Source organism: Coregonus lavaretus (genome assembly GCF_964263955.1).
Source record: "Coregonus lavaretus genome assembly, chromosome: 5".
Lineage (NCBI taxonomy): Eukaryota > Metazoa > Chordata > Actinopteri > Salmoniformes > Salmonidae > Coregonus > Coregonus lavaretus.
Window position 1 is genome coordinate 70,356,176 of NC_139992.1, and position 52,109 is coordinate 70,408,284.

The following is a 52,109-nucleotide window of genomic DNA, read 5'->3' on the forward strand; positions in this document are numbered from 1 at the left end:
TGTATTAATGGCACCTGTTTGAACTTGTTATCAGTATAAAAGACACCTGTCCACAACCTCAAACAGTCACACTCCAAACTCCACTATGGCCAAGACCAAAGAGCTGTCAAAGGACACCAGAAACAAAATTGTAGACCTGCACCAGGCTGGGAAGACTGAATCTGCAATAGGTAAGCAGCTTAGTTTGAAGAAATCAACTGTGGGAGCAATTATTAGGAAATGGAAGACATACAAGACCACTGATAATCTCCCTCGATCTGGGGCTCCACGCAAGATCTCACCCCGTGGGGTCAAAATGATCACAAGAACGGTGAGCAAAAATCCCAGAACCACACGGGGGGACCTAGTGAATGACCTGCAGAGAGCTGGGACCAAAGTAACAAAGCCTACCATCAGTAACACACTACGCCGCCAGGGACTCAAATCCTGCAGTGCCAGACGTGTCCCCCTGCTTAAGCCAGTACATGTCCAGGCCCGTCTGAAGTTTGCTAGAGTGCATTTGGATGATCCAGAAGAGGATTGGGAGAATGTCATATGGTCAGATGAAACCAAAATATAACATTTTGGTAAAAACTCAACTCGTCGTGTTTGGAGGACAAAGAATGCTGAGTTGCATCCAAAGAACACCATACCTACTGTGAAGCATGGGGGTGGAAACATCATGCTTTGGGGCTGTTTTTCTGCAAAGGGATCAGGACGACTGATCCGTGTAAAGGAAAGAATGAATGGGGCCATGTATCGTGAGATTTTGAGTGAAAACCTATTTCCATCAGCAAGGGCATTGAAGATGAAACGTGGCTGGGTCTTTCAGCATGACAATGATCCCAAACACACCGCCCGGGCAACGAAGGAGTGGCTTCGTAAGAAGCATTTCAAGGTCCTGGAGTGGCCTAGCCAGTCTCCAGATCTCAACCCCATAGAAAATCTTTGGAGGGAGTTGAAAGTCCGTGTTGCCGAGCGACAGCCCCAAAACATCACTGCTCTAGAGGAGATCTGCATGGAGGAATGGGCCAAAATACCAGCAACAGTGTGTGAAAACCTTGTGAAGACTTAAAGAAAACGTTTGACCTGTGTCATTGCCAACAAAGGGTATATAACAAAGTATTGAGAAACTTTTGTTATTGACCAAATACTTATTTTCCACCATAATTTGCAAATAAATTCATTAAAAATCCTACAATGTGATTTTCTGGATTTTTTTTCCTCATTTTGTCTGTCATAGTTGACGTGTACCTATGATGAAAATTACAGGCCTCTCTCACCTTTTTAAGGTGGAGAACTTGCACAATTGGTGGCTGACTAAATACTTTTTTTCCCCACTGTATGTCTAAAACTGTACATGTCAACATGTTTACACAGGGCACAGCCGTAAAAGAGATCTAGGTCTCAGTCTGTTTTTCCCTGTTAAAATAAAGATTAAAAAAAAAAAAAAACTGTTCAAAAGTTTGGGGTCACTTAGTAATGTCCTTGTTTTCGAAAGAAAAGTATTTTCCATTAAAATAACATCAAATTGATCAGAAATACAGTGTAGACATTGTTAATGTTGTAAATGGCTATTTTAGCGGAAACTGCTGATTTTTAATGGAATATCTACATAGGCGTACAGAGGCCCATTATCAGCAACCATCTGTCCTGTGTTCCAATGGCACGTTGTGTTTGCTAATCCAAGTTTATCATTTTAAAAGGCTAATTGATCATTAGAAAACCATTTTGCAATTATGTTAGCACAGCTGAAAACTGTTGTGCTGATTAAAGAAGCAATAACACTGGCCTTCTTGAGACTAGTTGAGTATCTGGAGCATCAGCAATTGTGGGTTTGATTACAGGCTCAAAATGGCCAGAAACAAATAACTTTCTTCTGAAACTTGTCAGTCTATTCTTGTTCTGAGAAATGAAGGCTATTCCATGTGAGAAATTGCCAAGAAACTGAAGATCTCGTACAACGCTGTGTACTACTCCCTTCACAGAACAGCGCAAACTGGCTCTAACCAGAATAGAAAGAGGAGTGGGAGGCCCCGGTGCACAACTGAGCAAGAGGACAAATACATTAGAGTGTCTAGTTTGAGAAACAGGTGCCTCACAGGTCCTCAACTGGCAGTTTCATTAAATAGTACCCGCAAAACACCAGTCTCAACAGTGAAGAGGCGACTCCGGGATGCTGACCTTCTAGGCAGAGTTGCAAAGAAAAAGCCATATCTCAGACTGCCCATCTTAATCTTTTATTTTTATTGGCCAGTCTGAGATATATTTGAGATTCTTCAAAAAGCCACCATTTAAAGAAAAGAAAAACCCTTGAATGAGAAGGTGTGTCCAAACTTTTGATTGGTACTGTATATGTATACATACATACACACATATACAGTCGTGGTCAAAAGTTTTGAGAATGACACAAGTATTGGTCTTCACAAAGTTTTTGTCAGATGTTACCATGGTATACTGAAGTATACTTACAAGCATTCCATAAGTGTTAAAGGCTTTTATTGACAATTACATTAAGTTTATGCAAAGAGTCAATATTTGCAGTGTTGACCCTTCTTTTTCACGACCGCTGTTTTTGTTTGTCCACCTGCCTCTTGAGGATCGACCACAAGTTCTCAATGGGATTAAGGTCTGGGGAGTTTCCTGGCCATGGACCCAAAATGTCAATGTTTTCTTCCCCGAGCCACTTAGTTATCACTTTTGCCTTATGGCAAGGTGCTCCATCATGCTCGAAAAGGCATTGGTCGTCACCAAACTGTTCTTGGATGGTTGGGAGAAGTTGCTCTCGGAGGTTATGTTGGTACCATTTTTTATTCATGGCTGTGTTCTTAGGCAAAATTGTGAGTGAGCCCACTCCCTTGGCTGAGAAGCAACCCCACACATGAATGGTCTCAGGATGCTTTACTGTTGGCATGACACAGGACTGATGGTAGCGCTCACCTTGTCTTCTCCGGACAAGGTGTTTTCCGGATGCCCCAAACAATCGGAAAGGGGATTCATCAGAGAAAATGACTTTACCCCAGTCCTCAGCAGTCCAATCCCTGTACCTTTTGCAGAAAATCAGTCTGTCCCTGATGTTTTTCCTGGAGAGAAGTGGCTTCTTTGCTGCCCTTCTTGACACCAGGCCATCCTCCAAAAGTCTTTGCCTCACTGTGCGTGCAGATGCACTCAAACCTGCCTGCTGCCATTCCTGAACAAGCTCTGCACTGGTGGTGCCCCGATCCCGCAGTTGAATCAACTTTAGGAGATGGTCCTGGCGCTTGCTTGACTTTCTTGGGCACCCTGACGCCTTCTTCACAACAATTGAACCTATCTCCTTGAAGTTCTTGATGATCCGATAAATGGTTGATTTAGGTGCAATCTTACTAGCAGCAATATCCTTGCCTGTGAAGCCCTTTTTGTGCAAAGCAATGAGGACGGCACGTGTTTCCTTGAAGGTAACCATGGTTAACAGAGGAAGAACAATGATTTCAAGCACCACCCTCCTTTGAAAGCTTTCAGTCTGTTATTCTAACTCAATCAGCATTACAGAGTGATCTCCAGCTTTGTCCTCGTCAACACTCTCACCTGTGTTAACGAGAGAATCACTGACATGATGTCAGCTGGTCCTTTTGTGGCAGGACTGAAATGCAGTGGAAATGTTTTTTTTGGGGATTAAATTAAATTTCATGGCAAAGAGGGACTTTGCAATTAATTGCAATTCATCTGATCACTCTTCATCACATTCTGGAGTATATGCAAATTGCCATCATCAAAACTGAGGCAGCAGACTTTGTGAAAATTAGTATTTGTGTCATTCTCAAAACTTTTGACCACGACTGTACATACACATATAAATACATACATACATATAAATACATATACATGAGAGATATATAGATATATATATGTATATATACAGTGGGGGAAAAAAGTATTTAGTCAGCCACCAATTGTGCAAGTTCTCCCACTTAAAAAGATGAGAGAGGCCTGTAATTTTCATCATAGGTACACGTCAACTATGACAGACAAAATTAGAAAAAAATATCCAGAAAATCACATTGTAAGATTTTTAATGAATTTATTTGCAAATTATGGTGGAAAATAAGTATTTGGTCAATAACAAAAGTTTCTCAATACTTTGTTATATACCCTTTGTTGGCAATCACACAGGTCAAACGTTTTCTGTAAGTCTTCACAAGGTTTTCACACACTGTTGCTGGTATTTTGGCCCATTCCTCCATGCAGATCTCCTCTAGAGCAGTGATGTTTTGGGGCTGTCGCTGGGCAACACGGACTTTCAACTCCCTCCAAAGATTTTCTATGGGGTTGAGATCTGGAGACTGGCTAGGCCACTCCAGGACCTTGAAATGCTTCTTACGAAGCCACTCCTTCGTTGCCCGGGCGGTGTGTTTGGGATCATTGTCATGCTGAAAGACCCAGCCACGTTTCATCTTCAATGCCCTTGCTGATGGAAGGAGGTTTTCACTCAAAATCTCACGATACATGGCCCCATTCATTCTTTCCTTTACACGGATCAGTCGTCCTGGTCCCTTTGCAGAAAAACAGCCCCAAAGCATGATGTTTCCACCCCCATGCTTCACAGTAGGTATGGTGTTCTTTGGATGCAACTCAGCATTCTTTGTCCTCCAAACACGACGAGTTGAGTTTTTACCAAAAATTTCTATTTTGGTTTCATCTGACCAAATGACATTCTCCCAATCCTCTTCTGGATCATCCAAATGCACTCTAGCAAACTTCAGACGGGCCTGGACATGTACTGGCTTAAGCAGGGGGACACATCTGGCACTGCAGGATTTGAGTCCCTGGCGGCGTAGTGTGTTACTGATGGTAGGCTTTGTTACTTTGGTCCCAGCTCTCTGCAGGTCATTCACTAGCTCTTTGGTCTTGGCCATAATGGAGTTTGGAGTGTGACTGTTTGAGGTTGTGGACAGGTGTCTTTTATACTGATAACACGTTCAAACAGGTGCCATTAATACAGGTAACGAGTGGAGGACAGAGGAGTCTCTTAAAGAAGAAGTTAAAGGTCTGTGAGAGCCAGAAATCTTGCTTGTTTGTAGGTGACCAAATACTTATTTTCCACCATAATTTGCAAATAAATTCATTAAAAATCCTACAATGTGATTTTCTGGAAAAAGAAATCTCAATTTGTCTGTCATAGTTGACGTGTAGCTATGATGAAAATTACAGGCCTCTCTCATCTTTTTAAGTGGGAGAACTTGCACAATTGGTGGCTGACTAAATACTTTTTTTCCCCACTGTATATATATATATATATATATATATACATATATATCAACTCAGCAAAAAAAGAAACGTCCTCTCACTGTCAACTGCGTTTATTTTCAGGAAAAACTTAACATGTGTAAATATTTGTATGAACATAACAAGATTCAACAACTGAGACATAAACTGAACAAGTTCCACAGACATGTGACTAACAGAAATTACTAATGCGTCCCTGAACAAAGGGGTGGTCAAAATCAAAAGTAACAGTCAGTATCTGGTGTGGCCACCAGCTGCATTAAGTACTGCAGTGCATCTCCTCCTCATGGACTGCACCAGATTTGCCAGTTCTTGCTGTGAGATGTTACCCCACTCTTTCACCAAGGCACCTGCAAGTTCCCAGACATTTCTGGGGGGAATGGCCCTAACCCTCACCCTCCAATCCAACAGGTCCCAGACGTGCTCAATGGGATTGAGATCCGGGCTCTTCGCTGGCCGTGGCAGAACACTGACATTCCTGTCTTGCAGGAAATCACGCACAGAACGAGCAGTATGGCTGGTGGCATTGTCATGTTGGAGGGTCATGTCAGGGTGAGCCTACAGGAAGGGTTCCACATGAGGGAGAAGGATGTCTTCCCTGTAACGCACAGCGTTGAGATTGCCTGCAATGACAACAAGCTCAGTCCGATGATGCTGTGACACACTGCCCCAGACCATGACGGACCCTCCACCTCCAAATCGATCCCGCTCCAGAGTACAGGCCTCGGTGTAACGCTCATTCCTTCGACGATAAACGCGAATCCGACCATCACCCCTGGTGAGACAAAACCGTTACTCGTCAGTGAAGAGCACCTTTTGCCAGTCCTGTCTGGTCCAGCGATGGTGGGTTTGTGCCCATTGGCAACGTTGTTGCTGGTGATGTCTGGTGAGGACCTGCCTTACAACAGGCCTACAAGCCCTCAGTCCAGCCTCTCTCACCCTACTGCGGACAGACTGAGCATTGATGGAGGGATTGTGCGTTCCTGGTGTAACTCAGGCAGTTGTTGTTACCATCCTGTACCGCAGGTGTGATGTTCGGATGTACCGATCCTGTGCAAGGGTTGTTACACTTGGTCTGCCACTGCGAGGACGATCAGCTGTCCGTTCTGTCTCCCTGTAGCGCTGTCTTAGGCGTCTCACAGTACGGACATTGCAATTTATTGCCCTGGCCACATCTGCAGTTCTCATGCCTCCTTGCAGCATGCCTAAGGCACGTTCACGCAGATGAGCAGGGAGCCTGGGCATCTTTCTTTTGGTGTTTTTCAGAGTCAGTAGAAAGGCCTCTTTAGTGTCCTAAGTTTTCATAACTGTGACCTTAATTGCCTACCGTCTGTAAGCTGTTAGTGTCTGAACAACCGTTCCACAGGTGCATGTTCATTAATTGTTTATAGTTCATAGTTCATTCCCACGGGGGGCCAGTATGAAAAATGTATGCACTCACTAACTGTAAGTCGCTCTGGATAAGAGCGTCTGCTAAATGACTAAAATGTTGAATGTAATTGAACAAGCATGGGAAACAGTGTTTAAACCCTTTACAATGAAGATCTGTGAAGTTATTTGGTTTTCTACTAATTATCTTTGAAAGACAGGGTCCTGAAAAAGGGACGTTTCTTTTTTTTGCTGAGTTTATATACATATCCTTTAGAAAATATGTATTTTCCATTATTACTTTCTAACCCTACCACCCCTCCCCTAATTGGAGTAAACTACTGAACAACAACGCTTAGGACTCTACTTCCAGCTTATACCTACTATATACATTTTATGGACACAGTCTATTTTACAATAGTTCTATTTTGTTTGTTTTTACTCCTGGCCTTCCTCTACCCTCAACATCTCCCATCTATTTCTGATATCCATCCGGTCTGATTTCTATTTGCCATATTTTTACATACTGTGACTGTGCCTTTAAACAGCTTGGGAAATTCCAGAAAAGGATGTCATGGCTTTAGAAGCTTCTGACATAATTTGAGTCAATTGGAGGTGTACCTGTGGATGTATTTCAAGGCCTACCTTCAAACTCAGTGCCTCTTTGCTTGACATCATCGGAAATTCAAAAGAAATCAGCCAAGACCTCAGAAAAACAATTGTAGACCTCCACAATTCTGGTTCATCCTTGGGAGCAATTTCCAAACGCCTGAAGGTACCACGTTCATCTGTACAAACAATAGTTTCGTTTTGACGCTTGGTGCGTTTTATATATGTAAACGGAATAAACTCTGGACTTCGGTGTTTTACCTCCTGCGCCTGACTCCTTCATTCACACCTCATCACAGAATCACTCACCCGCTGAATGGAGTCAGCAGGAGAAGACCGCATGCCTGGAGTTGTGGCAAGGGTCCAGGAGCATTCCTCAATGCTGGCCAGCTTGGGGGAAGCGATGGATCGGGTTCTTCAGGTAGTACAACGCCTGGAGAAGAGAGGACCCGATCTATCGTGACCAGCTGGTCAACCTGATCCAGCCACCTCTACCCCAACCCCTGGAGGGATCCAGATATCCCGGCCACCGGCATTTGATGGGACGGCAGCGCGATGTAAGGGATTTCTGCTCCAACTAGAGTTGTATTTCTCCAGCATCAGGCCGGCGCCACTGGAGCAGGAGAAGGTATCCGTCCTCGTTTCCTGCCTTTGTGGGAGAGGACTGGAGTGGGCCAACGCGGTGTGGAACGAGGGAGGTGCCGCGTTGGAGGACTACGGGGAGTTTGCTCGCCTCTTTCGGGCCATTTTCGATCACCCGCCTGAGGTTCGAGAGGCGAGCGACCGACTGGTCCATCTGAGGCAAGGGACGAGGACCGCACAGGACTAAGCGCTGGAGTTCCGGACGCTGGCAGCGGGGTCCGGGTGGAACGAGCGGGCCCTGATCGACCATTTCCGGTGCCACCTAAGGGAGGACGTCCGACGGGAGCTAGACTGCTGTGATGCCATGCTATCGTTCTCCCAACTGGTGGACATGGCCATCCGGCTGGACAATCTGCTAGCAGCCAGAGGATGTCCTGGTAGGGGTCTGCCCGTTCCCACTCCAGACGACTCTGACCCGAGCAGATGGAGCTGGGGGGAGCCGCCAGTCGAGAGAGCGCAGGAGGACAGCGACACTGCCACTCTGGTGGCACGAAGGGACAATCCACCTCATGTCGCAGTCAACGTTCCTTTGGGTCTGGAGGTGGTAGGCAGGGTACTCACACATCACCCCAGGTAACGAACACCCAAACTTGTTCAGAGCCCTTTGCGGCGCACTGTACCTTATCTATCTCCTTTCCCGATTACCTGGTAGTTTCCCAGTGTAAGGCGCTAGTCGATTCAGGCGCAGCTGGGAACTTTATGGACAGGGCATTTACATGCCAACAAGGCATTTCATTGGTTCCCCTATCCATTCCACTCCCCATCAGAGCACTTGATAGTCGACCATTATGGCCCGGGTTGGTTAAGGAGGATACTGTACCAGTCACCATGATTACACAGGAGACTCATGTTGAGCAGATAACTTTTTGGATTATTGAGTCTCCTGCTTACTCTGTAGATTTAGGTATTCCATGGTTAGCCCTTCACAACTCCAATTTTTCATGGCCGCAGAGGGTTCTTACGGGGTGGTCGCGTGAGTGTCCAGGTAGGTGTCTAGGTGTTTCCGTTGGTCCAGACGGTAACCCCACCGTGCGCATTCCCCCCGAATACCATAATCTGGCGCTCAAGTTTTCCAAGACGCAAACGACTAAATGAACACCTCATCGGGAGGGGGGATTGCGCGATAAACCTTCGGGTAGACGCTGTACCTCCCAGGAGCCATGTGTATCCCCTGTCGCAGGCTGAAACGGAGGCTATGGAAACATACGTCACCGAGTCCCTGCGCCAGGGGTATATATGTCCCTCCACTTCACCTGCTTCCTCGAGTTTCTTCTTTGTGAAGAAGAAAGATGGTGGTTTACGCCTGTGCATTGATTATCGACCACTGAATAAGGTGACTAAATAATAATTTAGTTATCCTCTTCCCCTCATTCCTTCAGTGATTGAGTCAATGAATGCGGCCCGTTTTTTCACCAAATTAGACCTCAGGAGTGCCTACAACCTGGTGCGTATTTGGGAAGGGGATGAGTGGAAAACAGCATTCAGCACAACATTGGAGCATTATGAATACCTGGTGATGCCCTACAGTTTGATGAATGATCCATCCGTTTTCCAGTCCTTTGTGAACGAGGTGTTTTCGGGACATGCTTGGTCGCGGTGTGGTGGTCTACATCGATGACATCCTAGCGTATTCCGCTACGCGCGCCGAGCATGTGTCCCTGGTTCGCAAGGTACTGGTCCGATTGCTGGAAAATTATCTTTATGCCAAGGCAGAGAAGTGTGAGTTTTTCCAGCAGTCAATCTCCTTCCTCGGATACCGCATTACTACCACAGGTGTGGAGATGGAGGGAGATCGCATTTCAGCCGTGCGTAATTGGCCGACTCCAACCACAGTGAAGGAGGTGCAGCGCTTCCTTGGCTTTGCCAACTACTATCAGAGGATTATTCGGGGCTTTGGCAAGGTCGCAGCTCCCATTACCTCCTTGTTGAAGGGTGGGCCGTCCCGGCTCCGCTGGTCTGCTGAGGCTGATTTGGCCTTCAGTAGATTGCGGGGTCTGTTCACCTCCGCCCCTGTACTGGCTCACCCCGATCCATCACTACCGTTCGTAATGGAGGTGGATGTGTCCGAGGTAGGGATAGGCGCTGTCTTATCCCAAAGCTCGGGCACGCCACCCAAGCTCTGCCCCTGTGCATTCTTTTTGAAGAAGCTCAGCTCAGCGGAGCAGAACTACGCCGTTGGTGATCGGGAGCTGCTGGCTGTTGTCCGAGCTTTGATGGTGTGGAGGCATTGACTCGAAGGGGCGAAACACCCTTTCCTAGTCTGGACAGACCACCGTAACCTGGAGTACATTCGGGCAGCGAGGAGGCTGAATCCTCGCCAGGCCAGGTGGGCCCTCTTCTTCACCCGGTTTAATTTCACACTCTCATACATTCCGGGTACGAAGAGCGTGAAGGTAGACGCACTGTCTCGGCTGTATGACACAGAGGAGAGGCCCAGAGACAACACCCCCATACTCCCGGCCTCATGCATTGTGGCGCTGGTAGTATGGGCAATGGACGCAGATATAGTGCATGCATTACGCACAGATCCATCTCCACCGCAGTGTCCAGCTGGGCTGCAGTACGTGCCTGCGCTCATCCATGATCGTCTGATCTACTGGGCACACATGTCACCCTCCTCTGGTCATCCAGGTATCGGTCGTACAATGCGCTGCCTGACCGAGAAGTACTGATGGCCTACCTTGGCTAAGGACGTGAGGGTGTATGTTTCCTCCTGCTCAGTGTGCGCCCAGAGTAAGCCACCTAGGCACCTCCCAGTGGGTAAGCTACAACCTTTACCAGTTCCACAATGACCATGGTCTCACCTTAGTATTGATTTTCTTACTGATCTTCCCCTCTCCCAAGGTAACACCACTATCCTGTGGATCGTTTTTCGAAGTCCTGCCGCCTCCTTCCTTTGCCCGGTCTCCCCACGGCCCTACAAACTGTGGAGGCTCTGTTTACTCACGTCTTCCGGCACTATGGGGTACCAGAGGATATAGTGTCCGACCGAGGTCCCCAGTTCACGTCTAGAGTCTGGAAGGCGTTCATGGAACATCTGGGGGTCTCGGTCAGCCTGACCTCTGGATTTCACCCCGAGAGTAATGGGCAGGTGGAAAGGGTCAATCAAGATGTGGGTAGGTTCCTGTGGCCCTACTGTCAGGACGGGCTGGGGGAGTGGTCAGTGTTCCTACCATGGGTAGAATACGCTCAGAACTCTCTCCACCACTCCTCCACTAACCTAACACCCTTCCAATGTGTTTTGGGTTACCAACCGGTCCTGGCACCATGGCACCAGAGCCAGACCGAGGCTCCTGCGGTGGATGACTGGTTTCGGCGCGCAGAGGAGACTTGGGACGCTGCCCACTTTCGCCCTCCAGCGCGCCGTGCGTCGTCAGAATGCGAACGCTGTCCGCCACTGTAGGGAGGCTGGCTCTCGACCCGGAATCTACCCCTCCGCCTGCCCTGCAGAAAGCTGAGCCCGCGGTTTGTGGGGCCGTTTAAAGTCCTGAGGAGGATAAACGAGGTTACATACAGGTTGTTACTCCTCGTTTCAGGTGTCACTCCTCAGGCCGGTGGTAGCTGGTCCACTCCAGGAGTCTGAGGTGCGGGAGGTTCCTCCACCTCCTCTGGACATCGAGGGGGCCCCGGCGTACTCGGTCCGTTCCAAACTGGATTTGAGGCGTCGTGTGGGGGGCCTTCAGTATCTCGTGGAGTGGGAGGGGTACTGACCGGGGGAACGGTGCTGGGTCCCAAGGAGGGACATCCTTGATCCCTCCCTGTTGAGGGATTTCCACCGTCGCCATCCGACTCGCCCTGCTCCGCGTCCTCCTGGCCGTCCCCGAGGCCGGGGTCGGCGCACTGCTGGAGCCGCGCATCAAGGGGGGCGGGTACTGTCACGACTTCCGCCGAGGCTGCCTCGCCTCCTTGTTTGGGCAGGTTTCGGCGTTTGTCGTCACCGGCTTACTAGCTACTGCCGATCCCATTCTCATCACTCCACTTGTCATGTCTTGTCAATCACACACACCTGGTGCTCATTCCCCTAATTAGTATGTGTATAAGTGTTCCCTCTGTTCCCCTTGTCTTTGTGAGTGATTGTTTCAATGTGAGAGCGAGTAGCTTGGTTGAGCTATTCTTCCATTTTATATTGCCAAGGTGGAATATTTCCCTTGTTATAGTTTCGTTTTGACGCTTGCTGCGTTTTATTTATGTAAATGGAATAAACTCTGGACTTCAGTGTTTTACCTCCTTCATTCACACCTCATCACAATACCGCTCAGGAAGGAGACGCGCTCTGTCTCCTAGAGATGAACGTACTTTGGTGCGAAAATTGCAAATCAATCCCAGAACAACAGCAAAGGACCTTGTGAAGATGCTGGAGGAAACAGGTACAAATCTATATCCACAGTAAAACGAGTCCTATATCGACATAACCTCAAAGGCCGCTCAGCAAGGAAGAAGCCACTGCTCCAAAACCGCCATAAAAAAGCCAGACTACGGTTTGCAACTGCACATGGGGACAAAGATTGTACTTTTTGGAGAAAGGTTCTCTGGTCTGATGAAACAAAAATAGAACTGTTTGGCCATAATGACTATCGTTATGTTTGGAGGAAAAAGGGGGTGCTTGCAAGCCGAAGAACACCATCCCAACCCTGAAGCACGGGGGTGGCAGCATCATGCTCTGGGGGTGCTTTGCTGCAGGAGGGACTGGTGCACTTCACAAAATAGATGGCATCATAAGGAAGGAAAATTATGTGGATATATTGAAGCAACACCTCAAGACATCAGTCAGGAAGTTAAAGCTTGGTCGCAAATGGGTCTTCCAAATGGACAATGACCCCAAGCATACTTCCAAAGTTGTGGCAAAATGGCTTAAGGACAACAAAGTAAAGGTATTGAAGTGGCCATCACAAAGCCCTTACCTCAATCCTATAGAACATTTGTGGGCAGAACTGAAAAAGCGTGTGCGAGCAAGGAGGCCTACAAACCTGACTCAGTTACACCAGCTCTGTCAGGAGGAATGGGACAAAATTCACCCAACTTATTGTGGGAAGCTTGTGGAAATCTACCCAAAACCCAAGTTAAACAATTTAAAGGCAATGCTGCCAAATACTAATTGAGTGTATGTAAACTTCTGACCCACTGGGAATGTGATGAAAGAAATAAAAGCTGAAATAAATCATTCGCTCTACTATTATTCTGACATTTCACATTCTTAAAATAAAGTGGTGATCCTAACTGACCTAAGACAAGGAATTTTTACTAGGATTAAATGTCAGGAATTGTGAAAAACTGAGTTTAAATGTATTTGGCTAAGGTGTATGTAAACTTCCGACTTCAACTGTAAATTGGCCCATTTAATTTTGTCTGGCTTGCCGTTCCAAATAAAATTGAATATTTTTTTCTCATATAATTTAAAAAACTGTTCGCTAGGTGTAGGCAAGACCATAAGCAAATAGGTAAACTGGGATATTACTGAAGAGTTAATCAGGGTGATTTTTCCACAAAGAGGCAGGTATTTACCTTTCCATAGTAGCAAGATCTTATGTATTTTTGCTAACTTTCAATTAAAATGTATTGGAGTGAGATCATTTATTTATTTCAGGATATGTATACCGAGTGTATCCACATCACCATCAGACCATTTTATTGGTAAACTACACGGTAATGTAAAAGTTGTATTTTTTAGTGATCCAATACGTAATATAGTGCACTTATCATAATGTGGTTGTAATCCAGAGAGGTTAGAAAAATTATCTAGATCCTCTGAGGCTGTGGAGGGATCAAAGTTGTGGATTTAAAAGAAAACATGAATCATCAGCGTATGACACCTTTGTTTTTAAGCCCTGGATTTCTAATCCCTTGATATTATTGTTGGATCTAATTTTAATAGTTAACATTTCGATGGCCATAATAAATAGATATGCCAATAGTGGACAACCTTGTTTTACTCCTCTTGACAGTTTAAAACTTTCTGAGAAGTCGCCATTATTTACTATTTTACACCTAGGGTTACCATACATGATTTTAACCCATTTTATAAGAGATTCTCCAAAATTGAAATGTTCCAGGCATTTATATATAAACTCCAGTCGTGCTTTATAAAAAGCCTTTTCAACATCAGCTATGACTAGCAGGCCTGGTTTCCCAGATTTTCCATAGTGTTCTATTGTTTCCAGTACTTGCCTTATATTATCTCCAATGTATCGTCCATGTAAAAAACCTGTCTGATTAGAATGAAAAATGTCCGACAATACCTTTTTAATTCTATGCGCTATACATTTTGCTAGAATTTTTGCATCACAACACTGAAGTGTAAGGGACCTCCAATTTTTTAGATGGACTGGATGTTTATATTTCCCACTTGTATCCTGTTTCAGTAAAAATGAAATCAGACCTTCTTGTTGAGTGTCTGATAATCTACCATTTACATAGGAGTAGTTAAAACATGCTAATAACGGTCTTCTTAGTATATCAAAAAAGGTTTGGTATACCTCAACTGGTATGCCATCCAGCCCTGGAGTTTTCCCGGACTTAAAGGCTTTAATTGCATCAAGATGTTCCTCCTCTGTAATTTTGCCTTCGCATTAATTTTCCATTATCAATAGAAAAAAATCCATACAATTAGCTTCGGTTAGAGGAGATGGACGAGACTGAAACGAAAACATATGCTTAAAGTACTTTGCTTCCTCTTTCAAAATATAATTTGGTGAATTATGGGTGACTCTGTCATTTGTAACCTGTTTCAGTAAATTCTTTTTGGTAGCATTTCTATGTTGAAGATTAAAAAATAATTTGGTGCATTTTTCCCCATATTCCATCCAGTTTGCTTAATTTTTTTATAATATATTACACTTGATCTTTCTTGAATAAGTTACTCCATTTCTGTTTGTTTTTCCTCTAACTTATTCGGAGCCTCTATGGTATAGTTTTTATTGCTATCTAGCTGTTCTGTTAGACCTTCTATTTCCTTTGTTAGTATGGACTCTTTTGACCTAAATGTATTTTGTTTTAGAGATGAGTACTGAATTGCATGGCCTCTAAAGGCACATTTAAAAGTGTCCCATACAATAAGGGGATTTGCTGTACCTATGTTATGTCGGAAAAATGCAGTTATAAATTCCTCTGTCCTATTTAAAAACAAATTATCATCCAATAGGCTTTGATAAAAATTCCAATATCCTCGCCCACGTGGAAATTCAGTAAGAGTAATGTATATGCTAATTATCTGGTGGTCCGACCGCATTCTGTCCCCATCAACACTTTTTAAACTTTTGGTGCCAACGAGAATGACATAAGAAAGAAGTCAAGACCACTAGCTTGATTGAGCCTCAGCCATGTATATCTCACTAGGTCAGGATATTTAAGGCTCCATATATCCCCTAGTTCCAATATATCCATGACATTCATGATTTCCTTAAGAGCATGAGGGTGATAGTTTGTAGTGTGATTTCCTTTACGGTCCATTGAGGTATTTAAAACAGTATTATAATCTCCCACCATAATAATAGAGTCTTGTATTGCTTGCAGGGTTGATAATTTATTATATATATTTTCAAACCATGACAGTTTACAATCCAGGGTTACTCCAAGCAGTTTAGTCTCCTCAACTTGCTCAATTTCCACATTATTCATTATAAGATTTAGTTGAGGTTTAGTGAATGATCTGTCCAAAATACAGTGCTTTTAGTTTTATAAATATTTAGGACTAACTTAGATCTTGCCACCCATTCTGAAACTGACTGCAGCTCTTTTTGAAGTGTTGCAGTGATTTCACTTGCTGTGGTAGCTGAAGTGTATAGTGTTGAGTCAACAGCATACATAAACACACAGGCTTTATTCAGATCCAGTGGCAGGTCATTAGTAACAATTGAAAAAAGTAAGGTGCCTAGACAGCTGCCCTGTGGAATGTCTGACTACTTGGATTATGTTAGAGAGGCTTCCTTTGAAGAACACCCTCTGTGTTCTGTTAGACAGGTAACTCTCAATCCACACTATAGCAGGGTGTGACGAGTACTGAGGAATCAACAATGTAAAGGTTTACTTAACACTGAGCAAGAGAACAACAAAGAGCGCGTACACGACATGACACCAACAATCACACACAACACTGAACAGTCCAGGGCTATATAGGGGTGGTGATGAGATGATGAGGTGCAGGTGCGCTGGAGGTGATTAGGGTGCGTTGGGTTTCCATTCCGTTGTTGCCGAGGTGGTGCGCTCAGACCGGTGGCTCAGTAGACCAGTGAATCAGAGCGCCGGAGGGGAGCAACGGGAGGAGACGTGACACAGGGGATGTAAAGCCATAACACATAAATTTTTCCAGCAGCATAGTATGTTCGATAATGTCAAAAGCTGCACCATTTTGTTATACATTTCTCTCAGCCAATAATGAGTAATTTGTGTAAGTGCCGTACATGTTGAATGCCCTTCCCTATAAGCGTGCTGAAAATCTGTTGTTAATTTGTTTATTGTGAAATAGCATTGTATCTGGTCAAACACGATTTTATTCCAAAAGATTACTAAGGGTTAGTGACAGGCTGATTGGTCTGCTGTCTGAGCCAGTAAAAGGTGCTTTGCTATTCTTGGGTAGCGGAATTACTTTTACTTCCCTCCAGGCCTAAGGGCAAACACTTTCCTGTAGGTCTAGATTGAAGAGATGGCAAATAGGAGTGGCAATATCGTCCGCTATTATCCTCAATAATTTACCATCAAAGTAAATCTATCTATTTCTGGTACTCCTGAAATTCTGTTTGTTGCCTAACATTTTTAAAGTTGGGATCAGTGTGTGTATGTGTGTTTATGAGAGAGGGGGAGACAGAAAGTGTGTGAGTCTGTTTTTGTTTTTTGAGTCTGTTTCCCCCTCTCTCATAAACACACATACAGTGGGGAAAAAAAGTATTTAGTCAGCCACTATTTGTGCAAGTTCTCCCACTTAAAAAGATGAGAGAGGCCTGTAATTTTCATCATAGGTACACGTCAACTATGAAAGACAAATTGAGAAAAAAAAATCCAGAAAATCACATTGTAGGATTTTTTATGAATTTATTTGCAAATTATGGTGGAAAATAAGTATTTGGTCACCTACAAACAAGCAAGATTTCTGGCTCTCACAGACCTGTAACTTCTTCTTTAAGAGGCTCCTCTGTCCTCCACTCGTTACCTGTATTAATGGCATCTGTTTGAACTTGTTATCAGTATAAAAGACACCTGTCCACAACCTCAAACAGTCACACTCCAAACTCCACTATGGCCAAGACCAAAGAGCTGACAAAGGACACCAGAAACAAAATTGTAGACCTGCACCAGGCTGGGAAGACTGAATCTGCAATAGGTAAGCAGCTTGGTTTGAAGAAATCAACTGTGGGAGCAATTATTAGGAAATGGAAGACATACAAGACCACTGATAATCTCCCTCGATCTGGGGCTCCACGCAAGATCTCACCCCGTAGGGTCAAAATGATCACAAGAACGGTGAGCAAAAATCCCAGAACCACACGGGGGGACCTAGTGAATGACCTGCAGAGAGCTGGGACCAAAGTAACAAAGCCTACCATCAGTAACACACTACGCCGCCAGGGACTCAAATCCTGCAGTGCAAGACGTGTCCGCCTGCTTAAGCCAGTACATGTCCAGGCCTGTCTGAAGTTTGCTAGAGTGCATTTGGATGATCCAGAAGAGGATTGGGAGAATGTCATATGGTCAGATGAAACCAAAATAGAACTTTTTGGTAAAAACTCAACTCGTCGTGTTTGGAGGACAAAGAATGCTGAGTTGCATCCAAAGAACACCATACCTACTGTGAAGTATGGGGGTGAAAACATCATGCTTTGGGGCTGTTTTTCTGCAAAGGGACCAGGACGACTGATCCGTGTAAAGGAAAGAATGAATGGGGCCATGTATCGTGAGATTTTGAGTGAAAACCTCCTTCCATCAGCAAGGGCATTGAAGATGAAACGTGGCTGGGTCTTTCAGCATGACAATGATCCCAAACACACCGCCCGGGCAATGAAGGAGTGGCTTCGTAAGAAGCATTTCAAGGTCCTGGAGTGGCCTAGCCAGTCTCCTGATCTCAACCCCATAGAAAATCTTTGGAGGGAGTTGAAAGTCTGTGTTGCCCAGCGACAGCCCCAAAACATCACTGCTCTAGAGGAGATCTGCATGGAGGAATGGGCCAAAATACCAGCAACAGTGTGTGAAAACCTTGTGAAGACTTACAGAAAACGTTTGACCTGTGTCATTGCCAACAAAGGGTATATAACAAAGTATTGAGAAACTTTTGTTATTGACCAAATACTTATTTTCCACCATAGTATGCAAATAAATTCATAAAAAATCCTACAATGTGATTTTCTGGATTTTTTTTTCTCATTTTGTCTGTCATAGTTGACGTGTACCTATGATGAAAATTACAGGCCTCTCTCATCTTTTTAAGTGGGAGAACTTGCACAATTGGTGGCTGACTAAATACTTTTTTTCCCCACTGTACACACACTGATCCCAACTTTAAAAATGTCTGGGTCTGTTTTTTTATTTTTTTATTTAACCTTTATTTAACTAGGCAAGTCAGTTAAGAACAAATTCTTATTTACAATGACGGCCTACCCCAACGACGCTGGGCCAATTGTGCACCGCCCTATGGGACTCCCAATCACGGCTGGATTGTGATACAGTCTAGAATCGATCCAGGATCTGTAGTGACGCCTCTAGCACTAAGATGCAGTGCCTTAGACCGCTGCGCCACAGCAGTGTTTACTGAGGAGTTAAGAAAGTTTCATGCAGGACCATGACACAACGTTCTGAGAACGTCCTAAAAACATATTTGGGGACGTCCCTGGAACAAACCAGGAACTAGACCAAACCTGCAGGGCACCCTGACTGTTTAAATTGAATTAATGTAAATGATGCCTTTCAAAGTAAAATATTCTAAATTACATTTGACACCTGGGTTTTCACGTGCTCAAATGTTGTCACGTGTAGTTTCATGTTATCACGTTTAAATGTTGCATCCCCATGTTGTCACGTTAATTTCACATGAGATCATGTTGTCACGTTGCTTTACATGTTGTCACGTTATCACATTAATTTCACATTAAATCACATATGATCACACAAGATTACATGTGTTCATGTGAAATTCATGTGGTTTTTCGGTAAGGAATGCATTATACTCTGAACAGCCTTAATTCGGCGTGGGAAGGACTCTACAAGGTGTCAAAAGCGTTCCACAGGTATGCTGGCCCATGTTGACTCCAATGCGTCCCACAGTTGTGTCAAGTTGGCTGGATGTCCTTTGGGTGATGGACCATTCTTGATATACACGGGAAACTGTTGAGCGTGAAAAACCCAGCAGCGTTTTGAAGTTCTTGACACAAACCTGTGCGCCTGGCACCTACTACCATACCCCGTTCAAAGGCACTAAATATTTTGTCTTGCCCATTCACCCTCTGAATGGCACACATAAACAATCGATGTCTCATTTGTCTCAAAGCTTAAAAATGCTTATTCAACCTGTCTCCCCCTCAGCTACACTGATTGAGCTGGATTTAACTGACATCAATAAAGGATCATAGCTTTCACCTGGATTCACCTGGTCAGTCTGTCATGGAATGAGCAGGTGTTCTTAATGTTTTGTATACTCAGTGTCTATGTAAGCTTTTAAAGTATTCAGACATATAGAATGTTTTTTTACAGCTTGAAATTGTTAAAGTATATATTACCTCTATCTACTTTTCAAGAGGTCATACTAAGTTGCTAACTTGAATGTGAGAGCCTTGATCAAAAGTTACACTAGGTTTTCAAGTACTTTGTGGTTATATTATCGATGTTCACAGACAGTATTAGCTAATAATACTGATGCTCATGGGCATATGTCAAGGGCATCATAGGTCAAGCTATACAATTCAGTATTCTGTACTTATTCACAAGTTTAGGGTCAACATACTTTTCAGTGTTTATGCCAACATAGTAGTAGCCTTCTTTACTTGCTTTTTGTCATGCTATAGAAAACATGTAATCAAACTGTTACATATTCAGGAAAAAGTAGTCATTTTGAAGCGTGTATTATTTTATATGTATGTAATCAATGCAAAAATAATGTTGTTTTGAGATATTCTGTTTATTGGTAAATTCAATGTAATATTTGTTAATGCCAAACTGTTAAGGGAAAAAAAATTAATAATACCAACATTTTGTAATGAGTCTTTTGAAGACATTTTGTATCCTTTTTTTATTTGTATTTATTTATTATATACCATTTTACCATTTGTAATTGTTATAAACTCAGTTAATAAACAGATGACAGCACTCTATTCCGTATAACATTATAAGCAAGCTTTATGTTCATGACAGAAATATCTAAACTGTATAGCTTCCTTCACACTGACCTCATACAGAATCACACAACTAATACAGCATACACTTCAAACATTCACATACAGAAATATTACATCAAATTGGACAGCAAAGAAATAGAAAAGACTCTTCAATCCAGTGTTGTAGATCCCATTTTAGCATGCAGCAGTCCAGTGAGTGTGTGAGAGCGACAGAATACTGCACAGGGATATTATAAGGTGTGTGTGAGTGAGTTAGGGGGAACAACTCAGGGAGGGATTTCTGGAGAAATGAAACTTACACCTTTAAAAAATGACAGCAGCGGCTCCTAGCCCCAGCTCATTGCACTCTAACCCCGAGACACAGAGCCAGGCCTGCCATCCTACACAGCTACCACTGGACTGACCTGACTCAATCTGGATGATGGGGCCTTGGACCCTGCTGCTCCTGCACCTACCCCTGGGTAAGCTCTGTTTTTTTAAGGGTGGTCTCTGGGGGGAAGGGGAAGGAGATATCTAGTCAGTTGCACAACTGGCTGCATTCAACGAAACCATTTAACCAAACCCTCAGTTGATTTTCAGTGATTGTTTGGGTAATGCATTTTACTCTCTGGTGAGGACTGCAGTATTTAATGCAGGATGTTCCTCTTGCAAGTTGCAACTCTTGAAGGAGGGCTGTATAATGTACTGTATATTGACACACAGCTTCCCTTATCTACAGTGTCTTATCTTCATTGTTTGTATTATTTGAAACATAATTTTCTGGAAATGTTTGATGTGTTTTCGTTTGCATTGTGTCTGGTACTAATCTTTTGCTCTGCTAAAATACCTGTCTCTCTGGCTGTCCTGTTCTGTGTCTGTCTATCATTTGGGATTAGTTTTTGTCTGTGTGTCTCACTCTGTCTGTCTGTCTATCTGTTTGTGTGGATGTTCCAGTGGTGTCCATGCTCCCAGCCCCTACCAACGTGTCCATCGTCTCCTTCAACCTGGAGCACACTCTGACCTGGCTGCCCGGTCCAGGGACTCCTGCCAACACACATTTCATAGTTCAGTGCCTCAGGTTAGCTCACACTTACACTTCAGTCCCCTGCATTCATTTCACTTATCCTTATACGTAGCTGCTGAGTAAGCACTTTCTTTTCAGGTAGGCTTCCATGATGATCTAATGCTTTCATTTCATCTGTTTAAGTGGTCAAGGCAAATACTGAATCACTGCAATTGTGCAATGTAGAGCAGTGTAGATATTATCATCAGTGTTACATTTGCTTGGCTTTTTCCCCTCTATTTCTCTCTCTTTTTCTCTCTCTCTCATTTCAATTTCTATTCAATTTCAATTGCTTTATTGGGCATGACGTAACAATGTACATAATGCCAAAGTGTACTTTGGAAATTGAATAATTCATTAATAATATCAATAACATCATAAAAAATTATCAAACAGGACAATCAGTAACAACAATAATCAAGGGTGGGGGGGGGGTAGAGTTGTATTAGATATGGAAATCAGTAAGTAAATAAATAACTTGAAGACATGTGCAGGTTGGTTTGTCAGACACTGTCCCTCATTTTATTACATTTTAGTCATTTAGCAGAGACTTACAGGAGCAATTAGGGTTAAGTGCCTTGCTCAAGTGCACATTGACAGATTTTTCACCTAGTTGGCTCTGGGATTTGAACCAGCAACCTTTCGGTTACTGGCCCAATGCTCTTAACTGCTCGGCTACCTGACGCCCAGCAATGGAGTGCGCTGCCAACCTACAGCTCTGCGTCCTCCCCCATCAGGATGGGTAGCATCTTCTCATCAGAGAGGTCTTGGAAACCTTAAATTATGATTTCAAATTTGGCTAAATTAAACTCTCTAATTGCTTTATATCTCTTCCCCTCCTCCAGGAAGAACTCATGGCAGCTTGTGAAGGGTTGTGCCAGGTTGAAGACTAGCCAGTCATGTGACCTCACTAACACGTTCAAGGATTCCTTCCGTCATTACAAAGCCCGTGTTCAGGCCTTCACCCCGACTCAGAAGTCCAACTGGTCCCTCTCTATGCTCTTCTACCCCTTGACTGACAGTGAGACGCTCTTACTGTACCTTTTCCCCTCCATTTCAGTCCTCTTTTCTTTTCATTGGAATAACGCGGCTCACTAGACAAAATGCATGTTGAGAATGGTATTTGAGTGAAACGTTAGTCTACTCTTCTTTTATATTTGGAAATGGAAAAATATTGTCCATTCTAGTGGTCCTCGTTACATCAGTTTGCTGATGTAATTGACCTGTATAGAATCATTCAGTCTTCACTGTAACCTCTGACCCCTGATGTTGCAGCGTTGCTGGGCCCTCTAGTGGTGTCCTTGTCCGGCTGTGGGAACTGCCTGCTCCTGCAGGTAACTCCCCCCACATCCAGGGGCCTGCAGCGCTCCCTGTCCCTCACACAGCTCCTCTACAGGCAGTTCACCTGCCAGGTGCGCCGGACCAGGGACGGATCTCAGGTAGGACTTGAGATTGGTCGTTCAAAATGTGACTACCAATGGGGTCTGCTTACAGCTTTGATCTTACACACATTCTGATACCTTGCCCTGTCACGTTGGGTTTGACCTCCTATCTGCATAATTTCAAGTTTTTTTTTTTTTTTTACAGTGTAAAGATACGTGAAATGACATAAACCTAGAAAAGAAAGCAAGTTCTGATAATGTGGTCAAACCCACATACATTCTATTTGAATAGAACCTGAGAATAACATCAGGGCATTGATGAGAAAGTAGATCAGTATCTGTCTAATATAAGAATTTAATAAGGCACATTTTTCCTCTCTGAGGGTTGTTTATCTTTCGTACTGCAGATGTAGATACATGTGGTTTTGCCCACACCTTCCTCTCAGGAGCACACAGTCTGGTTTGTGTTCGAGGAAACTCGCCTTTTACTCTGAGAAAAAGTATGCCTACACAGGTTCAGGGGGAGGGGGCTCTTCCCCCCCATCTCTTTGTCAGTTATCTCATCTCCCCGTCTCTAACCCACAGTTATTTGTCAATGCGGTAGAGACACAGTGAATCTAATACAAGACAACAATGAATGAACAAAACAGTAGTCATAGGACTAATATCTCAATGAGATATTGGTATTATAGCTACACACATGGCTATGAATTAGACCATTATGATCAATGATCAATGTGGATTACTTATCCAAAGCATTACAGCATGGTAAAATGGGTCTATAAACATTATATAAACATTGTGACAATGTCTCTGCCTTTTTGCAGTTCAGCATGTGGGTCACCTCCACTGAGGAGACTGTGATTGGCTACCTGGAGCCAGGGGCGGAGTATTGCGTGACTGTCGCCCCGTCTACGACCTTTAACCCTCACTCAGTCCCCTCTGAGCCCCACTGTGCCTTCACCAGCCCTACTGCTGCCAACACAGGTACAGTACCAGGGCCTAACAGCACAGCTAAGAGACCACACAGTGTAGTACAACATAGCAATACAGCACTGGTAAATCAGTCATACACAACAGGCACGGCCATTATTTTACATCAGTGTTTACATCTGTTAGCAATTATAGCCCCTAACCCTTGGTGTCTGTCTGTCCCCCAGTGCCTGTGGTTCTGAGTGTACTGTGTGCCTTTAGCCTCCTGGTGGTGCTCCTCTGTGGAGTGGTGGTCTACAGTGGTCGCCTGCTCTGTCTGCACAAACCTCTCCCCAGAACACTGGTACTATTGCCATGATTCAACTGCACAGCAAAATTTGATCGGTAAATTGAACACTGCGGGTGTTCAATTTCACACCTTTGAAGTGTTAAATGAGGACCACCAGAAAGTGTTGAATTTACACTTTTCAAAATGTTGCCGTTTAACACTGATTCTTTGCAACATCAGTGGCATTAAAATGTTACACTAACTTAGTATTAAAGTTACACTGTTATGGTGTTTACTAATACCTTGTATTTAACACTTCACTGTTATGGTGTTCACCTTTCCCTTTACAACAAATTCTTAAGTGTTAAATCAACACTGACAGTTTTTAATTTAAAACTGGTCTGGTGTCTATACGGGTCCACACTTTTCAGTGTTAAATTAACACACTGCTTAGTGTATAGCCTTATTTGCATATTTCCCAGAGTGCCTTGCTTTTCAAGTGAATTGTAAAGTTACAACCCATTACTGTATTTGTTAGTGACAGAGACACGGTTGTTGCATTCATCCATTTTCAGTCCTGTGGCCTTCACCAAGTGAGATCCTAAGCAAATATGTTATCATTAAAATGCAATTATTTAACACAATACAACACATAATTCATAAGGCCTGATTTTGAGGGTCTAGTTTTACACTAATACAGTGGCCAAAAAGTAATGGTTTACAGGCAAAATCAGGCCTGCAAGTCACATTATGTTTGCTTGTAAAGTGATGTAATTCCTATTGGAATCCAACCAGAGTGGGGATATCCAACATTTGGAATTTTTATTCACCCGCAACTTGCGTTCAGGGTTGGGACTACCTTAAGCATCTAAACTGGAACTTGCATTTCAGTAACGGGTGCAATAAGTCCAAATAACAGATTGGATTACCTTAGAAAAATGCATGTTATTTATATAAGCATAAGATTAATTAATCAACACCTGCAATAGGGCATGCTGGGAAATATGATAATGATGGGCGTGGTTTTGGTTTAACACTGGTTATTAACACCAACACTAGGGTTATTTTACACCAATGAGTGTTAATGTAACACTTACAGAGTTAATTTAACACCTGAATCAACACTAGAAATGTTACAATGAAAAATCAACACTAGGTAACACTGGTTAATTTGACACCCTGTACAGTATTTTTTAACAGTCTGTTCATAGTAACACAATGTAACACCACATCAACACCACAACTGCTTACATCAGGATATGTACACGGACAATTTTGCTGTGTATCTACTGAAACTTTGCCTGACTCCAATTTAATTCAATACAGATTATGCATTCACTCAGGGGGAAAGGAAATTCCATCAACATCATTATAATGATTTTTATATTACCTCTTCCGTGGCTTAACACCAAACCCTTTTTGGCGCTACTCTCTCTGCCTGCAGTCCTCTGTTCCCTTCTGTGGTGATGGTCAGATGCCTACAGATCCCTAGCCTGACCCTTTCAACCTGCTCTCAGTCCTGCCTGGGGTTGGACCCCAATCACCATGACTTTGTCCCTCCCAGGCCATACACAGGGGAGGAGAGTGTCGAGGCAGAAGATGATGATGAAGGCTATGGACTGGTGGCGTTCTCCTTGAGATCAAATACATATTTAACCCACAATTATCCACTGATAAGATTATAAAAAATCATTGGTTTATATTTCTGTCTGGGTCATGACAAAATTATATTCTTATTTTTTTGTGAATAAGGCTACTTTGTGATTGATTATTACCATGTAATGTAATAATGTGGTCCTCTGTAGCTCAATTGGTAGAGCATGGCGCTTGTAACACCAGGGTAGTGGGTTCGATCCCCGGGACCACCCATACGTAAAAATGTATGCACACATAAAGCGTCTGCTAAATGGCATATTATTATTTATTATTATATGTAAAAATAAAAAAAAAGGCATAGGCAGGCCTATAGAGTATATTGTCATGTAAAACAAAATGTGAAATGTATGTCGATTTGTCTTTAAATGTATTGAACTGTGTCATATTCAACAAGTACTTTAGGTTTAATTATAGACCTGTAATAAAAGGAGGAAATTGAATACTTTTTATTGCAATGCTTTATTATTGACACTGAATGTAGCGAAGCTAGGAAATGCCTAGCGCGTGTCACGTGTTTGGTTTCCCCGAAACCATACGTTTGGTGTTCTGTATTCATGCGCAGCGTAGTTACGCATTCCCCGCAGTTCTCAGACCATTCAGAAAGTCGGCTACACATCAAACTCTCAAGAGCAGCCACAAGAAAAATATAGCCAACAGAACATTTTAGTGTCATTGGATTAGACTGAAAATCTCTTGGGAAACATGCAATCTACAGTTTTTACTATCTTGTTTGTTAAATTGTGTTTAACTTTACATGGAATGACAGGTCAGTATTCTGCTCTTGGTCTTACCATAGTCTAGATCGCATAGCCTACCAACTGTGCTGTCAAGCGATTGGCTATGTTTGTAGGTGAAGGTTTTAAACCTCCTTTTGTAGATATTCCTTTATAATTTCAGTCTATTATACATTTATTTAACACTCTCATACGTACACTCTATTGTATTGCCAATTGTGGGAACCAATGGAAACACTTGACATTTATCATCGTCATTACTGTAAATCATTTCTTACTTCCTTCTCTGTAACATACAGGAGCAAATTTGCTCAAGAGTGTTTATCTCTATGAAGCGGGCTTCATTTCTCTAGTACCTCTTAAAATAGTCTAAGGCAGGTACAATACTATTTCCCCCCACCTGCTGCATGATGTACAGCAGTGGTTCCCAACCTTTTTCGGTTACTGTACCACCAACTGAATTTTGCTCTGCCCTGAGTACCCCTGAAGTACCACTTCATGTACATTTTACCAGTAGGTCTCATGAGTCTGTGGATGGGCCGAGTACCCCCAGGGGTCCTAGTACCCCTGGTTGGGAACCACTGAAGTACAGTATATTGTCAGTATGTTCAAATGTGTATCTCGGGGCTTTACAGCAGTGTTAGCTGAACTTCCAAGTCCCAGTAACATCAGGATTAACTCGGTCAACATGGGACTAGTGTTGGAGTGGGATGCCCCTCAGAACCACACAGAAAACATAACCTACAGAGCAGAGTACAGGTGAGTGGAGACCGTGGTAATATGAAAAACAACACAATGGAGCAAAGTGAGGGTGACACATTGAAATATGAGGAACTTCCTCCTGTGGGTGCTGGGAAAGAGGAGAACTGACACACCTACAAGTAGACTTTACCAGTAGACTCTCTCTGTTTCATACACACGCACTCACACTCTGGCGTACTCTTTGTACCTACACACATTCATACTTGTCTCATACATTATACTTGCTCACACTGACACACACACACCCACAACAACACGCACTCAGTATATTTCTAAGAAATGGGTGCAACTATTTCACTCCTATTTCACTTTGGATCGTTCCACCTTAAAAAGCACAAGAAAGAGGATTTTGACACCCACCATCTCAGATTGTTCTGAAATTGTTTTTGTTAGATACAAATAAGATTAGCATTACTGCAAAATACGTTCGTTGAAATATAATTTGATCTCTGAGAAATTAAGCTAATTGGCCATTTTAATTCATAGGATTCATATTCAATAAATATAGGACCAAACATCTGATTTTGACCTTTTATTTTTAAACAATAGGCATAACATTGCTGGACTGGCTGTGTTTGGAGAACCATAGGGTGTACACCCAGACTTGAACACAGTACCTGGTCCATGGCTCAAGCACCAAGACCACTTTACGCAGCGGGTTGCCATTCATCCTTTTGGCCTGAGGGAGGCGATAGAGAAGTAGTGGGGATCGACAGCGCCATAGACTATCCCACCCACAGTCATAACAGTTACCACTGGCAGATGTAAAAGTAGTTGATGTGCTCTGACTCTAAACCCAGAGGGTTCCCCCTAAATGCAACATAGTGAAACTTTGGGGGGTAATGCTCTAAGTAATGCTAATTTCACCATAATTTTTTCTAACAATGATCAATACATGAGGAATACAAATAAATGATCAAAAGCCACCCACGGACCCCCAACCAAACCCACCACAACAAGGAGTATACAGTTGCGGCTCTGAGTATTGTTTCTTCATCCAATGCAATGTTTTCTCAGTGAATGTATTATTATTAATTTTTTTCGTTAAGAGAAATTAGTAACTGAAGTTGTTAGGTTTATGTCCTATCCTACATCCTGATATTACCAGGTTCTGACCACTAGATGGTGCTGTTCCTGCTACTAGGTGATTGAAAAAATATATATACCGCCCCCATCAATGTTAATGGCATAGATCACCCAAATTACAAAATGGCATATTGGTTTCCTTATCCTGTAAGCAGTTTATGGACAAGGTATGACAGCAACCCATGCTTTGGTTTTGTTTACCTGGCCACTGTTTCAAATGCTAACTTATTGTCCCGCTAAATTGTGAATTTTTCTCCCAGTGTCTGTTGGAAAGCAGACTGAACCAGGTTTTCCTCTAGGATTTTGCCTGTGCCTGTATTCTGTTTATTTTTATCCCAAAAAACTCCCTAGTCCTTGCCGATGACAAGCATACCCATAACATGATGCAGCCACCACCATGCTTGAAAATATGAAGAGTGGTACTCAGTGATATGTTGGATTTGCCCCAAACATAACGCTTTATATTGAGGACATCAAGTTAAATTATTTGCCGCATTTTCTTGCAGTTTTACTTTAGTGCCTTTTTGCAAACAGGATACATGTTTTGGAATATTTTTATTCTGTACAGGCTTTCTTCTTTTCACTCTGTCATTTAGGTTAGTATTTTGGAGTAATTACAATATTGTTGACCCATCCTCAGTTTTCTTGGTGAAATCCCTGAGCGGTTTCATTCCTCTCCGGCAACTTAGTTAGGAAGGACACCTTTATCTTTGTAGTGACTGGGTGTATTGATACACCATCCACCTAATCCTGCCTAATGAGCGTCCGGCCGTGCTGGTAATAATATTCTACTGCAATAACTACGATGCCATGTTTTGATACAGGAGCTTGGTCAGCAGCTATTTGGTTGTATGTTGGAACACAACAGCCCAAAGCTGTGACTTCACCAGTCATCTAAACCAATATGGAGTGTACAATTTTCAAGTGAGGGCAGAACGAAAGGGGGACACATCTCACTGGATGGTGACTAAGCAGTTTGTCATGGATAAACACAGTGAGTTTATACCCATCTCCGTAACAGCTTTGACAGATGTTAAGGGTATGAAAATGTATTAACAAGCACTCTTCAGCCAGAGGTTGGGTAAAACACAGTGTGTGACTGTGAATAAAGACTGGAGCCTGACAGAATTGCCTCTTTAATAGACTAGTCTATGGTTATCAGCTAGCAAGTGTAATTTATTTAACCCTCCTCACCTGAGAGGTGTTCACTTCCTGTAGGTTACTTCCTTTCATATGTCTCTCTACAGCCACGCTAGGCCCTCCCGGTGTGACGCTTGTCTCCAGAGGTGCTGACATTGAAGTGAGCATCAAAGACCCAGTGCTCAGGATCTCTGAGTTCAAAGACATCTACAGCCACGCAACCTTTAACATCACCTACTGGAAAGAGGGCCAGGAGGAGAAGGTATGGTGACCATTTTACTTACCATTTCTTTCATCAAGGGATCTGATAATGTTAAAACAAAGAAAAACAGACTTTGTTTTATTACCTTTTAATTTGGCATGAACACAACCAGTCCTGATGTTTTCATCTTATTGTTAAACAAATCACTTCAAAAAGTAGACTACTTGCGCATGTTCGTCCACTCCAAAATAGTTCCAGCATCCAAACAGTGCACTGTGCACTTGCGCCATTTGATGAATGGAAAGAGACATCTTTTACAAAACACCAAAACGTTTTATGACATTCGGCGATTATCATTGGGTCTACACTAGCCTGAATTAATTGATGCGTCTTGCTGACATAAGGACATTTTTTTTGTAGAAAGAAAGTTTGGACACCTGAAAAGGGGCTGAGATACGGGACTGTCCCGGGAAGACAAGTGCAGCCACATGGATTATTTTTTTAAAAACCATGACACAGGTGGGGGTGTTAATTTAATTTGGAATAAGCTTTTATTTTAATATTTACCACTGTAGCACTACAAATTGCATTTTAAACAAATAAAATAATGGTGAAATTAGCATTACTTAGAGCATTACCCCCCAAAGTTTCACTATGTTGCATTTAGGGCAGCCCTCTGGGTTTAGAGTCAGAGCACATCAACTACTTTTACATCTGCCAGTGGTAACTGTTATGACTGTGGGTGGGATAGTCTATGGCGCTGTCGATCCTCACTACTTCTCTATCGCCTCCCTCAGGCCAAAAGGACGAATGACACCCAGCTGCGTAAAGTGGTCTTGGCACTGGAGCCATGGACCAGGTACTGTGTTCAAGTCTGGGCGTACACCCTGAGGTTCTCCAAACACAGCCAGCCCAGCAATGTTACGTGTGAGAGCACCGGTAAGGGTGAGCCCCATTTCTCTCGCTCTCTTTCTGCCTCTCTCGCTCTCTCTTCCTCCCTTTCATCGGTTAAACACAAATTATGAGGATTTGATTAGATTGCTGCCTTCAGTGCTTCTCCAAGTACAAGTCCCCCCCGCTCAACTAAATTATTCCTCCCTGGTGTCCTTTTTCCAACCCCAACCACTCCACAGGCAATGACAGGCCCTGGGTGGTAGCCCTGGTGATGGCTGTGGCAGTGGCCCTGCTGGCCTTGGCCTTCTGGTACTGCTACTGGGTGGTCCACTTCCTCAGACCCAAGGACAAGTTGCCTGAACATTTCACAGAGGTCAGTAGTATGACGCATGATCAGTGTGTTTTAATGAATAATAGACTGTGTTTCTTTGTGTGTAGCAGTGGAGGCTGCTAAGGGGAGGACAGCCCATAATAATGTTGTTCTCTGTAACACAATTAAGTTGAATTCTATTCTATGCAGTTGCTGTTGGATCCCCTGTGCTCCTCCATCCTGGCCATGCAGAGCAGCCCCCAGCCTGAGAAGGTGTACCACAAGGTCAGCATCATGCCAGGTGGGGCAGAGACCTAGGAGAGCTCTATCTGGGGGTTGGAAGAACGTAATACACACAGACTGGCAGACAACACTGTGTTCAAGAGTATCAAAACTGTGATGTATCGTGTGAATTGCGACTGACAGATCTACAAATAATATTGAGAAGTTATTTAAGATGCAAGGTGATTTGTTGATCAGTCAGTCTTGACTCGCCTTTAAAGCCGGCTGCAATGTCGAACGCGCCCAATCACAAAGATCTTGAAGTGGATGGGGAAGATATGGGTCAAAAAGAGGAAGAGAGTAGACCGATGTGAAGGAAGAAAAGAGGACAAGGACTAAAATGGATGGCAGAAAAGAGGATATGTATCTTACTGAGAACAGAGAAATAATATTCTAACTGACATCAGGGATTTAGTGATTTATTAATCACTATGATGAAATGCTAAGAGAGCTACTTATTGTGATGTATTTATTTATGTGACCTTTATGTGTATGATAATGATCAATATTGCCTATCATTCATTATGGCCATGCATGATAAGCCTATACTGGCATTTTTGGGGTATCATGGTATAGGGCAAAGGAATGGTTCAACCACTATGTCATCAGAGAGAGTTCTAATGTTTAACTGACTTACAACACAGTCCAAATGGCACAGGACCAGGGGGGGAGTATTACATGGTCTCAGTGTTTATGCCTTGATGCACTCTGTGTTTATAAAGAATATTTAAAGGACCAATGCAGCCATTTTTATCTAAATATCAAATCATTTCTGATTAACAATGAAAACAATCACAGTAAGGTACTTCAATTAAAATGGTTAAAAAGAAACATTGCTTTTTAGCAAAGAGCAATTTCTCAAGCAAGAATTTTGCTAGGACTGTCTGGGAGTGGTGGAGGGGAAAACAGAAAATTAACTGTTATTGGCAGAGAGGTTTGGAACTCTCTTTCTTATTGGTCTATAAACGACTTTACCATATGGTGATGTCAACATGGATGGCCAAAACTCCATCCCACATAAACAGGCTGACATTTCAGGCGGTCTTTTCAAACAGCTCTTATACTAAAAGGGCATTATCATCATTTTCATAATTTCACAGTATTATTCCAACCTCATAGTGTGGAAATATAAAACACAGGAAACTCACGTTTTTTATTGCATTGGGCCTTTAACAGTTGAAGATACTCCATTGGCACTTGGAAGATGTCCTTTTTACACGTGTTGTTTATTAAAACATATTAAGTCATGTTTTATAGACATTTGACCATTTGTATTGTGGGAGACCACACACACACACACACACACACAAACAAATAAAAAATGTGCCCAACAGTTAATTAATCAACCTATTATAATTATGATATTTTGTCCTAGCTTCTCAAAGCCTCCTGATCTCTCGAGCTTACATTAAACACTGCATGCAGCTGTAATCAGTCTAGTAATTCGTAGGCTAATTTTGTCCAGTCTATAACTTAAACTTCAATAGATTTTCAACAGAGGAAAAATTACATCAGGAGCATGCTCAGTGAAGAGCCATATTCCCACCCACTTGGGAGCTAGGCCCACCAACTGGGGAGCCAGGTCCAGCCAATCAGAATGAATTTTTCCCCACAAAAGGTATTTATTACAGACAGAAATACTCCTCAGTTTCATCAGCTGTCCTGGTGGCTGGTCTCAGACGATCCCGCAGGTGAAGAAGCCTGATGTAGAGGTCCTGGGCTGGGGTGGTAACATGTGGTCTGCGGTTGTGAGGCCGGTTGGACGTACTGCCAAATTCTCTAAAACGATGTTGGAGGCGGCTTATGGTAGATAAATTAACATTACATTCTCTGGCAACAGCTCTGGTGGACATTCCTGCAGTCAGCATGCCAATTGCACATTCCCTCAAAACTTGAGACATCTGTGGCATTGTGTTGTGCGACAAAACTGCAGATTTTAGAGTGGCCTTTTATTGTCCCCAGCACAAGGTGCACATGTGTAATGATCATGCTGTTTAATCAGCTTCTTGATATGCCATACTTGTCAGGTGGATGGATTATCTTGGCAAAGGACAAATGCTCACTAACAGGAACAGGGATGTAAACAAATATGTGCACAACATTTGAGAGAAATAAGCTTTTTGTGCGTATGGAACATTTCTGGGATCTTTTATTTCAGCTCATGATACATGGGACCAACACTTTACATGTTGCGTTAGTATTTTTATTCAGTATACATCTTTATCCTTACATCCTTATAATCTAATTACATAGGCCTACATGTGATCCAAATGTCTAACATAAATAAATGAAATGTCCTACTTGCAACAACAAAGCTAATGTATTTATCTAGACGTTACTGTAATGTTGTTATAACCTACAATTTGTATTTTCTGTAATATTGTTGTCACCAAACAAATTCAAATTTGTTGATTGTCTATTAAGTGTGAATAAAATTGAATACATATTATAGGCTACACATGGGTTATTGTAGGGGATTTCTACACTGGCAATTTTTGGAGGCTTAATCTATGTCTGCTAAACCGGCCCTTAATGAGAAAGTACCCCAGACACCAGTTGTGGGGTCAATACCAAGTGCATTTGACGGCTTGGCATATTGCTTGGCATATTGTTTACCCAGTAGCTTATGTGAACTGAAAGTATTCACACCCCTTGACTTATTCCACATTTTGTTGTGTTACAGCCTGAATTCAAATGGATTAAATATATTTTTTTCCTCACACATCTACACACAATACTACGTAATGACAAAGTGAAAACATGTTTTTAGACATTTTAGCAAATTTATTGAAAATGAAATGCAGAAATATCTCATTTACATAAGTATTCACAACCCTGTGTCAATAATTTGTAGAAGCACCTTTGGCAGCAAATACAGCTGTGAATAATTCTGGATAAGTCTCTAAGAGCTTTCCACACCTGGATTGTGCAACATTTGGCCATTATTATTTTCAAAATTCTGTCAAATTGGTTGTTGATTATTGCTAGACAACCATTTTTAGGTCTTGCCATAGATTTTCAAGTATAATTAAGTCTAAACTGTAACTCGGCCACTCAGGAACTTTCACTTTCTTCTAGGTAATTAACTCCAGTGTAGATTTGGCCTTGTGTTTTAGGTTATTGTCCTGCTGAAAGGTGAATTAAACTCCCAGTGTCTGGTGGAAAGCAGACTGAACCAGGTTTTCCTCTAGGACTTTGCCTGTGCTTAGCTCCATTCCATTCCTTTTTTATCTCCCCAGTCCTTAACAATTACAAGCATACCCATAACATGATGCAGCAACCACTATGCTTGAAAATATGGGGAGTGGTACTCAGTAATATCTTGTATTGGATTTGTCACAAACATAACACTTTGTATTCAGGACAAAAAGTTAATTGCTTTGCCACATCTTTTGCAGTTTTACTTTAGTGCCTTATTGCAAACAGGATGCATGTTTTGGAATATTTTTATTCTGTACAGGCTTCCTTCTTTTCACTCTGTCAATTAGGTTAGTATTGTGGAGTAACTACCAGGTCGTTGATCCATCCACAGTTTTCTCCTATCACAGCCATTAAATTCTGTCACTGTTTAAAGTCACCATTGGCCTCATGGGGAAATCCCTGAGTGGTTCCCTTCCTCTCCAACAACTGAGTTAGGAAGGACCCCTTTATCTTTGTAGTGACTGGGTGTATTGATACACCATCCAAAGTGTAATGAATTTTTTGTATTTTTACCCATCTACCAATAGGTGCCCTTCCTTGTGGTTGAATCTGTGTTTGAAATTCACTGCTCGACTGAGGGACCTTGAAGTCGGAAGTTTACATATGCCGTTGCCAAATACATTTAAACTCAGTTTTTCACAATTCCTGACATTTAATCCTAGTAACAATTACCTGTCTTAAGTCAGTTAGGATCACCACTTTATTTTAAGAATGTGAAATGTCAGAATAATAGTAGAGAGAATTATTTATTTCAGCTTTTACTTCTTTCATCACATTCCCAGTGGGTCAGAAGTTTACATACACTCAATTAGTATTTGGTAACATTGCCTTTAAATTGTTTAACTTGGGTCAAACGTTTCGGGTAGCCTTCCACAGGCTTCCCACAATAAGTTGGGTGAATTTTGGCCCATTCCTCCTGACAGAGCTGGTGTAACTGAGTCAGGTTTGTAGGCCTTCTTGCTCGCACACGCTTTTTCAGTTCTGCCCACAAATGTTCTATAGGATTGAGGCCAGGGCTTTGTGATGGACACTCCAATACCTTGACTTTGTTGTCCTTAAGCCATTTTGCCACAACTTTGGAAGTATGCTTGGGGTCATTGTCCATTTGGAAGACCCATTTGTGACCAAGCTTTAACTTCCTGACTGATGTCTTGAGATGTTGCTTCAATATGTCAACATACTTTTCCTTTCTCATGATGCCATCTATTTTGTGAAGTTCACCAGTCCCTCCTGCAGCAAAGCACCCCCACAGCATGATGCTGCCACCCCTGTGCTTCACGGTTGGGATGGTGTTCTTCGGCTTGCAAGGCCCCCCCGTTTCCTCCAAACATAACGATGGTCATTATGGCCAAACAGTTCTATTTTTGTTTCTTCAGACCAGAGGACATTTCTCCAAAAAGTACGATCTTTGTCCCCATGTGCAGTTGCAAACCGTAGTGTGTTTTTTTTTATGGCGGTTTTGGAGCAGTGGCTTCTTCCTTGCTGAGCGGCCTTTCAGGTTATGTCGATAAAGGACTCGTTTTACTGTGGATATAGATCATTTTGTACCCGTTTCCTCCAGCATCTTCACAAGATCCTTTGCTGTTGTTCTGGGATTGATTTGCATCTCTAGGAGACAGAACGCGTCTCCTTCCTGAGCGGTATGATGGCTGCGTGGTCCCATGGTGTTTATACTTGCATACTATTGTTTGTACAGAAGAACGTGGTACCTTCAGGCGTTTGGAAATTGCTCCCAAGGATGAACCAAACTTGTGGAGGTCTACCATTTTATTTCTGAGGTCTTGGCTGATTTATTTTGATTTTCCCATGATGTCAAGCAAAGAGGCACTGAGTTTGAAGGTAGGCCTTGAAATACATCCACAGGTACACCTCCAATTGACTCAAATGATGTCAATTAGCCAATCAGAAGCTTCTAAAGCCATGACATCATTTTCTGGAATTTTCCAAGCTGTTTAAAGGCACAGTCAACTTAGTGTATGTAAACTTCTGACCCACTGGAATTGTGATACAGTGAATTATAAGTGAAATAATCTGTCTGTAAACAATTGTTGGAAAAATTACTTCTGTCATGCACAAAGTAGATGTCCTAACCGACTTGCCAAAACGATAGTTTGTTAACAAGAAATGTGTGGAGTGGTTGAAAAAATTGTTTTAATGACTCCAACCTAAGACTATGTAAACTTCTGACTTCAACTGTAATTGTATGTGAGAGATGAGGTAGTCATTCAAAAATCATGTTAAACACTATTATTGCACACAGAGTGAGTCCATGCAATGTATTATGTGACTTGTTAAGCAAATGTTTACTCCTGAACTTATTTAGGCTTGCCATAACAAAGGGTTTGAATACTTATTGACTCAAGACATTTCAGCTTTTCATTTTTAATTAATTTGTAAACATTTCGAAAAACATCATTCCACTTTGACATGATGTGTTATTATGTGTAAGCAAGTGACAAAAAAATCTCAATTTAATCAATTTTCATTTCAGGCTGTAACACAACAAAATGTGGAAAAAATCTAGTGGTGTGAATTTCTGAAGGCACTGTACATGTAGTCATATTGTTTACCCAGTAATTTATCTGAACTGATGTACATGTAGCCTAATCCTTTTCATATTGTTTACCCAGTAATTTATCTGAACTGATGTACATATTTAGGCTTATTCTTTTCTGTACAGTGAGTGTTTTGTCCTTCATGTGATTGAATCAAATTCTGTTCTTTACATGCTTACTGACAAGTTGTTAGAGCATGGCGCTTGCAACGCCAGGGTTGTGGGTTCGATTCCCAAGTGGGACCAGTATGAAAAAAGTATGGCAATGTATGGAAGCAATACTGGATAAGAGTGTCTGCTAAATGACTCAAATGTACATGTAAAATGCAATCAATTACCATACAGTAAGGATCTTTGTGGACTCCATTTAATCACATCAATTACAATTCCATGTTGCACAAATAATAATGAGGAAGGTACAAGGACATGAAGTAATGGCAAGCAGAGCATACAGTATCCCATATGCTGCAAAAACACCTATACTGTATGTTCTCATTCTAGTAGCCTATGCACTCAATACCTGGTTATATAAAAAAACATCACAAAAATACAAAACAAGTCTTGTGAATGTTAGAAAGAGCTTGGGCTGGTATCTAATTACCTTATCAGCAGGATATTCATTCATTGGACCATGTTGATCATGTTCAGCTTCGTGTGGACATGGAATTTCGATAGCATCCACTTCATTGGCAGTAACAAAGACAAATGCCATGTCTGCCATTAGCTAGGTTTCCATCCAACTGACAACAGATTTTCATGCAAATATTCTAAAATCCTCATCAAAACAATATGCACATTTTCCCAACAGAGACGTGTTTCCATCAAATTAACTTGTTGCGGATAAAAGTGTGTGCGTGATGACATAGTGCATATAAAAATAACTTCCCATGTACCGAAAAAAAAAGAAGGATTTTGTCACAAAATAAATTGCTTTATATAGGGAAATGTGCCCACTCTGGTCTTGGCACATGCGCTCTAGCCAATGATGAGATTATTATGGACAAAACTTTTTGTCATTTAGTATACACTTTTATCCAGAGCGACTAACATGAGCAATTAGAGTTCAGTGCCTCGCTCAAGGTCACATCTTCAGATATTTCACCCAGTCAACTCGGGGATTCGAACCGGCGACCTTTCGCTTACTGTCCCAACACGTTTAACCGCTAGGCTATCTGCCACCAAGAGTGAAACTATTTTTATTTGTCAAACAGCAACCAAGCATCAATCATCATGTCACCAGAATAACCAGATTTTCATAAAACAACAACATGTGGTCTCTCGTTTCTTCATCACCAAATTTGGTCAAATTCACACACTTATCAAGAGAACATCCCTGGGCATCCATACTTCCTCTGATCTGACGGACTCACTAACCACAAACGCTTAGTTTGTAAATTATGTCTGACTGTTGGAGTGTGCACCTGGCTAACCGTAAAAAAAATAATACAAAAAAACTATTTAAAAACAATTGTGCCGGCTCAGCCCACAGAACGGGACAGCTGAGTGCTGAACCGCGTAGCGCATAAAAAGCGTCTGTCCTCAGGTTGCAACACTCACTACCGAGTTCCAAACTGCCTCTGGAAGCAACATCAGCACAATAACTGTTCGTTGGGATCTTCATGAAATGGGTTTCCATTGCCGAGCAGCCGCACACAAGCCTAAGATCACTGCAATGCCAAGCGTTGGCTGGAGTGGTGTAAAGCTCACCACCATTGGACTCTGGAGCAGTGGAAACGCCTTCTCTGGAGTGATGAGTCATGCTTCACCATCTGGCAGTCCGATGGACAAATCTTGTTTTGGAGGATGCCAGGAGAACGCTACCTGCCAGAATGCATAGTGCCAACTGTAAAGTTTGGTGGAGGAGGAATAATGGTCTGGGGCTGTTTTTCATGTTTGGGCTAGGCCCCTTAGTTCCAGTGAAGGGAAATCTTAACGCTACAGCATACAGTGACATTCTAGACGATTATGTGCTTCCAACTGGGTGGCAACAGTTAGGGGAAGGCCCTTTCCTGTTTCAGAATGACAATGCCCCTGAGCACAAAGCAAGGTCCATACAGAAATGGTTTGTCGAGATTGGTGTGGAAGAACTTGACTGGCCTGCACAAAGCCCTGACCTCAACCCCATCGAACACCTTTGGGATGAATTGGAACGTGGACTGTGAGCCAGGCCTAATCGGCCAACATCAGTGCCCAACCTCACTAATGCTCTTGTGGCTGAATGGAAGCAAGTACCTGCAGCAATGTTCCAACATCTAGTGGAAGAACTTCCCAGAAGAGTGGAGGCTGTTATAGCAGCAAAGAGGGACCAACTCCATATTAATCCCATGATTTTGGAATGAGATGTTTGACGAGCAGCTGTCCACATACTTTTGGTCATGTAGTGTATGTAGGCTACACTTGCTGCGTTCAAAACAACCGGGAACTCGGAAAAATACTAGGTCAAATCATGACATCAGTGATCTTCAGGTAGAAAAGTTTCAAATTCTCGCTGAAGTTTCGAGCCACAAGCATAAACTAGCTAGCTGGGGAGGAAGGCTCATTAGGACGACTGACTGAACTGAATCCGTTCATCCCCCCTATAGACATTAAAACTAGGGTCTCAACTCTCGCGAAATACGTCATCCACGTTGGGCACCAGGCGAGTCCATATAGCCGCGCCCATTGTCTTCTTCGGTGGGGTTTATCGGTGGTTGGCATCCAACATTATGGTGCATTACCGCCGTCTACTGTACTAGAGTGTGGGCCAGAGACAGGGAGAAACTAAATCCTACCTTCCAGTCCCGTTGCTCTTAAAAAAGATAACATATTTGAGACTATATCTAATGACATTCTACTCAAAATACTCTTTAAACTAATTTCCTGTATCCCCTTCTCCCTCATATTTGAGCTCAGCCTCTCTTTCCCTCTGATACTGCCCACACTGTAGCAGTACATGCTCCACAATTTCTGTTTTCTGGCAATAATCACACTTTCCTGTTGGATGCTTTCCTATCACATTTAAAGTCTTATTTAACCGGATGTGTCCCACCCTTAATGTTGTACAAATAGCCTCCCTTCCTGCCGTCCTCCCCTCCCTGGCTTTCCTCTGTACTTGAAAAAAATGCCTGCCCTTAGTATCTCTATTCCACTGCTCCTGCCATCTCTACACCATCACTGTCCATATCAGGTTTTTTGCCTCTACCTTGCTCATTGAAACTACAACATCCCGACTACTAAGTCCTTGTTTAGCCAGTACATCAACTGCCTCGTTCCTCTCCACACCCACATGGGTTGGGACCCAAGTAAATCTTATCTGTATACCCATCTGTCTAATCCTGCCATGGGTTTGTAGTACATCATAAAGCAGGTCTTGTCTGCTACGTGAGGTTAAGACTGTAGACTCATCAAAACTGCACATGAATCAGAGCAAATAACTACTCTGTCTGGCTTAACTTCCTCCACCCACTGCAAGGCCAACAGTATGGCCATCAGCTCCGCTGTATATACAGCCAGAAAATCCGTAATAGGTTTCCTGACTGCCCCCCCACATTCCTGCACTACAAATGCTGACCCAGTACGTCCTGTCCTTGGACCTTTGAACCATCTGTGTAAATGGCCACAAAATCCTGATATACTGTCACGGTCGTTATAAGATGAAGCGGACCAAGGCGCAGCGTGGTAAGCGTACATTTTATTTAATTAACGTACTTAACACACACGAACAAAAAACAACAAACCAAACGATACGTGAAGTCCTAGGTTAACACCAAAATAAACCATACGGAACAAGATCCCACCATAAACAGTGTCAAACAGGCTGCCTAAGTATGGTCCCCAATCGGAGACAACGAGAATCAGCTGCCTCTGATTGGGAACCACCCTGGCCAACATAGATCTACACGATCTAGATCATGAACATAGAAAATACAACATAGACACTACACACCCTGGCTCAACATTTAAGAGTCCCCAGAGCCAGGGCGTGACAGTACCCCCCCCCAAAGGCGCGGACTGCAACCGCGCCAACCAAACACAAGAGGGTAGGGGCCGGGTGGGCATTCCGCCTCGGAGGCGGAACCGGCTCCGGGCGTGACCACCACTCTCTCTCTACCCCCCCGTAACGCCCCTGGTCTGGTCTGGCCCCGCTGGCCGGAGCTGGACTGGACATCGGTGGAGCGGATTGCTCTGGCTCCGGTGTGGAGCAGCTGACCGGTGCCGGACCAGGCACCGGTTGAACAGGCATGGACCGTGCCGGACTGACGACGCGCACCACTGGCTTGGTGCGGGGAGCAGGAACGGGCCGGACCGGGCTGACGACGCGCACCACTGGCTTGGTGCGGGGAGCAGGAACGGGCCGGACCGGGCTGACGACGCGCACCACTGGCTTGGTGCGGGGAGCAGGAACGGGCCGGACCGGGCTGACGACGAGCACCATTGGCTTGGAGCGGGGAGCAGGAACGGGCCGGACCGGGCTGACGACGCGCACCACTGGCTTGGTGCGGGGAGCAGGAACGGGCCGGGCCGGACTGGGAACACGCACCACTGGCTTAGTGCGAGGAGCAGGAACGGGTCGGGCCGTACTGGGAACACGCACAACTAACTTAGTGCGGGGAGCAGGAACGGGCCGGACCGTACTGGGAACACACACCACTGGCCTTGTGCGGGAAGCAGGAATGGGTCGGGCCGTACTGGGAACACGCACCACTGGCTTAGTGCAGGGATCAGGAACGGGCCGGACCGGACTGGTGACACACACCACTTTCTTGGTGCGAGGAGCGGGACTGGGTTTCCTTATAAACCTCCACTCCCTCTGCTGCCTAACCAGTTCCTCTCGCCGTGCCTCTACACACTCCTTCTCCCTTAATGCCTCCTGTAGCTCCTCCCTCTGACCAATTAACTCCTGCTCCCTCATGACCAATAGCCCCCGTAACCTGGTGGCCTCGTCTCCTATTCTGCAGATTCGCCCTGTACCTGCCTCCTGCTGCCCCGTCGTCCACGCCGTGTACTAATTTTCACAAAGTCTGCTGCCTCAGTTTTGATGATGGCAATTTGCATATACTCCAGAATGTCATGAAGAGTGATCAGATGAATTGCAATTAATTGCAAAGTCCCTCTTTGCCATGAAAATGAACTTAATCCCCAAAAAACATTTCCACTGCATTTCAGCCCTGCCACAAAAGGACCAGCTGCCATCATGTCAGTGATTCTCTCGTTAACACAGGTGAGAGTGTTGATGAGGACAAGGCTGGAGATCACTCTGTCAAAGTGGCAAAGACTTTTGGAGGATGGCCTGGTGTCAAGAAGGGCAGCAAAGAAGCCACTTCTCTCCAGGAAAAACATCAGGGACAGACTGATATTCTGCAAAAGGTACAGGGATTGGACTGCTGAGGACTGGGGTAAAGTCATTTTCTCTGATGAATCCCCTTTCCGATTGTTTGGGGCATCCGGAAAACACCTTGTCCGGAGAAGACAAGGTGAGCGCTACCATCAGTCCTGTGTCATGCCAACAGTAAAGCATCCTGAGACCATTCATGTGTGGGGTTGCTTCTCAGCCAAGGGAGTGGGCTCACTCACAATTTTGCCTAAGAACACAGCTATGAATAAAGAATGGTACCAACACATCCTCTGAGAGCAACTTCTCCCAACCATCCAAGAACAGTTTGGTGATGACCAATGCCTTTTCCAGCATGATGGAGCACCTTGCCATAAGGCAAAAGGTCAATGGGGGGGTCAATGCAAATAGTCTAGGTAGCCATTTGGTTAGCTGTAGTCCCTGTGCCCAAGGACACTAAGATAACCTGCCTAAATGACTACCGACCCGTAGCAATCACGTCTGTAGCCATGAAGTGCTTTGAAAGGCTGGTCATGGCTCACATCAACACCATTATCCCAGAAACCCTAGACCCACTCTAATTTTCATACCGCCCCAACAGATCCACAGATGATGCAATCTCTATTGCACTCCACACTGCCCTTTCCCACTTGGACAAGAGGAACACCTACGTGAGAATGCTATTCATTGACTACAGCTCAGCGTTCAACACCAGAGTGCCCTCAAAGCTCATCACTAAGCTAAGGATCCTGGGACTAAACACCTCGCTCTGCAACTGGATCCTGGACTTCCTGACGGGCCGCCCCCAGGTGGTAAGGGTAGGTAAAAACACATTTGCCACGCTGATCCTCAACACGGGGGCCCCTCAGGGGTGCGTGCTCAGTCCCCTCCTGTACTCCCTGTTCACCCATGACTGCATGGCCAGGCACGACTCCAACACCATCATTAAGTTTGCCGACGACACAACAGTGGTAGTCCTGATCACCGACAACGATGAGACAGCCTATAGGGAGGAGGTCAGAGACCTGGCCGTGTGGTGCCAGGATAACAACCTCTCCCTCAACATGATCAAGACAAAGGAGATGATTGTCATAGACTGTTCTCTCTGCTACCCCACGGCAAGCGGTACCGGAGCACCAAGTCTAGGTCCAAAAGGCTTCTCAACAGCTTCTACCCCCAAGCCATAAGACTCCTGAACAGCTAATCATGGCTACCCGGACAATTTGCACTGCCCCCCCAACCCCACCCCGTCCCCCTTTTTTACTCTGCTGCTACTCTGTTTCTTATTTATGCATAGTCACTTTAACTCTACCCACATGTACAGTGAGGGAAAAAAGTATTTGATCCCCTGCTGATTTTGTACGTTTGCCCACTGACAAAGACATGATCAGTCTATAATTTTAATGGTAGGTTTATTTGAACAGTGAGACAGAATAACAACAACAAAATCCAGAAAAACCCATGTCAAAAATGTTATAAATTGATTTGCATTTTTAATTAGGGAAATAAGTATTTGACCCCTCTGCAAAACATGACATAGTATTTGGTGGCAAAACCCTTGTTGGCAATCACAGAGGTCAAACGTTTCTTGTAGTTGGCCACCAGGTTTGCACACATCTCAGGAGGGATTTTGTCCCACTCCTCTTTGCAGATCATCTCCAAGTCATTAAGGTTTCGAGGCTGACGTTTGGCAACTCGAACCTTCAGCTCCCTCCACAGATTTACTATGGGATTAACGTCTGGAGACTGGCTAGGCCACTCCAGGACCTTAATGTGCTTCTTCCTTTGTTGCCTTGGCTGTGTGTTTTGGGTCATTGTCATGCTGGAATACCCATCCACGACCCATTTTCAATGCCCTGGCTGAGGGAAGGAGGTTCTCACCCAAGATTTGACGGTACATGGCCCCGTCCATCGTCCCTTTGATGCGGTGAAGTTGTCCTGTCCCCTTAGCAGAAAAACACCCCCAAAGCATAATGTTTCCACCTCCATGTTTGACGGTGGGGATGGTGTTCTTGGGGTCATAGGCAGCATTCCTCCTCCTCCAAACACGGCGAGTTGAGTTGATGCTAAAGAGCTCGATTTTGGTCTCATCTGACCACAACACTTTCACCCAGTTCTCCTCTGAATCATTCAGATGTTCATTGGCAAACTTCAGACGTGCCTGTATATGTGTATTCTTGAGCAGGGGGACCTTGCGGGCGCTGCAGGATTTCAGTCCTTCACAGCGTAGTGTGTTACCAATTGTTTTCTTGGTGACTATGGTCCCAGCTGCCTTGAGATCATTGACAAGATCCTCCCGTGTAGTTCTGGGCTGATTCCTCACCGTTCTCATGATCATTGCAACTCCACGAGGTGAGATCTTGCATGGAGCCCCAGGCAGAGGGAGATTGACAGTTATTTTGTGTTTCTTCCATTTGCGAATAATCGCACCAACTGTTGTCACCTTCTCACCAAGCTGCTTGGCGATGGTCTTGTAGCCCAATCCAGCCTTGTGAAGGTCTACAATCTTGTCCCTGACATCTTTGGAGAGCTCTTTGGTCTTGGCCATAGTGGAGAGTTTGGAATCTGATTGATTGATTGCTTCTGTGGACAGGTGTCTTTTATACAGGTAACAAGCTGAGATTAGGAGCACTCCCTTTAAGAGTGTGCTCCTAATCTCAGCTCGTTACCTGTATAAAAGACACCTGGGAGCCAGAAATCTTTCTGATTGAGAGGGGGTCAAATACTTATTTCCCTCATTAAAATGCAAATCAATTTATAACATTTTTTACATGCGTTTTTCTGGATTTTTTTGTTGTTATTTTGTCTGTCACTGTTCAAATAAACCTACCATTAAAATGATAGACTGATCATTTCTTTGTCAGTGGGCAAACTTACAAAATCAGCAGGGGATCAAATACTTTTTTCCCTCACTGTACATATTACGTAAATTACCTCGACTAGCCGGTGCCCCCGCACATTGACTCTGCACCGGTACCCCCTGTATATAGCCTCCCTACTGTTATTTTATTTTACTGTTGCTCTGTAGTTATTTGCTTTAATTTTTTTACTTAACACTTTTTTTTATTTGTTTTACTTTTCATTGTTGGTTAAGGGCTTGTAAGTAAGCATTTCACTGTAATGTCTACACCTGTTGTATTCGGCGCATGTGGCAAATAAGATTTTATTTTATTTGTTCAGGAGTCTTATGGCTTGGGGGTAGAAGCTGTTAAGAAGCTTTTTGGACCTAGACTTGGCGCTCCGGTACCGTTTGCCGTGCGATAGCAGAGAGAACAGTCCATTACTAGAGTGGCTGGAGTCTTTGGCAATTTTTTGGGCCTTCCTACCATATCCAGACATCTATTAAAACAAATCAGATGGCTCAATATCCTCCCTATCTTTCCGTAGTTTCTCCAACACTTCTAGATCAACTACTGGAGGCGGAAGTAGTCATGGTGGATTGACGGGAATAGCTACTGTTGGACTAAACTCCCTTCCATACAGTCCCATCTCCCTCGCCAGGGTATTACCCACCCACACACCCAAAGATCGTGTTCTGTCCTCGCTCATGTTCGCAGCATGCCTGTAGAATCCCTTGCAGGATGAGACACCCCATGTCCCTGTAGGTTGACCCAATTGTTAATTGCCAGCTACTGTCTCCTAATCTGCAATGGCATATCCCCCATCTCCACCTGTAGTGCAGCCACTGGGGAGGTCCGAAACGCCCCACTACATATTCTGAGTCCTTGCCCCTGTATGACATCTAGCCTTTCCAATGAGGTCTGGGCTGCCGAACCATACGCTATACTGCCATAGTCTATTTCAGATCGGATCAATGGAACATACATGGTCCTCAATGAGGAACGCCCAGCACCCCACTCCTTCCCCGTCAGACAGAGCATCACACAGTCTTCCAAAGAATATGAAACGTATACCTTCAATGGGTAGTTTCAAGTTCTCACTGAAAAAATTGCTAAATAGTAGCATGTCTCAAAGTGAGTCATAAGATTATAGTATGTGGCTGAGAAGGAAACGCCCGGGATAGCATATGGTCTGCCTTTTGGTGTCTATTGTGTATCATATTGTGATAGTCTTGTGTATATATAAGACAATGAATGCTGTATATATTAAGGGTATGTTAACCTGAATCTCCACATTAATGCCCACTGCTCTACCTCATCAATTACTTCCTGTACCTTCCTGACTATGTATGTCACATTTCTTCCCCTCTTCCATAAGGCCCCATCATCTGCAAATAACGACCTCCCAATATCCGTCCGTACCTGAGAGTAAACAACATTGATCATGATTGAGAACAACAGAGGACTAATCACGCTCCCATGCGGTATACCGTTATCCACCAGGTAGCTGCCTGATAGAGACTTCCCCACCCTCACCTGGATAGACCTTCCAAACAGGAAATCCTTTATCCAGTTGTACGTTCTTCCTCCTACCCCCATAATATCAAGCTTGATTAAAAACCCCTCCTTCCACATCATATCATATGTCTTCTCCACATAAAAAAAGACAGCTACAACAGTCTCCTTGTTCACCTGAGCCTTCCTGACCTCTGCTTCTACGCAGAGCACTGGGTCCATAGTTCCCCTCCCCTTCTTGAACCCATTCTGAACTGGCGATACTAGCCCCCTGGTCTCCAGGAAGTAAGTTAGCCTCTCCGTAATCATACGTTCTTTAATCTTACATACAGTTGATGTTAAAGCTATTGACCGATAGCTTGTTGGCCTTGTTGGGTCCTTCCCTGGCTTCCGGAGTGGTACCACTACTGCCTCCTTCCAGCCGCCTGGTAGTTTCCCCTCCTCCCACACTCTGTTGTACAACACCAATACCTTGTCCAGTGCCTCATCACTAAGATGGGCCAACATAACATAGCACACCTCATCTTTCCTAGGTGAAGTTAACCCAGCCTTACCTATTGCCCTTTTCATCTCTGCCATGACAAATGGTGCATTCAACGCATCATTTACATCCTCTCTCCTATCCAGAACTCCAGGGTGCTCCTCTCTCATTCTCTCTCTCCCCCTCTACCCCTCCTCTGACAAATTTGCCAAGCTATGCACTTGAACAATAATAGTAATATGCCATTTAGCAGACGCTTTTAACCAAAGCAACTTACAGTCATGCGTGCATACATTTTTACGTATGGGTGGTCCCGGGGATCGAACCCACTACCCTGGCGTTATAAGAGCCATGCTCTACCAATTGAGCTACAGAGGACCACAAATGCCTTGGCCATCATCTCTGCCTTCTCATCTGTTACTGCCATATCCTCCCCACTCGTCAACACTGGATAATCCCACTCCCTTCTGACCCCAGTCATCCACTTAATCATCCCCCACACTTCTCCCACCGGTGTCGCACTTCCAATGGTATCACAGAACCGACGCCAACATGACCTCTTTGCCTGACAGATAGTTCTCCTCACCAGGGCCTGCTTATACTGAATCAGATGTTGGAAGTTATGCGTACTTTTCAGTAGTCTAAATGCCCTGTTCCTACTCTTCACCATTGCCCCACACTTCTCCATCCACCATGGGACTGCTGTCGCTGTCCTCCTCCTCCTCCTCCTCCCTGAACTCTTAGGTATAGCCTCAGAAGCTGCCCCCACTAAAGCTGTTCTCACTCAGTTATTCATACTATCCCCTCTCATATCCACCCAAGTCATCACCTTCCCAGTCACCTCCTGAAACTGATCCCACTTTGTCCTTCCAAACACCCACCTGCCTACTCCATCCACTGACACCGCCTCCCTCCGGCCTACTGTGCATACTATGGGGCAGAGGTGTGGACTCGAGTCATGTGACTTGGACTCGAGTCAGACTCGAGTCATGAATTTGATGACTTCAGACTCGACTCGACAAAATGTACAAAGACTTGCAACTCGACTTGGACTTTAACATCAATGACTCGTGACTTGACTTGGACTTGCGCCTTATGACTCGAGAAGACTTGCTACGAGGACTTGTAATGACTTGCAAAGACTTGCTAAGAGGACTTGAAATGACTCGAAACTAAAATGTAGGACTTTGGACTCGACTTGAGACTTGATGGCTTTGACTTTTGACTCGACTTGGGACTTGCCTCATCTTTGACTCGACTTGACTCGGGACTCGAGGGCAAAGACTTGAGACTTACTTGTGACTTGCATAACAATGACTTTGTCCCACCTCTGCTATGGGGTAATGATCACTCCCTACTATCGACTCCTCCCACTCACAGATTACTGCCATCACACTAGATACCAGAGTAAGGTCCAAGGCAGACTCTTCCCCTGGTCCCTCGGCCATCATTCAGACACACCATATCTTTCATTTAAATCAGATTTTCCACCACTTGGCCATTTCCATCCATCCAATATTGGTCTGTAGAGAGAAAACATTTCTACCTGTCTCAGCTAAAGTGGTATGGAAAATACTAACCAAATATGGTTCGTTTTGGAGGGGGACTGTGTTGCACGGCCTGCTGCTGGCTTTTCATTCCGCCCCCTCCATAGCCCCCAATGCAATATACTGTAATATACTGTACATGGGATACATATGGGCTTTTAGAGAGAAAACCTTTCTACCCATCTCAGGTAAAGTGGGATGGAAATACTCAGTAGGGTCTCTACTTACCAAATATGGTTAGTTTTGGAGGGGCACTGTGTTATAGACATATGCATTTAGTCCTGCACGTTATGTTAATTCCAAAACAATACATTAATGTACTGTTGTTGTGTTGAATATCAGTTGTAAAGACAAAACACTAGTACAGTCCTGTGAGTCAGATTCAAATGTTGATGTTATTCCAACATGTAATTATTTCTCCAATCATCTTGAGGGTAAAGCCTTTCTTGTTTTGACATTTCTGAAGAAAACATCCGCTTTCAAAGAATATTACAAAAGATTACTCAAAGCTGCAATATGTAACTTCTTGGAAGACCCAACCAAATTCACCTAAATGTGACAGATCTGTCATTCTCATTGAAAGCAAGTCTAAGCGGTAGATCTGTTTCTATGCTTTTAGTTTTTGCAACTTTTACTTTCGGTTTTGTACACCAGCTAACAACACAATATTTTTGGGTTATGGAAAATATATTTCACAGCGGTTTAAATGGTACAACGATTCTCTACACGATACTCGCTTGTTTTGTCACAAACTGAAATTAGGTGAACTATTAGAATTGTAGCAACCAGGAAATGGCGGAGCAATTTCTGCATACTGCAGCTTTAAAGCAAACTGTATGAGTCCAAATCAGCAATTCAGCTAAGTAATTTCACAGTTGGATGCAGTGAAAACAGGACAGACAACACAACCATTGCTTCAGAGACTTGTATGATATTATATAATTATTTGTGAAGGAAATGCTACCTGTAAATGTCTTAGCAAATGATCTCCTCCACATTTACAGTTTATGCTCTCAAAATTGCATTCAGTGCAAGAAAGTCATGTATAGCCAGGGTAAAAAAATAATAATTGTTGAACCAAGTCATATTTCAGAGGCATCAAATAATTCCTTTCACTGCAAGCATCCCAAGAAAATAAGATTTGTAAAACATGTAATACTGCTAACAACTTTCAGCTGTCAAGCTTTAATGTCACCCATGCTCCAAAGACATTACTTGTGAAGGTAGACAGGCCAGCAGAGAGCTGTTTACCCAAGAGCTTGAATCTATCCTGCATATACGTATATAACATACACCTCTTAGAATGATCTAGTATTATAGCATTTTCAGATATTTACCCATTTGGGAAATCGTACACACATGGCAAGCTCTGATATATCGACTGCACTCAAGTATCAAAATCAAGTATGACCTTAGAGAAGGTCCAAGAATTCCTGAAGCAAGCTGTGTTCTATCTGGTCTCATACGAAAAGTGAAAAAGTACTACATTTTCTTCAGAAAGACAAAAGTAATCTGTGCTCTGATAAATGCACAAAGAATGACTCATCTGTGGCTAAACTTCTAATTCCAAAGACAACCAAAACTTCCATCTCCACTTACTAAAGAGGATTATAAAATATTAAGCAATGACAACAAGTGGTTCAATTAATAATTGATAGGTATGTCACATGGTGGAAAAGTGATAGGTTCAAAAACAAAAAAAGCAATTTTCCAACATGTAATAAATATAAGGCATGGTTCCATTAGGTTTAGAATGTACTTTTCCTCTTTTTAGTTAGTGACCATTATCAGGCTCAGGAACACATTTGAAACCAATGCAAGTTGATCAAACTACAAACAAACCAAAAAGACAAGAACCAAAAAGGGGACACTGGAGGCGATGCAGCCTAGGAGGCAGGCATCCATTTTCTTTAAACAGTTCATATCACAATCCCCAGTAGCCACATGCTCTCTACAAACATTGCTCCACCATTCATTTGAACTGCATCACCTCCGGTGTGCTGCCACCTAGAATACAAAAAGAGGGGCGTTTAAATACAAGTAGGGAACATACAATTTAACCAATTAGATTGCTTCCTGCATTAACAAGGTAATTAGTCACACCTGTGAGGCTGTGACAGGTACAATTATTTTTAGAAGTCACATCTGAAGGAGCAATTTGTGTTAATGTACCCTGTGTCTTTTGCGAGTCAGGAATTACAGTCTGTTTTGTGACAGCAAAGAGCTTATGCCAAATGTGCCTGGAACGGTGCACAATGGGTGATCGTGCCTGTGATCTTAAAGTCACATTGGCGTTATAGACATAGATATGCAACATATAGTTAGTAGCAGTAATTTCATTAAATTCAATCTTACAATTATGGATTCCTTAAGCCAGTATGAAAGAGAATTAAAGGATACACTACTTCCACTTCAGAAATACCTGGCATTACAGTTTCTGGCAATGCATGGGGTTGTGGTGGATGTGACACTAAACTAAACTATGAATTTTCTCAGGGGTGCCCCCATTTTAGAAAACAGTCAGACAGTAGTAGTTGTGGTGTTTCTGTGTGCTTACTCTCTAAAGCAGTCCTAATTGGAGGGCAATGTGAATACGCTTTGTCACAATGGCATGCGAGAGTATGTTTTATATCAGTTATCAGAGAGAAAATTACTATGTAATATATTTGTGACTAAACAGAAAATGCCTTTGCTCACCTTGATAGATTATCAACACGTGTCTGTATTGTGTATTATCTTTCAATCTTGTCTCTGTTATTGGTTTTGAAAACTTGGTTAATAGGCCTTTACAGTATACTGCTAACCTTGATTGAAAAGCAACACATAGAGGCCTATAACTTCTAAATAATGTTCTCCATTGTTGTTCTGAAAATTTGATTAAACTGTGTAATATTAGCCTTGTAGCCTTGTTTTCTCTTGTAATACATTTTAAACTCTACAAAAAGTGCCTTTGCTCATCTTGATCGATAATCATGACAATATAGCTTGCAAATAATCTTGTCTCTGTTATATATTTTTTGAACTAGGTAATAGGCCTTTACTGTATACTGCAAACCTTGGTAGATCAGAAGCACATATCAGCCTACAACTTGTAAATAATTTTCTCCATTTCTGTTCAGAAAGTGTGATTATACTGTGTCCTAATAGCCTGGTTAATATTCATTACATTTAACTTGTAAATAAATGAGATTTCGTTTTAATAAAAGAGTTTGCCTTTCTTTTTTGTTGTTGTTGAGCAGTGGTAAAAAATATAAATATACGTCACCTCAAAATCTACAGGGAAAGCTAGAAAATTCAAGGCCCTTGGGTGCTGCCATAGAGTTACATTAGAAGTGCCCATCCAAGAAGACTCAAGGTCATTGGCCACAGATAAAATGACATCAAATCACGTTATATCTACCGTAGCTTTGATTGGACTGATCATGTCAACATCATACTTTCAAAATCTTAGCTAGCAAGCTAGCAGTCATCATCATGAATGAAGTTGACAATCTACTTGCAAGTCCTTTTCAAACCTTGTCATATGAAAATAAATTATAGAGAAATATAATTATAGAGAAAATATAGATAACACGTATCGGTGCTCATTGGCCATTGGACATAAACATTACACAACAAGTTGGAAATCACAAATTCAACAATGAGTAGTTTCGAAGGAATCAGTGGCTAACTGCAAGTGTTGCAAAGCAATAAGTAGCCTGCTATTCAGTGGAGTGGGTGTGTGGTCCAAGTCTGGGTTTAAGGGTCGCTTTTCCTAGCTTAAAAGGATAAACATTCAACATTGGCCATGCT

At 43.2% G+C, this 52,109-nt stretch overlaps 2 protein-coding genes across 3 annotated transcripts; both read left to right on the top strand.

Moving 5' to 3' along the window:
- Positions 1–20,598: 20,598 nt before the first annotated feature.
- Positions 20,599–23,892, top strand: LOC311129330 (interferon alpha/beta receptor 2; the record flags this gene model as incomplete). Its single annotated transcript, XM_084161604.1, has 6 exons — positions 20,599–20,638; positions 21,111–21,234; positions 22,065–22,240; positions 22,495–22,658; positions 23,429–23,588; positions 23,762–23,892. 6 exons carry the CDS (start codon positions 20,599–20,601, stop codon positions 23,890–23,892), a joined length of 795 nt encoding a protein of 264 aa, XP_084017730.1.
- A 2,146-nt stretch (positions 23,893–26,038) lies between these two features.
- On the top strand, positions 26,039–33,316 carry LOC311128972 (interleukin-10 receptor subunit beta-like). 2 transcript variants are annotated; one of them, XM_084161201.1, is made up of 7 exons: positions 26,039–26,224; positions 26,828–26,951; positions 28,865–29,034; positions 29,288–29,442; positions 30,180–30,327; positions 30,516–30,649; positions 30,797–33,316. In XM_084161201.1, the coding sequence occupies exons 1-7, from the start codon at positions 26,161–26,163 to the stop codon at positions 30,902–30,904; spliced, it is 903 nt and encodes a 300-aa protein (XP_084017327.1). In that variant the 5' UTR covers positions 26,039–26,160; the 3' UTR covers positions 30,905–33,316. The 2 variants fall into 2 exon arrangements, with proteins under 2 accessions (XP_084017327.1, XP_084017328.1); XM_084161202.1 differs by having other exon boundaries at positions 30,180–30,321.
- The last annotated feature ends 18,793 nt before the right edge of the window (positions 33,317–52,109 follow it).

Bases quoted from the DNA above. Each gene is read 5' to 3' on its own strand.
- LOC311128972 (XM_084161201.1), top strand. From the start codon at position 26,161: ATGCAATCTACAGTTTTTACTATCTTGTTTGTTAAATTGTGTTTAACT. The intron at 29,443-30,179 runs GTATGGTGACCA...CGCCTCCCTCAG, and splicing joins AAGAGGGCCAGGAGGAGAAG to GCCAAAAGGACGAATGACAC. The intron at 30,650-30,796 runs GTCAGTAGTATG...TATTCTATGCAG, and splicing joins TGCCTGAACATTTCACAGAG to TTGCTGTTGGATCCCCTGTG.